At 41.9% G+C, this 60,948-nt stretch overlaps 1 long non-coding RNA gene across 1 annotated transcript; it reads left to right on the top strand.

Moving 5' to 3' along the window:
- Positions 1-2,506: 2,506 nt before the first annotated feature.
- Positions 2,507-32,600, top strand: LOC134299178 (uncharacterized). The gene is made up of 3 exons (XR_010006337.1): positions 2,507-2,850; positions 19,618-19,715; positions 30,512-32,600. It is a non-coding gene; the product is annotated as an uncharacterized LOC134299178 (long non-coding RNA).
- The last annotated feature ends 28,348 nt before the right edge of the window (positions 32,601-60,948 follow it).

Genomic DNA, 60,948 nt, shown 5'->3' with positions numbered 1-60,948 from the left:
AAACATTATTTTATTGGAATACTGGACTCTGGTGTGATGTTGGGTGAAAGAGTGTTCCAGTGCGGAGTTCAACAGTACTGACTCTGCAGCAATGATAAGGGAAACTTTTCTGTAATTGGGTGAGTGGGTGGGGGGAATGGGGGTAGGAAAACACTGCCATCCCACCTCCCTGGGGCTGCTGTGAAGATGCGATCTCAGATCATGCAGAGAGATCCAAGATAGCAGTCTCCACTGCTGAAACACTAAGAAAGGTCCAAATCTTCCTGGCTTTTAAAAATCCAGATTCAAGCAAAATTAATTAGTTTACCCAGGTTCATTTGTATTGGCCTGTGTGCATCGTGTGGATGCACCAGGCCAATGCATTTCCTATACTGAATTAAATGGCAGTGTAGATGCCACCTTAGAGTTCCCAAAGTCTACATCCAGCCTACAGAAATGCATTTCGCACACCACTTTGCTAAAGATTTGCATGGCTTCTCATCTCTATTTTTCCTAATGACATGTCATTTTATCATTTTATTTCACTTTGTGTGAATGACTACAATATGAAATGCCTGCTCTAGCATAGCAATGTTGGTGTTTTGGATAAGGTAGCTCACATTGATAGAAGTTTATTTCTCTGCCATAATATTTGTAGAGGAAAACTAAAAAAACTATTTTGGGGAGCTTAAAAATAATGTTGCTAGAGGATACTGGAACAATGGTTCTGACAGGAACTGTGAAAAGGGTGTCATGAGATAGAGGGTCTTACAGCTCTGTGTTAGTGCTATAGATGTTTTTGGCTCTTTGTGGCCATTTCTACATGGCCGTGAAGGAAATTTTTTCCCCTCTTCAGTAAGCCGTCTTGACATTGAATTCAAAACCTTTCAAGCAAGAATTTGTCCATATTAGGTCAGCATTATTCAGGAGGATAACAGGCTTCATGCTATCTTTCAATCCAGAGTCTAAAAATATAGCACCGGAGACAAGCCAGTATTTTTATGAGTCAACACTTGCACAAACTCCTTCGGGGTGTAAGGGTTACATTGAACAGCCAAATAACCATTTTTAGTGACTATAGTTTCCCTATTGAACAATTGCCTGCACATTTACTGTGCTCCAAGGAAGGAAAAACAGTAATTATAGATACACATATGAAAGAGAGCGAGAGAATGGAACAATATGCCACATATGCTACTCCACTATATTTCATGTAGAGCAATCACTGACCAAGTTTGCAAGGTGCAACAAATGCTAGAGTTCCTTTTCTTTAATGTTTGTGCAAAAGAAGAAGAAGAAACTCAGGAGGTGCTCCTTGTATGGCTAACCCTTACATTCAGACATAATAATGTATAACATTCTTAGTTGTGGAGAGGTTAAGAATATATTCTAAAGTACGGTATTTGTGCAGAATAGGGTTCTAGACAGAAAACTAGGGACACGTCTCTCTTTAATGGTTTTGCAGAGGGGTGTGCAAACAATACTTAATGAAATTCACTCTTCTACACAACCACTAAAGATGTGGGAGTGTCTCTAGTTAAATTTTATAGGACTCATGTAACTTGGCTGCATCCTACCTGAGAGGAGCCCCTGGCGGTGCAATGGATTAAACCCTTGTGCCGGCAGGACTGCTGACTTGAAGGTTGGTTTGCTCACCTGAAGGTTGCTGGTTCAAACCAGGGATAGTGGGGATGAGCTCCCTCTGTCAGTTCCAGCTCCCCATGTGGGAACATGAGAGAAGCCTCCCCAAGGATGGTAAAACATCAAAACATCCAGGCATCCCCTGGCAATGTCCTTGCAGACATCCAGTTCTCTCATACCAGAAGTGAATTGCAGTTTCTCAAGTCACTCCAGACACACACAAAAATATTACCTGAGTAGATAAATCCCAGACCACCACACCTGTCCCATATCTACCCATTTCAAACCAGTTTTCTAGAGATGATATAAACAGATCACAGAATGCTGTATTGTGAAGGCTACAAGTTTGCTCTGTAGTAAATTACATGTTTCTCACACAGTAAGGGGGAAACTAAATATAGGCTTTCTAGCACACTCCTCCTAAGTTACGTAAATGTGACACACACAAACTGCGACCAAGAGGGATGTCCAAATAGTAGTAAAACTTTGGAAAGGAGGAAGTTGAGTAGCAACCATGGTGTAGTTGGCTTCATCTCTAGGGAACACATGATTTTTTCTTCTTGTGATTCTTCCATTTGTTCCACCAAACCCAGTGGGTATCAGCCATCACTGTTTCAGGATGATCTCAAATGCAAGAACTGAAAACCAAACTCAGCCTTAGAAATAGTGCCTTCCTTGAGGCCATCATGTGGTAGAGCTGTCATTTTATCTTTTATCTTTTTCTTTTTAGAGTATTGTAGCATTCTCCTGCACCACAGGGTTGGCACATTTGTGAGGCTAATTTCTTAGGGTTTTTTTTTCTGATCTCAGTATTCTCTCTACCTTTTGCTGCTTCAGTTTGTTTACCTCCAACTTCTTCCCAACTGTGCAGCCTGTGGGAGTTGCAGTGAAATCCATTTGGAAAGCTAAAAGTTAAAAGAAGGCTAGTATGTAAGATGTGACTCTACCTTGAGATTGGAGGCATTCAGTTTTGGAATTGTCTTTCAACAATACTGTTATACAAGTCCAGTTCATTTAAATCAGGCTTGAAGAAGAGACACTTCTAGTGAGTTATGTCTGCATATTCAGTGGGGCAAAAGATGACAGAGTGACTTATTCAGATTGCTGGTTTGAAATGTCAACTGCCATCTATTATTTTGGAGCTGACATAAAGATGGGAACAGAATAGAATGAAGATCCATGAAGCCATGGGGCTAAAGTAGAAGATGTGCAAGCAAATATCCATCAAAGGTTTGTGGTCTTCATATTTGTTTACCAATTTAATCAACAGTGTTTTGCTTGAAAATAATCTATATTTATTTTAGTAATGTCAATGATCATCTTGGCAACATGATACTAAAATCAGTGCCAACACTTCAGCAGATGGCTTGCCTATTTTAAATGGTAAAATAACAGTTATCACACGATAATATTGTACTGCAGAACTGTTTACACCCAAATTAACTAAATGGTATATCAGCCTTGTTCAACTGAATGCCTTCTCAAAGAATCTGATTAAATAATTTTGTGAAGCTTTCCTTTAATGTATCCCCCAGCAGTACCACTCCAGCACATGAGGACATATTCAATCATATATTTTATTAGGAAGAGATACAAGGAGTGCATTTTTATATAGCTTTTCCCCAAACTCGTCCAATACTTCTATAGAACAACAGCTCCCATCATACTAATCAGAATGGCTAATGGCTAGACTGACTGGCCTAGTCGTAATCATTTGGTATGTTAGAAATTTAAGCCCAAAAAGTATGGAGGATACGAGCTGCAAAGAAAGCTGCTTTGATGGTTTCACGTTTTTGAGAACTACTTTTTGCACATTGAGGTGGGAGCAAACTGCCAACAATGTTGTCTCGAAGGCTTTCATGGCCAGAATCACTGGGTTGCTGGGAGTTTTCCAGGCTGTATGGCTATCTTCCAGAAGCATTCTCTCCTGATGTTTCACCCACAACTATGGAAGGCATCCTCAGAGGTTGTTGGAAACTAGGCAAGTAGGGTTTATATGTGGAATAATATCCAGGGTGGGAGAAAGAACTCTTCTCTGCTTGAGGCAAGTGTGAATGTTGGACTCGGCCAGCTTGATTAGCATTGAATAGCCTTGCAGCTTCAAAGCCTCGCTGCTTCCTGCCTGGGGGAATTGTTTGTTGGGAGGTGTCCACTGCCCTGATTGATTCATGTCTGGAATTCCCCTGTTTTCTGAATGTTGCTCTTTATTTACTGTCCTGATTTTAGAGGTTTTTTTAATACTGGTAGCCAGATTTTGTTCATTTTCGTGGTTTCCTCCTTTCTGTTGAAATTGTCCACATGCAGCACTAAGGAAAAGGAGGGAAAAGTGCATGCCTTTTCCTCCTCCCTCACCTTTCCCGCCTCCTCCCTTGCCCAGTGCACGCCTTCCAAAGCTTTGCTTGTGTTTATAACAGTATTTTAATTATTATTTAATTAATAATTATTAAGGTTGTGCTTTGCTAGTGCTTTTGGTGCACAAAGGCAGAAGGGGGTTGGACTAAATGGCGCAAGGGGTTTCTTCCAACCCTCTTTATTATTATTATTATTATTATTGTTATTGTTATTATTATTATTATTAACATTGAGGCTGTATTTGTTCTCATTTAGTTTGTTTTTTTACTTCAAAATAAGATATGTGCAGTGTGCATTGGAATTTGTGCATGGTTTTTTTTTTGGTTTTTTTTTAAACTATAGTCCAGCCCTTCAACGGTCTGAGGGATCGTGAACTGGCCCCCTGTTTAAAATGTTTGGGGACCCCTGACATAAAGCTAAGAAAGCTGCAAACCAAAAAGACATATACTTCAGAAAATAAATCAACACATTATAAAAGACAAAACATTAAATAGAGGAGGCTTGAGAAGGTTGCTACGAAAAACCTGTATTTCAGTATAGCTTTGTATATAGATACTTGCATGATTTGGTACTAAACTGAAACTTGTAAAAGCATGGGGCACTCCATCCCGATATCTGAAACAATTCCAGGATAATCTGTTGTTTGATGCTGTATTGTCAGGATTGCAGTATGAAGCAGCTTTATGTGTTCTAATGGTTTCTGTACAAGCTAAACAAATCCTGATATCTGGACAAGAACAGGCATCCCAGAGTGAAAGAGCAGGGCATTTATTATCTATTATTTATTTTTAAAAAATTAATCTAGCAAGTCAGAATTCTATGGCTGATCCAGACGGATTTCTGGCAGAAGTGAGCAACTTGGGAGAGGATATTGAGGGTTTAGCTCTCTCTGGAAAAATCTGTCAGGGACTACTTATCAACAGGGGGAGGAACACAACAGATGTATTCAGAGCTAAAGTAGGTGAGCCCATCCCCTTTGTGTAACCCCCTCTTCTCCTTTGACAGCTAGGGATATAATTCTTCACTAAGGATGTATGCATCTACACTGTAGAATAAATGCAGATTGTTACCACTTTCATGACCATGGCTTAATACTATGAAATCATGTGTGGTGTATTTTTATGAGGTCTTTAACTGTGTATGGCCTCACCAATGGCCTCACCAAATGCCATTTCATTTCAAAAGTGATTAAAACAGTAACTATATACCAATAGTATTATTGAGCTTAATACTGCAGGATGCCCACTCTTGTTTAATTTGATTAATATTCTGTAATGTCCTCCCACACAAGCTGTATTGAAATGGATGACTTTTGCCTGGCACACACACATTTCAAGAAAACTGGTGGATAGCATCATATTTTTTAAAAATTAGTTTGAGCTATGTATGCTGATTTGTTATTTACCATCAGACAGTTGAGGCTTGAGTCCCTTGGAAGTAGACTGTTATGAAAGAGAGCTGTACAGAGCAATATAGTAAAGTTATTTTAATGTCATTGGCCTATAATTTCCACGTTATCATAAAACATCATGTAGATACCTTGTCCCATTTCTTTGACATTTTGTAAGTTTCAGTTTTCGTCTCCTCCTTTTCTGCACCTATCTTAACAAAAGAGGTGTGAAAATTATTAACATTTCCCCAATAAAAATACATTATTAACATCTCTATCTGTTCTCCGAGTTTATTGTATGTTTTCCAGGCTGTATGGCCAAGTTCCAGAAGTATTCTCTCCTGATGTTTCGCCCACATCTATGGCAGGCATCCTCAGAGGTTGTGAGATATGTAGAAACTAAGCAAGGAAAGTTTATATATATCTGTGGAAAGTCCAGGGTGAGAGAAGAACTCTTGTCAGTTGGAGGCCAGTGTGAATGTTGTAGTTAATCTGCAGGAGTCTACCGTATACCATGCAGCTGTGGGCAAGTCTACATGGGGACCACCAAACACAGCGCCCAAACACGTGTCAAAGAACATGAAAGACACTGCAGACTAACTCAGCCAGAGAAATCAGCCATAGCAGATCACTTGATGAACCAACCTGGACACAGTATACTATTTGAAAACACAGAAATGCTCGACCACTCCAACAACTATCATGTCAGACTACACAGAGAAGCCATTGAAATCCACAAGCATGTGGACAACTTTAACAGAAAGGAGAAAACCATGAAAATGAATAAAATCTGGCTACCAGTATTAAAAAACTCTAAAATCAAAACAGTAGCTGGGAAGCAACACTCTGAGGGTAGAGGAGCCCCAAGGACGGCTAATGACTGAACAAAGGATGCCCCCCAGGCAAGAGACAAACCTTTCCAATGCTAATTAGGGTGATTGACTGAAACATTAATGCTGGCTTCCAACTGACAAAGGACTCTTGTCACACCCTGGACTCTCCACAGATATATATTTTTCCTTTCCTTGCCTAGTTTATCCATACCTCACAACCTCTGAGGATGCCTGCCATAGATGTGGGCGAAACGTCAGGAGAGAATACTTCTGGAACATGGCCACACAGCCCAAAAGACATACAACAACCCTATTGATAGAAGATTTACATAACCTTACATAATTTTAAAAGGGATAATGAAGGCACTGAAATAGTGAAAGTTTATCTATTCCTTGGCCCAGTCATTGACCTAAATAGAAACTATAGTCAAGAAATCAGAAGATTAAGACCAGAGAAGGCAGCTATACAAACAGCTAGGAAAGATGACCAAGATTGAAGATATATCATTAAATCCCAAAGTCAGAATTATGTCTGTCATAGTAATTTTGATGTTTATTTATGGTTGCGAAAGTTGGTCAGTAAAGAAAACTAAGAAGATGATGTTGGCTGACTTGAAATGTAGTGCTGAACTAAATGTAGTGGTCTGATACTAAATTAAGTCTGGATTCTCATAAAATTACTGAAGTTAGGCTATCCTACAACAGAACATCCTGGAAAAGATGATGAGGATGAGGATGATGCTTGTTAAAGTGGAAGACCAAAGGAAAAAAGGAGGATCACATCACAGGTAGGTAGGTTCAATCAAGGAAGCCATGATTTAGAGTCTGCAGAACTACTGAAGCTTTAAACTCTTTCGGGGCATTGTTGACTGGGTCTCTTGGCCTTATTTCATTCATAGGGTTGCCATAAATCAAAAGCCACCTGATGGCACATAGCAACAATGATAAAGAGATATGAACCCATGCTTCAGTAGCAGCAAGGCTGTTTTAAATTTGTTTTGCTGCGCACAAAGTAGACTCTTATGAAGATAGTTGCTAAATATTTGGTGTGCACAATATTTTCCCATCTAAGTCACTCACTGAGAAATGTCTTTTATTTATTTACTTATTTCTCCATGATTTGTGACTGCAATGAGGAAATTGGTATGTTTTATGATTTGTATGCATATTTTACGAGTGTTGCTATGACCTCTGATCTAGACAAATAAGTATGTTACTTACACAGAGCCCCAGGCTGTTTCACAGTTTGACTCACTAATGTTCTTGATAATAATCAAAAAGCAGTGTCCTGTCATATGTTCTTTTCAATTAGCCATCACTCAGCAAGCCAATACATTTTAGCTCAGTCTCCAAAGAAACATTTTGTGGCAGAATCCACATTGAACTAGGTCAACTATACAGGCATTGTCACCTGAATATATGTGCTTTCCTTGCAACTCCAGGTATTCTTGAAGAACACTGATTTTCTAGATCTGGCGCAGTCTGGCTTTAGGTCGGGGCATGGTACCGAGACAGCCTTGGTCGCCTTAGTCGATGATCTTCGCCGGGAGCTGGACAGGGGGAGTGTGTCCCTGCTGGTTCTGCTGGACCTCTCAGTGGCTGTTGATACCGTTGATCACAGTATCCTTCTGGGATGCCTCGCGGGGATGGGTCTTGGAGGTACTGTCTTGCAGTGGCTCCACTCATTCCTGGAGGGTCGGTCCCAGATGGTGTCACTGGGGGATGCCTGCTCAGCCCCACAACCATTGTCTTGTGGGGTCCCGGCCCACAGGGCTCTGTATAGTCCCTCATGTTGTTTAACATTTACATGAAGCCACTAGGAGAAATCATCAGGAGTTTCGGAGTGCGGTGTCATCTCTATGCAGATGATGTCCAACTCTGTCACTCCTTTCCACCTGTCATTAAGGAGGCTGTCCAGGTCCTGAACAAGTGCTTGGCAGCTGTGTTGGACTGGATGAGGGCCAACAAATTGAAACTGAATCCCAACAAGACAGAGGTCCTCCTGGTCAGTCGGCAGGCCGAACAGGGCATAGCGTTACAGCCTGTGATGGATGGGGTCACACTCCCCCTGAAGGTGCAGGTTCGCAGTCTGAGGGTGATCCTGGACTCATCGTTGAGCCTGGAGCCTCAGGTATCAGCGGTGGCTAGGGGAGCCTTTGCACAGGTAAAACTTGTGCGGCAGCTGCGTCCATATCTTGGGAAGCCGGACTTGGCCACGGTGGTCCATGCTCTTGTTACATCCCAATTAGACTACTGCAACACGCTCTACGTGGGGCTGCCTTTGAAGACTGTTTGGAAGCTTCAATTAGTCCAATGGGAGGCAGCCAGGTTGTTAACCAGAGCGGTGTACAGGGAGTGCACTACTCCTCTGTTACGTCAGCTCCACTGGCTGCCGATTAGCTACTGAGCATGATTCAAAGTGCTGGCTTTAGCCTATAAAGCTCTAAACGGTTCTGGCCTAGCTTACTTGTCCGAACGTGTCTCCCGCTATGACCTACCACATAATTTAAGATCTTTAGGGAAGGCCCTGCTCTCGGTCCCGCCAGCCTCACAGGTGCGGCTGGCGGGGACGAGAGACAGGGCCTTCTCAGTGGTGGCTCCTCGGCTGTGGAACTCCCTCCTTAATGACATCCGGCAGGCTCCATCCCTTTTGAGTTTTAGAAAGAAAGTGAAGACCTGGCTATGTGAGCAAGCGTTCAAAGAATAAGATTTGTTGGCTTCGACTGGGCTGGACTAAGGTTTATGTACAAGGTTTTGTGGATGAATGGCTCAAGTATTTTGTATTGCTTTAAATCTGTATTTAACTGTTTATGTTTTATTCTTTTGCATTGTTGTGTATTGGCATCGAATTCTGCCAGTTTTGTAAGCTGCCCTGAGTCCCTTTGGGTGAGAAGGGCGGGATAGAAATGATGGAAATAAATAAATAAATACAGTACAGTACACAGTGTCCCCCAATTTCAGACTTATACTGTTGTTGTGTGTCTTCAAGTCATTTTTTACTTATGGTGACCTTAAGGCAGGGGTCCCCAAACTAAGGCCAGCGAGCCAGATGCGGCCCCCTAAAGTCGTTTACCCAGCCCTTGCCCTAAACTTGAGACTTAGGGTCGCTGTAAGTCTGAAATGAATTGAAGGCACTCAACAACAACAACAATTCTAATTAACTTGACTATCTCATCAGCCAAAAACAGATACACACTTCCCATTGAAATACTGGTAGGTTTATGTTGATTAAGTATTGTTCAATTATGGGTTTTTTTGCACTACAAATAAAATATGTGCAGTGTACATAGGAATTTGTTCATCTGGTTTTCAAACTTAAGTCTGGCCCCCACAACAATCTGAGGGACCATGAACCGACCCTATACTTAAATTACAGACGTATGTGTTTTATTTTAATTTAATTTACCTTGTTTTTCTAACTATGGATGTTTGGGTACAACAATCCTTTGGATATATGACATGGTTATACTTAAGAAAGGAGCCCCCAGTCACGCAGCAGGTTAACCACTGCTGAACTTGCTGGCTGAAAGGTAGGTGGTTCGAATCCGGGGAGCAGGGTGAACTCCTGCTGTTAGCCCCAGCTTCTGTCAATCCAGCAGTTTGAAAACATTCAAATCTGAGTAAATTAATAGGTACTGCTTCTGCGGGAAGGTAACGGTGCTCCATGGAGTCATGCTGGCCACATTAACTTGGAGGTGTCTATGAACAATGCCGGCTCTTCAATTTAGAAATGGAGATGAACACCATCCCCCCAGAGTCGGACACGACTAGACTTAATGTCAAGTGGAAAACTATACTTAAGAAAGCCCTGATATCCTTGTTGGAATAAAATAAATCCAAACCCACAGAATGCAAGTGTCCTTTCCCCCCCAGTCCTAATGCACATGGATCCTGGAATGGGAGGCAGTTGAGATTTCATCCTACCCTCATATTAGATTTGTGCAGCTGAGCCTCTCAAAAAGATCTGGTGAAATTGAATCACCGGGACTCCTATGTGGCTAAACATCCTTGGGAATTTTAAATCAGAAGGGTACTAATTTATGAAAAAACTAAGATATATTGTCTTTGTGACTCTCCAGGAATAACAAAGTCTGCCTGCAATCCATTCTTTGCACATTTATTTTAGAGTAAGCTTTAATGAACACATGGAGGACACTTCTTAATGCATGTTGTGCTTGTAAAAGTCTTCATATTTAGGGATGCTTGAATGATAATGGATGGGGAGCATACCTGCAAGCAGGCAAAATTAAAAATGCTCTGCCTGCCAATATTAAAATGCACACCTCTGATTGAAAATTGTTCTGCTAGTGCATTGAGGTTAAAAATAACATGGATCTTCTTCCATTTCTTATTCCAGCACATAATCCATTTCTGAAAATGAAGAATTCCAAGGCTCTGCATCATCTGTTTTATAAATATCCACAAAGACTTTTTCCAAGGCAAGAGGAAATTAGTATTTGGGTCATATTTTTAATTAAAATGTAGCTAGGATGCTACATAATTAGAAACAAGAGTGTGTGGTTGATTCCAGCAGCCATCCTTTATCAGTCTTTCCCAGGGCTAATTATTTAGCACTTACTTCAGTGAAATTATGTGCTAAGAATGAAAACAGGTTCATTTAACAGAATTTGCTTTCACAGGAGGGCTTTCAGAATGAGGTGAGGGAGCTAGCTAGTTCAAGTGCTAATAATTTCAAACAGAAATGAAAAACCCTACATATGGGCCAAGCTTTTAAAGGGAGATGGAAGAAATGAAAACAAGAATTCAATAAGAACATACGAATTGGCTTTCTAGTCTAGTCCAGATTGGTGGCGTACATGCTCTGCATCCTAAAGGCCTAAGACTAATTGAGAGATGAACCTCTGGGGAGTTTCTGCCACTGTCAGTGGAGATGGTATTAGCCGTGATGGACTAATTCCTATTTGACTGTTCCTTTGTTCTTATTTGACCATACGCAGCAGGCATTTCGGATAGGATTTATCTGACTATGTAAGGAAAAGAAACAGGCTAGCCGCACCTTCTTTCCTCATGAGAACATAAGAAACTCCACGTTGAGTTTTTTTATCATGTCAGAAGCTACTTGAGAACACACCGCAAATTGATTCTGATATGAGAAAATTGGCCATCTATAGAGATGTTGCCCAGGGGACGCCCAGATGTGTTACCATCCTGCTGGGAGGCTTCTCTCATGTCCCCGCAAGCTAGAGCTGACAGATGGGAGCTCACCCCATCTCACGGATTCGAGCTGGCAACCTTCAGGTCAGCAACCCAAACTTCAGGCCAGCAGTCCAGCCGGCACAAGGGTTTAACCCATTGCGCCACTATGGCTCCTTGCCACATTGAGAGCCCAAAGTTCAACTAGTACACCATTGGGCTTACACAGTGCTGACCAGTTGCAGATTGAAAAACACTCAGTTGTATCCAGCAATTTGTATTCAACACCTTCTGAAGGATACCAGCTCTGATGCTGGAGGTGATGTACAGCCACCCAGACTAGAAGCTTTCCTTCATGAATTCATCAAGCTTCCTTTTAAAGCCATCCAAAATGAAGGTTATAATGAAATTTTGTGGCACTGAATTCCACAAAATAACCATGCATTATATGAAGAAGGAATTTATTTTATCTGATTTGAAACTCACACCCTCCAGGTTCAGAAGATCATTTAAACTTCTGGTATTACCAATAGTCTCCCTGACTATTTTTTCTACATGATTTTATACATCTCCATCATATCCTTTTTTTGTAAGGAAAACAGCACTAAAATTGGAATATGGAAGACAGCATGCAGAGTCGCCATCTGCAAGTGGTTTTCCAAAGTACTGGATCACACAGAAAGCCTCCAAGTGCAGAGGAGGCTCTCCTTTTCAAATTGTTGTTCTCTGCTCCAGGATAATGTTAAGGGAAGAAACAGGGATGACTTGCTGGCTCCTTTCCCCCACATGGCATGCAGGAAATTAATCCTTTCCTGCATGCCTGAACAATTGTCCTTCAGTTTCCAACCATGTGCCCATAATCTTTGGGCAACTACCATGAAAACAGCATCCCAGTATAATTCTCTAGGCACTGGTTGCATGCTTGCCTGGCAACAAAGATGGGCCACAGACCCTTAATTTCCTATAATATGTTGGAGCAAAGCAACAGTGAGCATTTAGGAAAGTTAAAATTACCATAGGTTGTTTTTATCATCACCAAATTAAACACATAGTTTAGGGAGAGAGGCTTCCTAAATCTGCAGCTAAAATTCATTGACAAATCATAGAAAATAGAGATGGAGGAAACTAGAAAAATCATCTACTGTGATCCCATTTTTCCTTGGAGGACTACCCAATTTAGGCTAAGGCTCCTCAAACCTTTTAAAGTAGAGGGCCTCAGACTGTTGCGGGGCCAGACTATAGTTTGAAAAACACACCAATACACATTGCACATGTCTTATTTGTACTGCAATAAATGAAACCTCATGAAAGAACAATTAAATATTTAAAAGAAATATTGGCTGATGAGATAGTCAAGTTAGTTAGGATTGTTGTTGTGCGCCATCAAGTCGTTTCAGACCTAGGGTGAGCCTAAGCCTAAAGTTCAAGGTGGGAGCCAGGTAAACTACCTTGGAGGGCTGCATCTGGCCCACAGGTCTTATTTTGGGTACCTCCAAAAAAGGAGGATCCACCACATCTACTGTCAAAGAAGCTCTTGCCATCAGGACATTTTTCCTAATAATAAAATGGAATCTCTTTCTTAACAGTTTGAGTCCATTGCCCCATGTCCTAGTCTCCAGAGCAGCAGTAAACAAGCCTATTCCATCTTCAATATGACTTCCTTTCAAATATTTTTCAAAGGCTATCATGTCCACTTCCAGCCTTCTTTTCTCCTGGCTAAATCTTCCCAGCTCTCAAAGCCATTCCTCATAGGGGTTGGCTTCCAGAACTTTGATCATTTTGATCACTCTCCTCTGGATATGTTCCAGTATGCCAATATCTTTCTTGAACTATGGTGTCCAGAACTGGGCACAGTATTCCAGATGAGTCTGACCAACACAAAATGATCCTAGTTTGATTCTCCCATTAAGAAAAACAGCATAACCATCACACATTTAAAAGGATAGCTGATTTCATAGTTGTGTGTGCTCATTTGGTTGTTTTATTCTTATGCTTCATTGCACATTTCAGATTTTCTTGGTTCTATTGAAGATCTTTTGCAGACACAAAATGGTTGCATGTAAGTGATGCTGAAACATCTTCTGGAATTTTGGGGGGGGGGGGCAAAATCATCATAATTAAGGTGGGTTGCTGTGAGTTTTTTGGCCTGTATGGCCATGGTCCAGTAGCATTCTCTCCTAACATTTCTCCTGCATCTCTGGCTGGTATCTTCAGAGGTTCTGTTGGCAGTGAGGCAAGTGGAGTGTACGGAGATATATATATATATATATACACACACACACACACACACACACACACACACACACACACCTGTGGAATGTTCACAGTGGGAGAAATAACCTTTGTCCATTTAAAGAAAGTGTGAACGTTGTAATTAGTAAGCTTGAATTAGCATTTGAGTAGCCATGAAATTGCAAAGTCAATCAGTGTGGGTATCTGCATCGAGTTAGCCTCACCTTTGTTGCTTGGGGGCATCCTCTGTTTGGGAGGTGTTAACTGGTCCTTGATTGCTTATTGTATGGAGTTCTTCTGTTTCTGAGTGGTGTTCATTATTTACTGTCTTAATTCTGATTTTAAAAAAAATACTGGTAACCAGATTTTGTTCATATTCATGGTTTCCTCCTTTCTGTTGAAATTGTCCATGTGCTTATGGATTTCAATGGTTTCTCTGTGTAGTCTGACCATTATGTCATAACATTATAACATTAGGAGAGAATGCTACTGAGATATGCCATTCTGCCTGAAAAAACGCACAGCAATCCAGTGATTCCGGCCATGAAAGCCTTCAATAATACATTGAACATGATTAAATTTTTCACTGCTTTACAACAAAAACAAAAACACTTCCCGCCCCCTCACATTTTCAATTTGATTGGGTCATTATTTCTAGTCTGCAAAGAAAAATAAGAAGAAATTTTAACAGTGATAGGAACTCATTGTTTGGCATTTCTCAGAAGAACTATAGATATAGGTATATAGAGTTCTTCAGCTGCTGCCAAAAATAATGAAGCAGGATTTTTTTTTTCATGTCAGCAGTGACTTGAGAAACAGCAAATTGCTTCTGGTGTGGGAAATTGGCCATCTGCAAGGATGTTGCCCAGGGGATGCCTGGATGTTTTGATGTTTTTACTATACTTGTGGGAGGCTTCTCTCACGTCCCCACATGGAGCTGGAGCTGATAGAGGGAGCTCATCTGTGCTCTCGAACTGGCAACCTTCAGGCCAGCAACCCAACCTTCAAGTCATCAGTCCTGCCGACACAAGGGCTTAACCCACTGTGCCACGGAAGGTCCCTGAAGCAGGTTGGCAACTGTTTTGCTGTGGGAAAAAGCAACTGTAATGGATGCCTGTCACATATTCAGAAAGATCAGTGAGAATGCTGTTTATTTCTCTTGTATGCTACTAAAACATAACCAGAAATGAAGACTGATGCCATGGAATGCTGCAAGGCTGCAATTCCTTCTTGATCGTATTTGAGGATCCGCCCTCTAGAACTCAATCCCTCCTTTAAACAGAAAGCCTTGTCAACATTTATCTTTGATTTCAAACCTGGCCATCCTTGCAGGAGCAAATACTTTTCCTTTGAGTGACAAGAGATGAGCACAACTAAACACCTGTTGCAATCTTCAAGCACATGCAAGCAACCGTGTCTAGGCACGGACAAGCAAAACATGTTACATACCTCTAAATATATATGTATCCAAGGATACAAATTGCAAAATAAAACAAGTTGCAAGGTTGGTGCTTTATAAAAGAGAGATAGATAGTGACACTAAGTATTTTTTGGTGTTTTCTTTTTGTGTGTCAGAAGCAACTTGAGAACATACTGCAAGTCGTTTCTGGTGTGAGAGAACTGGCCATCTACAGAGACGTTGCCCAGGGGACACCCAGATGTATTACTATCCTGCTGGAAAGCTTCTCTCATGTCCCCACAAGCTAGAGTTGACAGATGGGAGCTCATCCCATCTCGCAGATTTGAACTAGCAACTTCAGGTCAGCAACCCAAACTTCAGGTCAGCAGTACAACCGGCACAAGGGTTTAACCCATCGCGCCATTGTGGCTCCACGCTAAGTACTAAGTTCATGCATTTCTTTTATGAGTCAGCTTGCAGATGTCATTCCTTGATTACCTGAATGAGTTTTCATCTTTTATCAGATCAGGCCCCTTATGAGACAATGGGATATACATCAGGATCTAAATGTCAAAGAAATGCCATATTAGTCTGTTGCAACAACATGAGAAATACAAATATTCAATGTCATCTTGAAGACTACCATGTATAGACAGTTACCAAAGGAGAATTCATGTACAATATGGCACTATTGTTGTGAACTAGAACTAGCATATGCATTCAGAGGTACATTTAGCATATTTAGACTCTGGATACGTTGCGGCTAGATATATACATTCCAGCCCCCCAACCTCTAAATGGCTAAATTCACCACCCAGTATCAAGGGTACACAAATACTTTTCCATTGAAAGTTATAGAATGAACTCTTCCATTTCACCAGCAAGAAATGCAAGACTAATATAGTGGTTGGTGATAAAACTGGACTTGGGAGATCTAGGTCCCAGTCTTTACTGAGCTCTGAGCTTTTGGTTTTCTTGGGCTATTTGCTGTCTCAGCTTGACCTAACTCACAGAGCTATTGTTAAAATAATATGTGGAAGAGAAGAGCCACATTCTCCATCTTTGAGTTTACAAAATGAACCGAAGGTTATAATCAACTAATCAATAACAGAAATTAATCAACATGACTCTCTGGAGGAGAATTCATATCCATTACTACTCTCCTTGTGTCTTGTGTACTTAAAATTCCCAGTAGCCACTGAATGGGAAGGAAATGCTCCATACACAGTACAGGCAGTCTCTGAGTTACAAACATCAGACTTACAAATGATTCATAGTCAAGAACAGGGGTGAGACAACAGGAAGTGAGAGAAATCTTCCCCTAGGAAGGGAAATTCACCTCTGAAAGACTTATCATGGGGAAAGGTAACGCAACTGAATTTTTTTTACCAATCGTTTATACAACAAGTCAATTTTTTCAAAATGCAATTATCACAGGGATAGAAGGTGAGGCGAAATCTTCTGAACAGGGGCACAGACAGCAAAACAAATACTGCAGGGGTGTTAACCCTTCCCTATGCTATCCAAAGTTTAAAAATATATTTTTGGCTGGAGCTACACTGAAAAAATGTAGCTGTTCCAACAAATGCAACTTATTTGGGGATTACCTGTGCATGTTAAAATATTTTCCTTACAAAAGGCAGCATCTGGATTTCAGGTCAAGATGGCCAAGGGAAAACATGTATCTTTAATAAATTATTGACACAAAATCTAGCCTACAGGTCAGTACTCTGTCACTGATGCGGTCAAGAAACCAGCTTAGTCCCCTATAAATTATTTTCACAATTCATAAATGGTCTGTATGACAACAGTGAGAAGGAGCTTGATCCCAAAGGAACGAGATTATCAATGCTGAATAATCACTTTGCCTTCACTGTGACATCCTTGGCAAGCCAAAGACTCTGTGATATATGACACATTTGGTTTGCCAAGGAGATTTGGCAGCAGATAAACACCTTGTAAAATACAATTTAAAAATAAAATAAAAATCAATTACAATTTAATAGCAGCTTATTTGACAACATGTATGTTGCCTATAAAATGGAAGATTAATTGTGGGACCATTTTCTTTTTCCAGGGAATGCAGTTTTACTGTTGTTTGTGTTGCAATGAGAAGCCCTTTCTTTGGCAAGCAGGCCAAGATTGCTCTTGCTCACCAGCTGATACATCGTTCCATTATACATCCAGCAAAAATAATTTTACTGTTACTACAGGCTTCAACTTGCAAGAAATCTTTAAGCAGCTCAAATTGGGTGGCCTGGCCAATAAGCAGGAAAATAAACACTTTAAAAAAATGGGAAGAGGAGAAAATGTGTTATTGTTAGGAGCTGTTATTGGCTTTAAAGGCATACTTTCAAAAATTCAGTAAAAACAAAAGTGGGTGTATTCAGGCTAATTTGTAATTCATGCATTCCTATACTTTCATGTATATATTTAAAAATATTGTAATGCATAAAAACAGAATGCATAAAATGATAATTGACACTAGCAAAACTGAAAATGTCTTCCTCATTGGTGTTTATCATTGCTTTTATCAGGACCTGTTGACAATTCTCAGTTCTATTTATATTGAAATATCATTAGCTGTATACTTTTTAGACAAATAAGAGCAAACAATGTATTGTCAAAGGCTTTGATGGGCGGAATCACTGGGTTGCTGTGAGTCAGGCTGTATGGCCATATTCCAGAAGCTTTCTCTCCTGACGTTTCGCCCACATTTGTGGCAGGCATCCTCAGAGGTTGTGAGGAATCATGGCAAAAATACTGAGCAATCAGACCTTGCCCTAGGAAAATTTGTGCTGAGAGCTCAGGGCTATACATTAGCAGTGAAGCTAGTAGTCAATGTTAGCAGCAACCAACCTTCCTGGTGCATTTGTGTTTCAATCTACATGCTACAGCTTCAGCGTTGGCTTTGCAAAAGACTTCTTGCCAGACTCGTGTTCCTGTATACTGTAAGCCTTTTTTGCCAAAGACTCTTGCTCCTGTTTGTTGTGAAGACTTGTTGCCAAAGACTTTTGTTTCACATCTGCTGTAAGACCTTGCATTGCTTTGGAACTTTAACTTTTGCTTCCTTTACTGCTGTTTTGCATTATTATTATTATTATTATTATTATTATTATTATTATTATTATTATTATGCTGAAGTAAAGTTTTCTTAGTTACTTTTACTCTTGTTGTAAGGCTGTTTCTGGAGCAAAACAGGACACAGAAAGAGGGCGACATGTGTGTGAGCAGGCATTGTATACACTTGGATGTTGTACCACAACAATGCCCCATTTCACTCGGCAGACTCCAACAATGAAATTTTGGCAGAAAAAAAGCATTCATGTGATTCCCCAGCTTCTGTGTTTGCCAGATCTCATTGCTTGTGACTTCTTTTTATTGCCCCAGCTCAAAAACTACCTGAAAGGGTGCTATTTTGGTACTTTGGATAATATCCAGAGGAACATAACCGATGAGCTAAGGAGAATCGTTCAGGATCCAGCACTGCTATGAAGAATGGAAACAATGGTTCTGTCAATGTGCAGCTGCCCAAGGGAACTACTTTAAGGGGATAACACGGAATAAATTTCATGGTTAAAAGAAAATCAGTCTCATTACTTTTCTGTCATACCTTTAATATGTATTTTATGTATTTCACTGGGGTAGAATGGGTGCTTGAAGGGGTATCATGTTTTCATGGGGCTTTCTAGGTGATATTCTCTCTATCACCACCCCACCATATGTTTAAAATGGGAAGGAGTTAGGAAGGTTTAGGTGACTGTGGATGGTTTAGAGACCAGAAAAATGAGCTCAATGGGCCACATTTTGCCCACTCTTTTTGTAAAACAACATGCTGATGAGAGTATCCACAGTGAATGTGGAGAACCCACACATCCAGATGGACCTTTGCCTACTGTTTCTACTACTCAGTTTTTCAAACAAAATAGTAGCACATGAAACAACTGAATTTTAAACAGAAGAGTAGCTCAGCTTCTTGGCAGCCTTGTGTGTGTGGGAGATTAGGTAGTTACCATCTCAGCATAAAATATGCCATCTGATCAATCAGTCAGAAGCCTTTATATTCCCAATGACTGGAACATTTTCAAAATAGTTTCATTAGACTCAGGTTTGGGTGTGGACCTGGGAAAAGCAGATTTGAGTTTGTATTCTGTTCCAGGGATCACTGGGTGGTCCTGGCATTTTAATACAGCTTGCTTTAAAAAAAAGGTGAAGTATGTAAAGCACTTTGAAAGATCTTTGAAGACATTATTAGCAAGCAAGAACACATAAGGACAGGAGATTTTGCTGCATGAATTAGAATAACAAATGGCACACACCAGTTACTCAAATTAAAATGAATGCTATTCAGAGACAGCCACATTCTTTTAGCATATGAGATGGAAAGGCTTCCTTCTCTCTCTTCTGGTGATAAATCTCCACAACACAAAAAAGTAAATAACTAAAAATGTGTTGCCTTTTCATTATACTTCAAAACTGCTACCTGAAGCCAAAGCATTATGCCTCATGATAGAGCTACCACAGTATAAGAATTATGGCAAAGTTGGGAAGACAAAAGGAGATGGATTTGTTCCTTTCAGTTAGTTCTCCATCTGTCGTAAACATACAGTAACTAATCATGTCTTTTTGATTGACAGAGAGAAGGTGGGTGTCAGAGAAAGAGATATAGGAACACTTGGGCATGGAAACCGCTGTATAGGAATTGTGTTCCCCTCCACTGCATTCTAAAGTACAGGTAAGATCTAGATCTATGGCCATCTTTCCCAAATACCAACCTCTCACTGGCACACTCCTCCCAACCATCTACCCTCTGCTGTGTATTCAGGATTAGTTTGAAAAGACCTGTAACATGAACAATGATCATGGGAGGGGTGTATGTGTTATGTTAAATCACTTTTCTCTTTTACTTTGAGTAATTTTTTTGTGCCAGAGCAACTTGAGAAACTGGTGTGAGAGAATTGGCTGTCTGCAAGGACATTGCCCAGGGGTTGCGCAGATGTTTTTGATGTTTTTACCATCCTTATGGGAGGCTTCTCTCATGTCCCACATGGGGAGCCGGAGCTGACAAAGGTAGCTCATCCGTGCTCTCCCCAGATTTGAACCAGCAACCTTTAGGTCAGCAACCCAACCTTCAAGTCAGCAGACCTGCCAGCACAAGGGTTTAACCCATTGCACCACCGGGGGCTCCATATTGAACACAGTTCTTATCATTGTACAAAAACACCTTTGGGTGAGTTTTCCACAGAGAGGCTTTGTTCCAACCACTAACAGAGACCACATGAGATTCACATGCTCACCTACTCTCTTGAATTCCTCTGGCCTAGATCTTTCCAGAAGTTAAAATCTGCGGTGTTTCATCAAATGGACCTTTCATTAATAGAGAACATTTAAAATCCTCTTCAAAAATGTCTGGATACTCATTTAACAGCACAGATGGCATTTTACTCTATCTGCTATCTGACTTCAGTGAATTCTCCTATGACAACTTTAATGGAAAAGGGGAAAACATCATACATGTCTGTGATTGTTGCTGATGCCAAAAAAGCATTTTGAAATTTTGATTATAAGTATCCAGATAAAATGCCTGTTGAGGGCAAAGGAGCTATGCCAATGTTCAGAAAGATAAAAATGCCATTGGATTGGATCCAGTCCTAATCATACATATAGGTCAGTTATATTCATGGGACGTATACTAGCCATGAGTAATATGAGTCCCACTGATTTCAGTGGGTCTGCTCTTATCTACGATAAGCCCTAGATACACAACATATCATAGTTTCTATTCTATTTGTGGAATTCTGAGTGTTATTATTGTCATGTCTCATTTAGATATGGAACTGCGGTGGCGCAATGGGCTAAACCCTTGTGTCAGCTGAACTGCTGACCTGAAGGTTGCCAGTTTGAATCCATGAGATGGAGTGAGCTCCTGTCTGTCAGCTCTAGCTTGTGGGGACATGAGAGAAGCCTCCCAGCAGGAACATAACACATCAGGGCATCCCCTGGCCAATTCTCTCACACCTGAAGCAACTTGCAGTATGTTCTCAAGTCACTTCTGACATGATTTTAAAATTTAGACCTTTGGGAATTATTTTATAAATGTTGGAAGCTTGGAAGCTATTGACAGATTTATCTGTCAATAGCTAGGGATTGCAGAATCTCAGAGAAGAGGCATACCAATAGTGTGATGCATTGTGTGATGGAATGATGGTCCAGCTGGAATGCCTGGTTGCCTGCCTTGGGTGATAAAGTCCTGTGTCACAGTCTGAATTGTTCCTGAAAGGCAAATATATATTAGTAACCATTGTTACTCAACTGATAAAAGAAACTAGTGACAACATAGCAATTAAGACTAAGGACCTCATCACATTAAGGCTGGGATTTGCCTCACATTGTGGCAAATCCATAGGGACCTGCAGGGAGGACCTGTCATTCAACGCCCCGCATCACCCACCTTCCCCCTCAACCCTTCCCACAGGGAGACGTGTCTGCTGTCTGGTTTACATGGTTTTTCTATGCAATGCAAGAAGCCTCCTGTGTTGCCGCTGCCATGGCTTATCACGGAAGTGAAGTGGAAGTGACGTACGATGGGCAATTTTGCCTGTCTGATGAGGCTGTATGAAACAGTCACAAGTGTCTTGCTGTAACATTTGTTACTATCCAACAAGATTTTGTTCTAAATTTCAAGTGTATCATGTAACGGAGGGGGCATATCTAATGAAGAAGTGAGAAAGAAGGGGGGTAGATATATTATATTCCAACTCCCTAAAGTATATATACAAATACATACCACTGACAAGATTGTAGTCATGCAGCACAAGCAACACAATTGAAGCTGCTTGTTTCCTTGGAGGTAAAGCTCTGATAGATTTTGTGTAATATATTGGTGCACTGTGTTCTTAAAAGGCTGTATGGGAAATTAAAGCAAGCAGCTCTCATCCTCCAGTAAGCATCTATTTCAGCTCCATTCCTCCTCTACAGCCTTCTCTCCCCAGAGTACTGCTTCTCATATATAAAGGCTGCAACATGTTATATGTGAGGCCGTTTTTCAAAATTTCCCAGAAATGTTCATTAGTCCAAAACACAGCTGCTAGGTTACTGACTGGGGGCCGGGCCAGCTCCTGGGAACATACCTCTCCAGTTAAGGACATAAGAAGAGAAGAAGGGCCCTGGTGGATCAGATCAAAGACCCATCCTGTCCAGCATCCTGTTTCCCACAACTGGATGCTCCTGGGAAACTGACGTGAAGGACACAGAGGCAAAAACTCTCTCTTGCTGTTGTTGTCCAGGGACTGATATTGAGATACTGCCTGTAGGGTTTTACTGTTATGAAGACCAGCCAAACAAGGCAACCACATTTGATGCCAGATGCTGGGGATGTTGTGGGGAAAAGGTTGTGGACTGTAGGAGGAAAGAGCTCTGCATGCTATTTCTGCTCTCGGTTTCTTCAATTAGCGGGCTTTATAAACCCTGAACATACAACTTTACCCTTAAAGAACTCTGCCTCTGAGCACGGTTCACAATATCATAGGTGTTTACCTTTAAAGCTCTGCATTGCTTAGGAGCTGGGTAAATGAAGGACTTCCATCCTTACTCCCAAGCTGCACATATGCTCTGGTTTATCTTTGGAAGCCTTCATTTCAGGGTCTTTTCCTTTAAGGTTATGACATTCTTGAGTGTTAAAAATCTCTGTGTTCCCAGTGTTAGAAATCTCTACAGAGCTTTAGCTGGCACCTACTCTTGAATACTTTCAGTATCGGCCAATGACCTTTTCATGTTTTCCCAGGCTTTTAAAAAATGCAGTTATTTTAATTGCTTTTCTTTCATTGCAGATACTATTTTGGTTGGTTTTTAAAAAACAAAAACAAAAAAAACAAAACCTTAACTATTATTATTCATCACTGGATCTTTGTGCTTAAACTCCTTTACATTTTGAGCTATCCCCACAGAAAGGAAGAGGATACATTCTTTCAATGAATACAGTAAATTTCAACCTCTGGAAGTGAACTGTAAACAATCAGTCTCTAGACAACAAAATGTGTGTGGCATGGCTTGGACATAAAATCTTTCCTTCACTTCTCCCTGATTTTTAATAATAACTTGCTTGCTGAAGTTTGCTCACATTCTTTTGACTTTCTGCTTGGCTTAAGAACAGTGTAACCAACCAACATATGAACTTTTTAGTATTTCCACTGGCCAGCGTAACTTCCTCTGCTTCTTATAGTAATCCCCCACTGAACTCGACTGGGATTATTTTTGAGAAGACCTATCTAAGATTGTTTTGTCAGAGTCACTTTGACACTGCTTCACAGAAGGCAGTTTCTAAAATTGGGTGCCTTTTTGTTTTTGAACAATGGAGGCCATTCATCAGGGTTTTCTCCCTTCCCTCCTTTCATGTGTGACAAGACACAAAACCTGCAGTTCCAAAGGAACATGTGTGCAATTCAAATATCTAAGTCATGCAAAAATAATATTATATTTAGGGCAGAGATGTAAATTCTTGATTACCTGGGCAGACAAAGATAAACAATTACTCTAGTTTTTATCATCTGTGCAGGAGAAAACATGTATATCTTTACAGTATTCTCATATCAATGCTCCAAAGTGTTGTGAAGGGATTATTCTGCAAAGGAAATATACGGATTTTTTTTGTACAAAGAACATATTTTCTGTGTGAGCAAGAGTATTTTCTACACAGGAAACTTATTTTCTGAATTGGAAACCTGTTGGATTTTTGTAGGTGGTGTATGAGTGTTTTGGAGACAAAGGGTCTCTTGTATTTCTCCACAGAATAATTCCTCCACAATACTTCAGGATGTTCAAATATACAGAACTGTAGAAACTGTTCTAATATTCTACCCAACAGCAAGGAACCACCTTTTGACATGGAAATAAATATTTTCAATATACTTTCCATCTATCATTTATTAAGGTCTCAGGACTGTGAAGTATCAGTTAACTATTGTGCTTCTCCAGGCAGAGTCCTTGCTAACTCTGAGGCTCCTTCCACATAGCTATATAAAATCCCAAACTATCTGCTTTGCATTGGGTTGTATGGCAGTGTGGACTCAGATAACCCAGTTCAAAGCAGGTATTCTGAATCACCTTGATATTCTGGGTTATATGGCTGTGTGGAAGGGCCCTGGGATTAGTCTACCTGCCTAGAGACCCAAAGAAGCACAGCAGTTCACTGAGACTTCAGACATTGGTCTGGAGAACAAGAATAATTTATTTATTTTATCTCTCCATTTCCCCTCATTTTATTCAGCTGGTAGCAGGATTCCCCGAATCAGTGCAACAAACATTTGTTCCATGTCAAAACACAAAAAGGTCCAAGAATGATTGGAGGAGACTAGTAAGATAGACAGCAGACCATGGAATTGGAGCTCAGTGGGTTAAACCCTTGTGTCAGCAGGACTGCTGATTTGAAGGTTGGGTTGCTGATCTGAAGGTTGTCAGTTCGAATCCAACCTGGGGAGAGCGTGGATGAGCTCCCTCTATTAGCTCCAGCTCCATGCAGGGACATGAGAGAAGACATGGTAAAAACATCAACATATCCAGGTGTTCCCTGGGCAACATCTTTGCAGACAGCCCATTCTCTCACACCAGAAGTGACTTGCAGTTTTTCAAGTCGCTCCTGACACCAAAAAAAAAAATCATGCCATTTGGAGCAGGAAAGAAAGTGGACCATTTGAGTCAAGATTTATGAACCTTCCTCTTGTACAAGTTCTGACAGCAGTGATGCAGGAACTTGTAGGGGAAACGGTCCAAAAGATGACAGTGGACTAATTTGCAAGTCAGGTGAAGGGTTACAGAATTTTCTGGGAAACAGTACGAGATCTCAGGGCTCCTGTAATACTTCAAATTTTTCAGGAAACAAAAGTCCTATGAAATTCTTGTTATGGCAAGCAATCATAATAGATTCTGATTACTGCATTTGTACTAAATCCTGGGGACAGGGGAATAAGTTAGTGGAAGTACACGTGGGCTCACTCTCAAGTATGGGATTTGGGATACCCATATTACCCTGATATAGGACCACACTTTAGAACTCCTAATATGGGATGTCCTATATAAAACAAGCAACCTGGGACCCTTATTCTGGTAAGAAACACTTACTTTGCTCTTTGTTAATTTTTACCATGATACCTCTCAGAACTGGCATCAATATTAACAGATAATAATTTCATAGTTCCTGTAGTTCTTTATATCAGGAGCAGCTGGTCCCTTCCATGACAGTGCAACAGTCAACCCACTCTCGGATTTAGTCTGAACTGTTCAAGGTGATGAACTGTTAGTGAACTTTTCAAGACATTCACCTATTTTAGGGATAATGTTCATGACCCTGGGTAGCACCTTTAGAGTACAGACTAAAACTTGGGATGGATTCATCACCCTACTGGCATGGAACTATCCAGCCACTGCAGCTTGAAATATATCTGGCATAAATGTGAGTTTTCCAGTAAAACTGTATTATGCTCCTATGAGTCATCTTCTTCACAGATGTATTGTTTTTACGTTGTCCTGAGCTAGTTTAATATGAATCTTAAACAAAGCTTATAAAATAATAGGAGACAAACCTGGTACACTGAGTCCTCATAGGCAACACGTATAGCAGGATATTAGTAAAAACGTACCAGCAAAGACCAATTGGCAGATATTAACCAATAACAGAAAGTAATTAGCAAAGGAGGAAGAGTAACTGAGTGAGAGCATTGTGAATGATATAAAGAGTTCACTCCAGAAAAAAACATGAAAATGAACATACTTTGTTTTAGAATAGCTATCTGAAAATAGTTACTGTGTACAAATTCTGTATTCTGCTCAAAAATGAAGACAACAATTGCAATGCAAATCAAAGTCCCAGTTGTGATCTTATCCATTCTTAAACCTAATGATTTCTCTATTTCTAAGAGGTCCTATCTCTGCCCTTCATTTAATCCATTCTTATCCCCCCTGCCCCTATCTCTATTTCTGACTGGTCCCAGACAGGCCTCTGGTTTATATGTTCATTTCCCTTATTCCCCCCCTCCCCTCCCCATTTCATGAGTCAAGACTGCCTGGCTTTACTTAGGCTTACCAGTCTCCTCTTTTTGTAGCCTTTGCAAGCAAATATTTAGAGGTTGCATGGAAGCATCCTATTTGCACATCCATGTACATAGGCTTAGCTCCTCTCAGAGCGCATACAAGACATGTTGCTGAAACAAAGGGCCAGCTAAGTGGGTGGACAGTTTATTTTTATTTGAAATTTGGTGACAAGGCACCAATTCATCTATACTTCAAGGGGGCAGACAAATTTAGGTTATTCAGGCATTTGCTGTGGATGACTTTCATGAATGGTGAGTCAACTAGAGGTTTTAATCTGAATTTTAAAGTGCTAAACCCACTGACATGGAGGCTGCCAGCTACCTCTAGGTACAAGGTGGGCTACATCCATAAAATATTCTTCTTTTCCCCAACACCTTGCTATCTTCTACATATCTGGATGGGGGCCAATAAATTGAAATTGAATCCAGACAAGACGGAGGTCCTCCTGGTTAGTCGCAAGGCTGAACAGGGAATAGGGTTACAGCCTGTGTTGGACGGGGTCGCACTCCCCCTAAAGACGCAGGTTCGCAGTCTGGGGATGATCCTGGACTTATCGCTGAGCCTGGAGCCTCAGGTTTCAGCGGTGACCAGGAGAGCCTTCGCACAACTCCGCCTCGTGCGCCAGCTGCGCCCGTTCCTTGGGAGGTCTGACTTGGCCACGGTGGTCCACGCTCTGGTCACATCCTGGCTGGATTACTGCAACGCACTCTACGTGGGGCTGCCTTTGAAGACAGCCCGGAAGCTCCAGCTGGTGCAGCGGGCGGCAGCCAGGTTAATAACGGGAGCGGCTTACAGGGAGCGTACAACCCCCTGTTAAGCCAGCTCCACTGGCTGCCGATATGCTACCAAGCCCAATTCAAAGTGCTGGTTTTGACCTACAAAGCCCTAAACGGTTCTGGTCCTGCCTATCTATCCGAACGTATCTCCTCCTATGAGCCCGTTAGAACCTTAAGATCTTCCGGGGAGGCCCTGCTCTCGATCCCACCTGCCTCGCAGGCGCGACTGGTGGGGACAAGGGACAGGGCCTTCTCGGTGGTGGCTCCTCGGCTGTAGAACTCCCTCCCCAGCGATATCCGGCAAACCCCATCCCTCCTGGGATTTAGAAGAAAACTAAAAACTTGGCTCTGCGCCCAGGCATTCAGCGAATAAGCTCATTGGCTAATGTAATCGGATCGCAAATCTGGAATTGTAGCAGTATTGAATGACTGAGGATGGTGCAATATCGCTGCCTTGCAGCATTTTAATTTTTGTATATTTTTATCATGTTTTAATTGTTTTGTTTTATAGTATATTTGTTGATGGCCCTCGTGGCAGAATGTAAGCCACTCTGAGTCCCCTTGGGGAGAAGGGAGGGGTATAAATGCATGTAATAAATAAAAAATAAATAAATACATATAGAAGTCAAAATATGTCTTGTTGAAGGCTTTCATGGCCAGAATCACTGGGTTGCTGTGATTTTTCTGGGCTGTATGGCCATGTTCCTGAAGCATTCTTTCCTGACGTTTCATCCACATTTATGGCAGGCATCCTCAGTGGTTGCGAGGTATATTGGAAACTAGTCAAGTGGGGTTTATATATCTGTGGAAGGTCCAGGGTGGTAGAAAAAACTTGTCTGCTTGAGGCGAGTGTGAATGTTGCAGTTGGCTACCTTGATTAGCATTGAATGGCCTTTCAGCTTCAAAGCCTGGCTAGTAGCTCTATATAACATAGAATATGTCATCTGTGAGTAAATCCTCAGTACTCTACCCAATGAAAGGGATGGCCATGGCTCTTCAATGCAGGAAAGAATCCTGTTCCAATTAAGAATCACCCTCATATTAAGGAACTCTATACACTTCTTTAGTAAGACACCAGTATGCTTTCAAGTTCTTTGCATTATGGGCCAATTAAAAAGCAAACAAACCTGGTACTCATTATAACAGTTGGCTGTGTTTCCAATGAGTCTAATTTTTGTAGGCATTCAAAAACCTGTTTATACAAGCTGAGAGCAGAGACTCTTTTTCTCTCCATCCTCTGACCTCCTGCAAATTTAAACAATCCTTATCTAAGATGAATTTACATGAAGCTACAAAGCAATAAAAAGCCTTATAAAGTCCACTAATTATACCCACATTTTAAAACGGCACATTTTCTCCATGCTCAGGAGATAACATCTTGTAAACTTCTCTGCAGGCTAATCTTGTTACTGAATGTCAAAACAAGGTCTTTTCTGCAAAAGATCTCAGTGGTTTCTTCTAATGTGAGGCAGGGCTGGAAAAAAGAGGAACACAGGATGCTTCCTTCATCCGTTTAGCTCAGTTTTTGTCTGCAGACTGTAGGTGCATGTTGTTTTAGGCAAGATGCTTTCTCAACCTACCTAGATATGCTGGGAATTGAAGCGAAGAGCTCCTTCATCCTCTCTATTGCACCATCATCGTCATCTTGCTCAGATGAGCTGCAGTTATTCTTTCAAGTCTTCCTTCATTTTCCAGCTGACAAAAGTTATCGAGAAATTTTGTATCAATGTTTCCAATATCTTGTGACATGACAAAATGTATGAAAATATTGTGCATTTCTGGGGACTCTTGGTACACCAGTCTGATTTAAATTCCACATCTGTCTGGCACCTCATAGACTGTGGGAGATGTGCGGCCTCCAACCAAAAATTTAGCTTCCTGTAGCCTTGACAAACCTGAGATGAAGAGAAAGCCAACTCCTTATAATTCCCAGCTTGAAGTTGGACTTAAATTCCTCCTAATCATAGGGATCTTCCAGCATGGAGAAAACATTTATTTGTGTTGGTAGTAGTACAACATTAAGGAATTTATGGAAAACATCAAAGAAGCAACTTTATAATCTTCTCTTTCAGAAGGATTTATACAGTGAACAAGCCATTCTTTTTGTGACTTGGCCACACTACCCAATTGTATCACTACCCAATTACTGTTTGTCAGTACTTATTGTTAAGAGTACTTATTGTTTCAGTGTCAACATTGCCTGAGCTCTGCGAGTGCAGCATTTTTCTGAATGAAGCAGAGAGTGTTTGAGGATCAGAATATCCGTAGGGATACCAAGGTGCTTGTTTATAAAGCTATTGTCCTCTCAGCCCTGCTATATGCCTGCAAAATTTGGACTATCTACAGATGTCACACTCAACTCCTGGAACGATTCCATCAGTGTTGCATCCAAAAATCTCTTAGGAAGACAGGTAGACAAATGTCAGTGTACGGGAAGAAGCAAAAACCACTAGAATTGAAGCAATGTTCCTATGCCACTGGACTAGTATGTTGTCTGAATGCTCGATCACGGTCTCCCCAAGCAGTTACTATACTCCCAACTCAAGAACGGAAAACAGAATGTTGGTGGACAAGAAAAAAGATTTAAAGATGGGCTTAAAGCTAACCTTAAAAACTGTGACATAGATACCGAAAACAGGGAAGCACTGGCCCTTGAGTGCTCTAGTTGGAGGTCAGCTGTGACCAGCAATGCTGTGGAATTTGAAGAGGCACGAATGGAGGGAGAAAGGGAGAAATGTGCCAAGAGGAAGGTGTGTCAAGCCAATCCTAACCAGGACCGCCTTCCACCTGGAAATCGATGTCCTCACTGTGGAAGAACATGCGGGTAAAGAATAGGGCTCTATAGTGACCTACATATCCATCACCAAGATACTATACTTGGAAGGCCATGAAATTCGGACAACGAGGGATCACCTAAGTAAGTAAGTTAAGATAGCAATTAATGTGTGTATTTGCAGTTCATTTTCCCCACAACTCTCCCACAGTGTGTATGTAATAGTCTGTTAATTGAGTCAGTATTCCATGCATCTAATGAATTAGCCTGCAGTCCATGAAAGCTTATGCCAAGCCAAACCTGCTAGCTGCTATGGTGCCACCAGACTCTCTGTTGCTTTTTCTTTGATAAACTAACACAGCTACCATTCTGGAAAACATATAATCCATTTCCATCTCTTCATCCACCTCCTGACCCACACAAACAGAAAGTATGAGCAACTACTTAGTTAAGAATGTGTAACTTTGACAGAGCCAGAATCTATGGAGGGCCTGGGACTTACAAATTATGCCAGACCATTTTGTTTACATAACTAATGCAAGTGTTGCCTTCAGACCTGAACCTTGAGTGTGGTGAGGAGAAGCTGGCTTAAAAGCTTCCTTACACTTCAGTGTGAATCAGAATATTTTAAAAACTGGCTGCAAACAATAATTTCATTTCCCAGAAGTATAAGTGATCTGTCTCAGTTATGGAAACAAATCTCTAACAGGAACTAAAGTGTGTGTGGTGGGGGAGAACCCTTCATCTAGTTCTGCTGGAGGAGTCACAAGCGGGGCAAAACTTCTTTTCCAAAAGAGATGACAGTTGTTTACATTTTCCTATGGAAGAATCGAGCCAGTCTGCAAGTTTATTTTTAGTGAGCATAAACTTGACTACTTGCCTCTTCTTTCTCTCTAGGGCTGAGTGTTGGATATAAAAATGATTAAACGCCAAGACAAAGCACTGTCTGATCTTCAGTCAGAGAGGCAGGCGCTTGGATTCTCATGAATATTCTTCAAAAGAAAGAAGAAGAAGCTGCAGAATCTTTTCACATCATTTATTTGTTTGTCTGACTTCACCAACATATTTTTAGATCTGGCATTATCCCAATGCACTTTACTTTAAAAAAAAAAAAGAGAGAGAGAGAGAGAGAGAGAGAGAGAGAGAGAGAGAGAGAGAGAGAGAGAGAGAGAGAAATCCAAGTAATGGTACGAGGCATCAGCTCTGAGCTCCCCATACCGATGTTCAGTTCCCATGGAACACCAATACTGGCAACAAAAGAAATCATAAAGAAATGTGACAGAAGCATTCTGCCTTTGGCTTTCTGACAACTGTTATTTCACAGATTTTTTTTCTCTGCTTTCCCAGAAGGACGTATAAGGGCTGCCTCAGTGTGAACTGGTCAAAGGTGGTGTGAATGATTCTAAATAAAGTCAGAGGATGCAGAATAGCTTCACAGCTGCTGTTGCTAGAGTTAATGGTATGATGCAGAGTCCACTCATACAAATCTCTTAGGTCTTTTGGAGTGGTCAAGGACAAGGCCAGTCCTACTATTAGGTAAAATGAAATGGGTAGTGCAACAAGGTCTTAGAGGAGAAAGGTATATGTCAGCTCTTCTATTACCAGTATTGGGAAAAATGATTTTCGCAACAAGCTTTTTGAGTATAGAGTCAAGGCAAAAGAAGTCTTGTTCTTTCGGCTGTTTCACACACCTAAATCATAGCACTATGATTCTTTTAAATCACCATGTCTGTTTTCTGTGGAATTCTGGGACTAATAGTTTAATGAGTCCTTTTTGGTAGAAACTTCCAAATATACCTCCCCAAACGGCAAAACTCAAGATTCTTCATGAGATTGCCCTGGCAGCACCATAACACTATGACTATGTAGTGTGAAATGACTTCTTGTCTTGAGCCAGCCCCATGTGTAAAAGTTTGAATTCTTGTATGATGCTATTGAAAGCCCTCATTCAGCACTAACATCCCATTGTTATATGAATGTTGTTGTTCATGCTATGTGAAAATGGGGAGAAAAAGCATGTAATCTAGGTTATTTCAAATTTTACATATATATCTTAAAGCAGTGATTCTCAACCTGGGGTCCCCAGATGTCTTTGGCCTTCAACTCCCAGAAATCCTGACAGCAGGTAAACTGACTGGGATCTCTGGGAATTGTAGGCCAAAATCATCTGGGGACACCAGGTTGAGAACCACTGTTTTAAAGAAATGTGACATTCAGCACAATGCAGTTAACATGTAACAAAAGTGATGGATGGGCAAAGACTGTTCACATCTATAATACTGATATCAGCCCACATCTATACCTGGTTCATGCTTGCTTTCATTGTGTATGTGTTTTTAAGAGGATTAAATTACTTTTATTTGCTCCCACTGCACCCCAAACATGTATAACTTTGTACTCATGTTTTAATCTGCAAAAACTGTTTGACCTTAGTTGACCTAGATGCTGTTTAAAAGCACTCATTTTCCTGTGTGGACTTTTCCAATGTTACTTTTTTGTTGAAACACACCCTCAGATATCTGTCCATGTATTTTAATATATGCATTTCATTGCATGTATTTATGGTGATAGGTTTTGACCAGAGGCGGTTCAACCACCAGGCCAACTAGGCAGTTGCCTGTGGCGCCATCCTGTTGGGGGCGCCATCGAGGCAACTCCTGTCTCCTGCGGCCTGCCTCCGCAAGGTATTGAACTGCTTTTTCTGTTGATTTGTTGTAAAACATGATGTTTTAGTGCTTAATTTGTAAAATCTTAATGTAATTTGATGTTTAATAGGCTTTTCCTTAATCCCTCCTTATTATCAAACATTTTCGCTTATCCAATGCTTTTATTTTTCAGTGATTGGTTTGGGGGGGGGGGGGGCAAAATTCTGTTCACCTACACTTGAAAAATACCTAGGGCCAGCTCTGGTTTTGACTATGTTGTGACCCGCCTAAAGCTGTGAGGAGAGATGGATACCAAATAAAATTGATGATGATGATGATGATGATGATGATGATGATGATGATGATGATGATAATGATGATAGGATTCTAGGTTTCCAATGTGAGGACTCCATTTTCTTGCAAATATGGACCAAGACAAATCTCTTAAACTTTGACTAAGGACCATTAGATAGGGTGAATTCAGCATCCTAAGATGCTTTCACCCCATCCAGAGAATGGAGCCCCACACCAGAGATCACATGACGTTGTGTGAGTTCCAGCGGAGGCCTCGCCCCCAGCTAGAGGGAAAGTGTCGCCAGACACTTTCCCCCCAACACAGGAAGTTTCCTCTCCATGAGGGCAACATTTTCCGCATTTGATAGGGAAAGTGTAGCAAAGAGGGAGCTGCGTGCGAGGTGACAGATTTGCCCAGCTGCTCTCTCTTTCCTCCCAGATGCCAGGCAAAGTGGGACGCTTTGTCTGGCCCTTATGAGGAGGCTGTATTACTCACACATCCCTAAAATAAATAGTCAACTCATGAAATAATAGAGGGATGCAGAGATAAAAAGGAAACAAAAGCTTGCCAAAGTTACTTTTTAGATTATTAGTCAGCACGGCCATGGGATTATTAGAACTGTGATGTAATTTTTGAAGTTTGGCGAGGGTGGGGGAGGAATGGCTTTTGGACTATAGCCCCTACAATCCTCAGATTGTCTGGCAAAGTCTGGCATTGTTCATCAGTAAAGCACATACAGTCTCATATCTCAAGGTTTTTTGTGTCAGGAGCAACCTGAGAAACTGCAAGTCGCTTCTGGTGTGAGAGAATTAGCCATCGGCAAGAACATTGTCTAAGCAACACCCGAATATTTGTTGTTTTACCATCCTGTGGGAGGCTTCTCGCATGTCCCTGCATGGGAAGCTGGAGCTGACAGATGGGAGCTCACTCCACTGCTCAGATTCAAACTGGCAATCTTTTGGTTAGCAGTCCTGCCAGCACAATGGTTTAACCCACTGCACCACCGTGGGCTCCATATAAAGGATTAAAAGAAATTTAATGAAAATGACAGGAAGCATGGATGGGGAAGTCAAAATACTCATGAATATAAAGTGTGTAGCCATGTGTCATGTACTTGCATTGTGCTCTAGATTTTATAAATAAAAATCTTTCAGAATGTTCTATAGTATAGGAACAAACCCAAATAAAATATGGACAATTACTTGTTAAACTAAGTAAGTATTTATCTAGATATTCTACCAGAAATTGTCACTCCATGATCTCATGAACGCTGCCAACACATGTTGCATTTGGCCTGCTACTTTCCATTATTTTCTCTATAACTAAATCAAAAGAGATTAGCCTTATGGAATAATATCACATTGCAAAAGTTTTCTGACAAGATGCCAGGTGATCTTGAATCTCCTCTTCCCCTTATTTTATTTGCTAGACCCACAAATGATGTAGAGATGCTGTCCCCGTGTTTTCAAATCGCAGGGCCATTGTGTTTCCCAGAAGCACACCAAGAATTCATTAGACTTTCTCTTGACATATTGGCCTTGACACTCCAGGAGTTCTGTGTGCCCCAGGCCCAAATGTGATATTGAAAGGGAAATTACAAGCTTGTGATATATTCTGAGATGAGGCAGGTTATGGTCAGTGAGTGCATCTAATGCATTCACTTTCCAGGATGCACAGACGCCGATGTGACATTTCCTCTCCCCCTCTGGATTTTATGTTATGCTGGATAAAAGCTGTAATAACCCTTTGCATTCCATTCAGATGTGCTTTATTCAGCATTTGATGTGGAAATAACACATCACAAGGCCATACTTTCCTAGAGAACTGAAATTCTAAGACACATACATAGTTATTTTCTTCCATTACTGTGTTTCCATTGCTTGCATCAAAACCAAAGGGAAACAATAATAACTTTTAGTGTATAGTGGGCAACAGCAGCCAATTTGGGAGGTGGAGGTAGTGCTGGTTCATGTCCCAGGAATGTGAGAAAGAAACGCAGAATATTCCAAAATTTGTAATTTAGTGATGCCTTTCTTAGCACAAGTAAAAACAAACACAAAATGTGTGCAAAGTGTTGTAAATCTTTTCATTAGACAAGATTCTACCAGGATGTACAGTGGGAGGTCGAGGAGACTTGAACTTATGTAATACACATGGACTTGGGATAAACTGAAGTAAGAAGTCTGTACAATATGACTTTGTACCTGTGGCACCAGTACATGTGGTTTCACTTATCTGCATCCAACAAAATATGTATTATGTTTTAGAGATGGATGATGATAAATGGAAACTCTTACGTGTGCCCGCGATCCAGAGTCACCCACAGAACAATAGCACGCCTCTCAGGTTTGCAGAACAAAAATACAGGAACTTTACTGATTCCAAGAAATCAAAAACAATGATCCTTCTGATCACTTACAGAAGTCTACAGTCATAAATAGTCCTTTCTTGGAGAAGAATGCTTCAGAGAAGAATACAGTCCTGGTTCTTCTCCCTCTTTTTTCAGCAACAAACAGGCCTCAAAATAGCAAGGCCTCTCTGAGTACACTGCTCTCTGCACCAGCAGTACTCTGTCAGCATTGAAAACTTCTCCAAACAGGTTCTGCAGCAGCAGAACAGAAACAGTATCAAATCAATCCACAAGTCTTTGCAGGCTCAGCCAACAGGCTTCATGCACTTCATTTTCCAGTTAACACACACAGCACAGTGCCTTTGCAAACCATGACATTCTGTAGCAATTTTATAGGTTCTCCAGAAGATTCTATGGTGTGCTTTTGCTAGAAGTTACCATAGTTAGCTGAAAAATTCCTAGTCATTTCAGTAGGGTTTGCTATGATCCATGCTTTTCTGTTTCCATGGTAAGTTCAGAAATAGATCCACACTACTGTATATCATCTACTGATATGAAGATTTTCTCTTTTCCATGCAGTGAGAAGTGAGGGTCCTGTTGGAGTTGACAACCTCTGCAAGCCCCTCCTCACTGAGAGTTAGATTGATGTCATTCTCTCTGTGTTTAAGTGCAACATGTTTGTGGCCATTTCTTCTCTGTTAGTTTTGTGTTTTGTCCACATGCCTATTCTCTTCCTGCATCATGTAGCCTTTCTTTTGTCTTCTGGGATCTCATGTGCCCTCATCTCTTTTTCTTTCACAATGTCTCTCCTCCATGCAAGTTGTACTGATAGCCTCTCTAGGTGAGATGCTCTAACTTTCCAGATAACAGTTCAAGTGCTTTTTCATGTTCAAGATGAACCTTATGCACAAGAATATGTGCATAAAATGACATATATAACTTACATACAGTTTAAATTATTTCTCTGCTAGACCCTATCTGTTTGGTGGAGAGGGTTGATGATCTGTTCAACTCCTGCCTTCCAACTCTGCTTGTGAAATCCATTACTATATCTTATGTTTCCTAATTTGACATTTCTCCTGCACTGAAAAGTACTTTCTTCTGCAACTATGCTAAAAGAAAATTGAAAGAGCGCTGCTTGGTCAAAATTAGCAGGGGCCTCTCTGAACCATGGAATTTAATTATCTCTCATCAAAGATAGCATATGGATGGAGAATCTTCAGGCCTACATATGTTTTGGACTAAAACTTTTTTTTAAAAACCCCCACTCTTAACTGCCATTGTAATCGTTTGAGAATGCTCCCCATTTTTTCAGTGGCACTTTCCTGATAGGCTTGTGCATTTCGGTTGAATTGATATCTGTTTCTGCTTGCTGGATACCGGAAGCCCCTATATCCATTTTCCAGTCCCTCCTGAAAATGGGTGCCCTATCAAATGGGCATTTTTGTTCAGCATCTGAAAAAAAAACCAGTTCTTTTCGGTCAGCTGAGGAACATACAAGACTCCCCTTTCCCCTGGGAGCCTTTCCTTCCTACCCTATAAGGGAGTCCAGGCATCAGCAGCAGGGTTAAGAAAGCACCCTATTCAGCCCATTATTGGGGGGGACTTCCCACAGGCTCCCCTTCAATATCCTTTATGAAGACCTGGGTTTTAAAAAGCATCAGAGTTACCACTTGTAGGTTTCTGGATCCTTTCCCTTCTGTTTGTAGAGGAAAAGCTGTTGTACTCTAGAAGAGAGGCAGGTGCACACACTTTCTTCTCTCCCAGCACCAGCAGCTTTCCAAGACATGTTAAGGAGGCCCAGGGAAAGAAGATCAATGTCAGTTGAGGTCAGTCGAGCTATCCCCCCTGAAATACCTTAAAAATCCCCTCACTTACCTGCAAGGCTGCAATTTCCTTTCTGCTTGGGGTTTTGCTTTCTTAAAGCTGTTTCTATTTTCTACTATATAGGAGAGGTAGGCTTCTATTTTTGTTTGGTGAGATTACTATTATTAATAATAATCTTTTAGAAGTGTTTCCTGAAGGAGAGGAAGGGAAGGAGAAAAAGAAACTAAAAGGGTGAAAGCCCCCAAAGGTGTTTATGTCCCTGAATCCCAGTCAGTCCCACTAAATAAAAAGAATCAGGAAAATAAAGCAAAATCCAAAAGATTCAACTGTGATGCTGAATAGGGGAGGAGGAGCCGAGATCGGTTCCTGCTTTCTTTCGTTGTGGGCGGGTTTTCGTACTGGGAGGCCCCTTACCATTACAAACTCCTGAAGTACCAAAGGTACCAAAGGAAACAGAGGAAATGGAGGAAAGAAAATCCATACACAGCCCTATTCACCAATGCCTCATCTATAATGCAGTAGGAAACATTAGGCTGTTGGCCACAATGGAAAGCAACAGCAGGATTCTCCATTTTTTAAATAAAGTATACAAAGACAAATGTGGTGAAATGTAGAACAACTGAAAAGAAACTACTTCTAACTGAGGAGAATAACAAGGGAGTTCTCAAAAAGGATTAGGGATGGAGATTAAAGGAGTGGCTAGAAAAAACCAAATTCTGGAAATGTCCCTCCACTACCAGGTCTGATTCTGCCTGCCTGCCTGCCTTCCTTCCTCCATATTTTTGCAAATATCTATATATAAAAGAGTGATGGCATCACAGCGACCCACAAAACAACAAAACTACAGGCCCCCCAACCTCGAAATTTGACAACACAACACATCATCCACGCCTCTAGGTTGATACAACAAAAAGAAAACAAAAATAAAGTCCTAATTAGAGAGAGGGGAATAATTACTTTTATCCAATTGCTGCCAGTCAGAAGGCTAAGCTCCTCCAACTTGGTCTCCTAGTGTCAGATCCCTGGCTGCTGGGCACCAATAACCGTACACGGAGGCCAATCTCTATCTAATATCTTTATTAAGGAAATATATAAAAGCAATAAAAACAAGTGAAGAATATAGTTCAGAAGCAGACCTTTCAAATGAGGTCAAATATAGTCCAAAAATGTATTGTCCAATAAATGATATTAGAGTTCAAATTTTAATCCACTTGACCGAAACACACACTTTTGCCAAGCAATAGTGTGGGGAAATGTCAGAGTCTTAGAGTCCAATGAAGCTTGACAACAAGGCTGGAAATAAACTTGGTTCTTGGCTAGGTGCGTGACTAGAAACAAGGCAAAATTTGGAGCGTGGAGCAGGGTCTGTGGTTAAACAGCAAGGCAAGGCAAAGGCTTGAAAGCTTGATCCGGGAAGCAAGGAACTGGGGTTACGAAGTCCACACACGATCTCTCTCCTGAAGCTGATCAATTGACTCCGCAAAGAATCTCCCGCGCCAAACACCTATATTGGGTCTCGTTTTCCCGCCAACAAATCTCTTTCCCTAGAGAACAAGAAGCGAAACCCAACTCTGTCCAGATGCAAGACTCCTTAGAATTTCCCAAGGGAAGCAGGCCTAATCAGCCTGTTGTTTGGCAGCGATCCGTAAACTCCTCCGTTGGGCCTCTCTAACCCCTCTGTCTCTAGAATAAGATTCCTTCCTGGGAAACGGAGGGGAGTTCTGCCCAAGGCCTGTTTTACTGAATTCTTGAGGGCAAACATCAACATCCGGCAGGTGAAGAGACTCCGGCTCTTGTTGCACCGGTGAAAACCCCATGTTTTCATCTTCATCTGCCACAATAGTACTAGGAACAGGACTACAGGGCCCATGAGGCATCACACCTAGCAACCCAATAAAAAATAATAATAAACACTAAAAATAATTAAAAACACTAAAAAATTAATACAATAAAATACTATAATAACAGAAAATAACTAAAAATAATACAAGAAAATAATAAAATATAATATTTAAAAAGATAACTTACAATAAAATTAATTAAAAAATACAAATAATGTCAAATAAAAATTACACAAAAATTTTTAACCAATACCACCACCACTTTGCCACAGCAACGCGTGGCCGGGCACAGCTAGTTCTTATATAGAATGGTTTCCTGTCTCAACTTTCGCCTGCCAGGTCAAGGCTGGTAGAGAAGGCATGCAAATATATTCAGCGATTTTTGTGTCTTCATACAGAATTAAGCAAAATAGTCAGCTGAGATGAAAGAACAAATTTATTTTTAAAAAATATCACTTTGCAATGGCCCAAGCCATCCTTGAGATGCATGTGTGTATGCTTTCTATACACTGAATCACTTTTCTCAGATGAAGAAATGGACCTAAAAGCTTTGATCTTTCAAACAGAGAGAGGTCTGAGGGTGTGCATTATGGGATCAAAACATTTTCTTAAGGCATTACAAGTTGAAGTCAAAGCAGTTTTAGCTGTGTGTGACAATATGCACAATGAGACGGAAAGCAATTATATTTGTTATTTAACATTTTGCTCCTTTGGCTTGGCACTACAGAAGGTTGACATGTTGAAGGGCATTGTGCATGCTTTAATTGCTTGTGTGGTTGGAAAGAAAGATAAATTATCATTTTCAGCAAGGTCTCCTTGTTGCAAGGTCTCTTGCCTGAAACCTAGTTTTGCAATATAGGAAGGTGTCTCTGCATATCAATGTTAAAGAAAACACAGTAAGAAAAGGAATACTAACCTTTATGAAGACTGACAAAGCATAAAATAGGGGAAGGAAACATTTGGCCCTTCATATTTTTTCCAGACTGCGATAAATACTGTTTGGAAAATGAGGCACCGGATCAATCTCCTTTTGAGGGTAAGATTGCTTTTGAGTGCACAGGTCTCATTCTCCATGGTCTGAAAATATTTACATTTGTCTCCTTTACTTTTTCATTTAATTTAATTTAATTTAATTTAATTTAATTATGAAAACTATACATTTATTAGTAAAGCAAATACAGTGAAATAAAATGAAATAAGACCTCTCTCTGATTAGACGTAGCTCAGTAGTGTCTGTAAGTTCAGCCTCAAATGCACACTTCTTATTATTCAGACTGAACTATATTTTGAAGCTCAGATAATTTGCAGCATAAATCATATTTATTCCTTTGCAGAGTGGACATTTCAAACAACTTCAGACAGTCGGCAAGCTATTAAGCATGCAGAACATGCTATCTGTGGGACTTGATGGGATTTATATGTGTATCTGTGTGCACTTGTTTCCCTGTTCTATTTCAAGACTTGGGATGCTGGCAATTTGGTGTTCTCTAGATGTGTTAGACTACCATTTCTTTCACTCTGAGATATGACAGGACACATAAGAAAGGTTAATTGGACCAAAACTGTTGTGGCATTAAGAGGAGAAGGGAAGTAAAACTTTGGAAGATATTGAAGAAACTAGACTTCTTTTTGGCTATAGCTGCTAAATTCCATTTCAAGGGAGCAGATGGTCTGACCTTGTACCTAATCTAACCTGTAGAAGTTCTGTCTGACTCATGTCAGTTCCCTCCCTAAGTTTCAGTCCCTTTTAGAATTAAACAGAAGAATTCTTCTTATCTCAATCAGTGACTGCTAAAATTTGCCAAATAACATCTCTCTGTGTGCTATTTGATTTGTTCTGCCTTCACTTTTTGCTGATTGGAACAGGCACAAGAAGCACTCTTCAAATATGTTATTATACCAGGACCTTTGCAACCTGCCCAACTGTGGTAGGCATGGAGCAATCAAAGTCGTCTTGATTTAACGAGTGAGAAAACTGATGAATGACATCATCCAGACTGTGAAGGTCTACTGAGTGAGACAAACTGCCCAAAATAGCTTCCTTACCACAGCTGTAGCCAGTCATGAATGGAGATGAGATCAGAGGCATTCACTCTGAAATCATGATCTCAGGGCTGGTTCCCCCTATTTCCACTATAATCTTGTGCTCACACATGTGACAGTTTTTAAATGCATACCTCAGTTGACAAGGCCTCTTACAATGAAGCTTGAGCTAGGAAAGAATAGGATTCTGCTGCAGCTGATATTGCTGAAGCTGTGTGTGCCTGCCTGCAACAAGCTAGGTAAAGAGCAGCTGTCTCCAGAAAACCTACATAAGTGAAGAGCAAAATAGAGAGAAAGGAGGAAAGCAAATAAGCCTGCTTCACCAGCTACCCTTAGCAAGATATAGGTTTGGCCACCAAAATAGAAACCATAAAAAGTGGAGAATGGTGAAAGAAAAATAATTAGGTACAGTAGGTTGAGTTAGTTATGAGGGTTGTGTGTGCCAAGTGTGGTCCAGATCCATCACTGTCACAGTTTCTCTGGTTGTGGGTGAACTACAGCTCTCAGAAAGAAGAGTAATCAAATTTTGGCATACCAGGTATGTATGCCAAATTTGGTCCAGATCCATCGGTGTTTGGGTTCACAATGCTCTCTGGGTGTAGCTGAACTACAACTCCCCCAAATCAAGATGAATTTTTCCCAAAGGCCTCCAGTTTTTTTTTTCTTGGTCATGTGGCCTCTGTGGGCCAAGCTTGGTCCAATTCCATCTTTGGTGGAGTTCAGAGTGCTCATTGATTGCAGGTGAACTAAAAATATCAGTACCTACAACTCCAAAATGTCCAGGCCAATTCCCCTCAAAGCCTACAAGTATTCGAATTTGGGCATATCGGGTATGCATGCTAAGTTTGGTCCAGATCCATCATTGTTTATGTTCATAGTGTGCTCTGAATATAGGTGAACTACGACTCCTATCAATTCCTCCAAAGACCTCCAGTATTTTTTGTTGGTCATGGGGGTTCTGTGTGGCAAGTTAGTTCCAGGTCCATCATTGGTGGAGTTCAGAGTGCTCTTAGATTGAAGGAGAACTATACATCTCAGTACCTGCAACTCCTATAAATCATGGTGAATTCTCCCCAAACCTCTCCAATATGTTCAGTTGCTGATCAATTCCTCTGTTTGCTATGTGTCATAGAAAAGAATAGGAAAGGGTTAAGGGAGAGGTAGTGGACGAGGTGATGCAAATTCCACACCATTGGAGAGAGTAAGAAACGCTGGGATGTCTGTGGTGGAGGAAAAACAGAAAACCTAGGAGGAAATTGTCTCCATATGAAAGCCTTTTCTTGGGTGGTGGGCAGTATAGTGTTTGTGGAGGACATTGGCAGGACTCTTGGACATGTTACGGTGCTCTCTATAACCTGCAATGTCATCGGAGGGAAGGCCATTGGTGTCTCCTGAGTAGTGGGAGCCATAACTATTTATGGAAGTGGGAGCGTGTCTGTGTATGTGGACACCCCAGCCACACATATACATACATATTTTCACTTTTATTATGTGTATGTATATATAGATGAGAAAAATCTTATAACAAAGTTCAGTTGAAATCAAATTTTAATTATGCAAATTAAGATACATAAATGCGGTGACATTTACTTCAGTAATGTCTGAAGACCTACAGCTGCTACACATTCATTTAAACTTTCCTAGTTTAAATTGTTAGATAATGGGATACTTTGCCTTAATTTAACTTCTGGAAAAGATCATTAAGGAAGTGGTCTGCGAATACTTAGAAACAAATGCGGTCATTGCTAATAGTCAACACGGATTTACCAAAAACAAGTCATGCCAGACTAATCTGATCTCTTTTTTCGATAGAGTTACGAGTTGGGTCGATACAGGAAATGCTGTGGATGTAGCGTACCTAGATTTCAGTAAGGCCTTCGACAAAGTCCCTCATGACCTTCTGGCAAACAAACTAGTAAAATGTGGGCTAGACAAAACTACGGTTAGGTGGATCTGTAATTGGCTAAGTGAACGAACCCAAAGGGTGCTCGGAAAGAAGTGACAAGTGGAGTGTCGCAAGGCTCCGTCATGGGCCCGGTTCTGTTCAACATCTTTATTAACGATTTAGACAAAGGGTTAGAAGGCACGATCATCAAGTTTGCAGATGACACCAAACTGGGAGGGATAGCCAACACTCCAGAAGACAGGAGCAGAATTCAAAACGATCATGACAGACTAGAGAGATGGGCTGAAACTAACAAAATGAAGTTCAACAGGGACAAATGCAAGATACTTCACTTCGGCAGAAAAAATGGAATGCAAAGATACAGAATGGGGGACGCCTGGCTAGACAGCAGTACATGTGAAAAAGACCTTGGAGTCCTCGTGGACAACAAGTTAAACATGAGCCAACAATGTGATGCGGCAGCTAAAAAAGCCAACGGGATTCTGGCCTGCATAAATAGGGGTAGATCCAGGGAAGTCATGCTCCCCCTCTATTCTGCCTTGGTCAGACCACACCTGGAATACTGTGTCCAATTCTGGGCACCGCAATTGAAGGGAGATGTTGACAAGCTGGAAAGCATCCATAGGAGGGCAACTAAAATGATTAACAGTCTGGAGAACAAGCCCTATGAGGAGCAGCTTAAAGAGCTGGGCATGTTTAGCCTGCAAAAGAGAAGGCTGAGAGGAGACATGATAGCCATGTACAAATATGTGAGGGGAAGTCATAGGGAGGAGGGAGCAAGCTTGTTTTCTGCTGCCCTGCAGACTAGGACACGGAACAATGGCTTCAAACTACAGGAAAGGAGATTCCCCTGGACTGTGGTGGAGGCTCCTTCTTTGGAGGCTTTTAAGCAGAGGCTGGATGGCCATCTGTCGGGGATGCTTTGAATGCGATTTCCTGATTCTTAGCGGGGAATTGGACTGGATGGCCCATGAGGTCTCTTCCACCTCTACTAGTCTATGATTCTATGATTCACAGAGTTACAAAAAAGGAAAATGAGAAAGGAAAGGGTGAGAAAGAGAAAGACATCAAAGGAAAATGCCTGAAATGACATGCATTGCTCACTATGGCCTTCATAAGTTCACCTGTTCTGGACAATACTGACAAAATAATTGCCAAAATCTTAATAAAGAATAGGGCCAGCTCATATAAAATTGCTCAGTGTAGAGCAGGGTGGTCAAAGATGATGTGGGGCTACAGCCTCCAACATTTCTCACTGTTTGGTCTTCTGGGAGTTACAGCCCAATAACGTCTGGGAGTGTGGTACCATATGACCATCCTTTGTGGAAAGGTATACATGTTTTTTTCATGCCTTTGGGGATGAATATTCACATATGCCAACAGTGCATATGATTTTTACTTTAAATAAACCTTGCCAAGATAATAATAGCCTTCCACTCACCCAACAATGAGGAATTTTAAGAAGCAAGAAAGTGCATTTAATTTTGAGTTCAGTGTCAAGCCATCATGTCAAGTAGAAAATGGGAGGAGGGAGAGAGAAAGTCATTTGCATTCAAATCAAGCCAGAGTTCTGTCTGAGAAAAATCGCTCTACATTTTCCTAAAAGTGCAGTTAGCAATACTTTTTTTTCTCTTTCCCTTTTTTGATGGAGGAAAAAATCAGGCCACAATAGAAAAATCATGCTTTATTTAATGCTTTATTTGATAGAGGAGCCAAGAGGAAAATTAGATCTCTTCTAAAGCAATCATATTTTTTAAATGCAAATGAAAGTAAATGGGAATCGTGCCATAGCTAGGCTGAAAGAGTCTCGTGCTGTTCTAATCAGGTTCTAATTATAAGAGCAATTTCATTTTTGAAAAGTCCACCTCACATGAGGTTGAATCCAGACTTATTCATGCTTAAAGAAGACCCATGGAAATTACTGGGACCTAAGGTAATGCTATTGACTTTCCTAAGTTTACTCTAAGCATGACTATGACTGGAGGTAACCCATCATTTTCAAGCTTTTTCAAACAATATGTTTACAAAAAAATAACTGTGCTAAAGTAGTCCCAGAAATGGTTTTGTGCAACCTGTAACTAAAAATGTTGTGCAGAGGTGGGAAGCTGCCATGGTTAGATTCAGATGATTCACGAAGGTATGTCTTCCCACCTATATTGAGATAGAAATGTTCACTGACAGCAGCATTCTGCTAAAGTCCTGAGGACAATGAGTGGCTTTTATGTATACCCTAATGTCTAGCCATGCTTCATGTTTGGACACCACAAATGGCACATTCAGGTCAGTTATGCTGTGATGGATCCTGTAATACTTGGAAATGGGCCTAATATTTCCCCTTAAGAAAGTTCAAAAACTGTACTTTTTCGTCTAATCAATAATGAATCTCTGTACCTTTCTTGTCAGCAGTAGTCCACTGGGTTAAAGTGATTCACAACTTCATTTGTCACAACTGATATTGTAGCATCTTCCCTCCCTCCCCAAGTGATACAGAAATACAAGGACAAAACCCAGGTGGGATCTGGATTTACTGCAGGATATCAAGGGCTGCATACTATCACTTTTATTGCTTGTACTAAAGAACCGTCACTGTGAATCTAGGGACAGCACTGGACATTGTTTCTAATATTAGTACTCCCAAACTGAGCATAAGTTCTTATACGTTACTCAGCTGAAGATGGGTAAACTAGATCACCAGGACCAACAGCACCAAAGACAAAGGTGCTAGGTATATGAGCCGATCAGAATTGCCCTCCAACTCCAGGCCATCTTAGATAGTACATACTTCCTTGACCCATTTCAAACCAGCTTCAGAACAAGATACAGAGTTGGGACTGCTATGGTCACCTTAGTGGATAATCTCTGTCTTAACACTGACAAGGAAGGTGTATCCTTGCTGGTGCTTCTGGACTTCTCAGCGTCTTTCAATACTATCAACCATGGTATCCTTCTGGAGTACCTGGAGGGGCTGGGAATCAGAGGCACTGTGCTGAAGTTGTTCCAGTCATACCTTTCAGGCAGATTTCAGATGGTGGTGCTTGGGGATAGCTGCTCCTCAAAAAAGGAGCTGTTATCTGGTGTCCCACAGGTGCCATTCTATCCCCAATGCTATTTAATATTTTCATGAAGCCGCTGGGAGAGATGTGTGATGACTCATGGGCCATGTAGTCCCATTCCTAGTGCTGTTGTGACTGACGAAGAGGAGAACTTGGGTTTTCCTCCATTTCAGCCAGAAAGGGAACCATTTCAGCCAGAAATTGAGCCTTTGCACCTGCAGGAGGCTTGTCTTCCAGAAATCTCCCAAACAAGCCCGGAGTCGAGTTCTCCCCCTTTTTCGCGCCGTAATTACATTCTCCAGCAGAAAGGAGTGCAACAGGCTAATCGCAGGAGTTTGAGAATAGCAGCAAAGCATTCAGATGATTAAAGCCTGTTCCCATGAGAAATTTTAGGGAGTCATACATCTGGACACAGAGATTGACTTTCGTTTCTGGTTCCCCAGAGAAGTGTTCTCTGGTGGGGAAAACAAGGCCTATTTAGGTTCCTTGCTCCCGGAGGGATCTTGCGGAGTCAATTCGTCAGCAACTGGAGTAGTGTGTGTGGACAGCTACTCCGCTTCCAAGCCTTTGTTCCTGATTCAAGCCTTCGTTTTCCAGCCTTGTTCTTCCACGGATTTTGCCTTGCTTTCCAAGACCCAGCCTTGACTTGTTTCCCGGATTTTGCCAAGTAAATACCACGGATCTTGTCCTTGCTCCTCGTTCCTTGCTGCCTTGTATCCAAGCCTTGTTTTTCCAAGAATCAAGTTACTTCCTAGCCTCATTCAAGTTCATGGACTAAAAGACCTTGTCATCTCCCCTCACTTTGCCTGGCAAAGTGAGTGTTTCGGTTATTGGATTACAACTTTGGACCTTAATATTTCATATTGGACATTGTTTCTTTGGACTAATTTTGACCTTTCCTGAAAGGTCTAATTCTGGACTATTTTCTACACTTGTTTTTATTAACTTTATATACTCCTTCAATAAAGATATTAGATAGATTCTGGCCTCTGTGTATGGTTATTGGTGCCCTGCAGCCTGGGTCCTGACAGTTTGACTCCGCCACCCTAAGCACCAATTAACCTAGGCCAGAATGTCTACCGGAGCCGGACCGGGAGGCCAGCCACTCAGCTACACCATCGACAAGGAGGAAGTGGACCGCATCCGTGATAAGCTCAATGCGCAGGAGGGAGAAATAAAGGGATTGAAGGAACGCGGAATCCGTCTCCCGGCCCTGGCATTGCCAACCAAGTTTTCTGGAGAAGCTTCTAAGGTTCATGTTTTCCGTCGCCAATGCCAGGCTTATCTAGAGGCCCGCAATGCCGAGTTTCCCCAAGAAGACATCAAAGTGGCGTGGATCTACAGCCTTTTAGACGGGCCAGCGGCCAACTGGGCGACGGCACTGTACGACCAAGTTTCCCCGCATCTAAGATCAGCGCAACACTTCTTGGATCACATTAAGGCGACTTGGGGGATCGAAGACAATTTGGAGGCAGCCGGCCATAAACTCCGGCGCCTCTCTCAGGGGGACAGACCGTTGTCCCAGTACATAGCCGAGTTCCGAGTGTTGGCCCACAGCACCGGATGGAATGATATAGCCCTCAGAGGACAATTCTGGGAGGGTCTCAACATCGAGATGTTGGAGGAAATTTCCAAGGTGGATCCCCCCCACTCTCTTGAAGCACTCATTGATCAATGTTTACGGGCTGAAGTCATGCTGGCCAACAGAAGACAATGGGTCCGAGGCCAGAGCGGTAGAGCTGGGGTGAAACCTCCCGCTCCCACCAGCGTCCAGCCGCGTCCAGCATGGAGACCCCCACCACCAGCCCCATACCCCAGAGGGAGCGAGGAGGTGCCGATGCAGTTGGGCAATGTGCGTCCCAGGTTAGACGCCGCCGAGAAGGCCCGCCGCCAACGCCTAAATCTCTGTTGGTACTGCGGAAACGGGGGCCACTTCGCCAGAGAGTGCCCAGCCAAAGGGAAGCCCGCCGCCCGTCTGGCGGCGGCGTCCTCCACGGAGACGAAGACGTCTGAGGCGGCTGGCGCACAGCCGGCGGGGGAAGCCAGCGACCGGGCGTAGAGAGGCTCGCCAACCCGGTCAAAAAACCCACTCAAGAGCCGCCAACTGGGGTCCTGTTTCTTCTAGTGGTCACCTTGTGGTCAGCAAAAAAAGGACCCGTCATGGTCCATGCCATGATAGACTCAGGAGCCACAAACAATTTCATTGATAGAGAGTATGCCGACTCTCTGGGATTACAATATCATGACTTCAAGAACGCCCGTGTGGTGCAAGCCATCGATGGCCGTCCCCTCAAGACGGGTCCCGTAAGTCAGTGGTCGGAACCCACCAGAATGTGGATAAGGGAACATATGGAAGAGATTTCCTTCTTTGTTACCGAGGTTCCCCATTTCCCTGTGATTTTGGGTATTCCATGGCTGACACTTCACGACCCAAGCATCTCCTGGTCCAACAGAGAACTGCAGTTTGCTTCAAAATATTGCCAAAACCATTGCCTTGTAGCCAAGATCTGCCATGCCACAGACACTGAACCCATTATCACCTTGCCCAAGAAGTACTCAGAATATTGGGATGTATTCAATGAAAAAGAGGCCGAGAGATTACCCCCACATAGACCTTATGACTGTGCCATTGACTTGGTGGAGGGGGCCCCGATCCCGCGAGGACATCTCTACTCCCTGACTGAACCGGAGCAAGAAGCTCTCAGGGAGTTCATAGAGTCAAACCTTCGCAAGGGATTCATCAGACCCTCTCAATCCCCAGCCGCTTCCCCAGTGATGTTTGTGAAAAAGAAGTCAGGGGAATTACGCTTGGTGGTGGACTATAGAGCATTGAACAATATCACTAAGCGGAACAGCTATCCCCTGCCCTTAATCTCGGACCTACTAGACCGACTTCGAGGAGCCAAGGTCTACACCAAGCTGGATCTTCGGGGAGCGTATAATCTAGTTCGCATCAGAGAAGGGGACGAGTGGAAGACCGCCTTCCAGACTAAATTCGGATTATTCGAGTCCCGAGTTATGAATTATGGATTATGTGGAGCTCCCGCAACGTTCCAGCATTTTGTCAATGACATCTTTCAGGATTATCTAGATCGGTTCTTGATCATCTACCTGGACGATTTTTTGGTGTTTTCTAGATCACAATCAGAACATGAGAACCACGTCAGAATGGTGTTACAACGATTGCGGGATCATGGACTTTATGCCAAGCTGGAAAAATGTGCTTTTGATCTACAGGAGGTAGATTTCCTGGGGTACCGCGTCTCGCCACTAGGGCTCTCCATGGACCCGGCAAAAGTTTCAGCAGTATTGGAATGGCGGGCGCCAACCAACAAAAAAGAGGTGCAACGATTCTTGGGGTTCGCGAACTATTACCGCAAGTTCATTCCAGATTTTGCCCGCTGGTCTGACCCAATCACCAGCTGCATCCGTGGGAAACAGCCCTTCCGCTGGACAGATCAAGCAGAGAAAGGGTTCCAGCAACTAAAGAAATTATTCACGTCCCAGCCAATCCTTCAGCACCCAGATCCTGAAACCCCTTTTGTTGTGCAGGCGGACGCCTCCGATGTAGCAATTGGGGCTGTACTCCTACAACCGGTGGGAGATCATCTTCATCCTTGTGCCTTTTATTCCCGTCAATTGACCGCACCAGAGAGAAACTACACCATTTGGGAAAAGGAACTATTGGCCATAAAGGCAGCCTTTGAAACTTGGAGACATTGGTTAGAAGGGGCCAAATTTCCCATTGAAGTCCATACTGATCATCGGAATCTAGAGCATCTAAGAACTGCCCGCAAGCTAAATCAGAGACAACAACGCTGGGCTTTATTCTTTGAACGTTTTAACTTCCAAATTCATTATGTAACCCCAGCCCAGACCAAGCAAGCAGATGCTCTGTCACGGAAACCGGAATACGCTGCAGGACGCAAGGAGACCTTTGAGTCCCAGCTGCTACAACCCGGGAACTTTGCCACGCTCACAGTGGGGAACACCAAATCCACTCCCATTGAATCAACTCCCTCTACTCCAGGGCCCCTTTGTGCTCAAGAAATCAGGGCTAGTCAGCAAGCAGATGCCTGGGCGCAGGACCAACTTCGCCAAGGACTACATTTTCCCTTTTCGCTTAAGGATGGGCTGCTTTGCTATAGAAATCATGTTTACATCCCCCCAGGACCGGGCAGGGAAAAGGCACTTCGTTTGTGTCATGACTGCAAGCCAGCAGGGCATTTCGGGCTATTCAAAACTATGCATTTGATCCTAAGAGATTTCTGGTGGCCCAAGATCCGCAAGGATGTAGAAAAATATATCAACACCTGCCCAGTATGCCAGCGCTCCAAGACAAGAAGGGAAAAGCCCTCAGGGCTTCTGCATCCCCTTCCTACCCCATCTCGCCCATGGGAAATAATCTCTGCGGATTTTATAACTGATCTACCACCTTCCTGTGGATTTACCACGATCCTAGTGGTGGTGGACCTTTTCACCAAGTTAGCCCATTTTATTCCCTGCGAAGGCCTTCCCACGGCCAAAGAGACTGCAGATCTATTTCTCCAACATGTTTTCAGATTGCATGGATTGCCCAAGAGTTTGGTCACTGACCGTGGGTCCCAATTCACCTCTCGCTTCTGGAAGGCACTACAAAAACTATTGGGCATAGACTCTCGTTTATCTTCGGCTCATCATCCTCAAACAGATGGGCAAACTGAGCGCACCAATGCCACTTTGGAACAGTACCTTCGCTGTTATGTAAACTACCAACAGGACAATTGGGCTTCCCTGTTACCACTGTCGGAGTTTGCCTACAATAATGGGGTCCAGGCTTCAATTAAGGAAACCCCGTTCTTTGCAAACTATGGCTTCCATCCACGTTTCTTTCCTCCTGTCATTGAAACCTCAGAAGTTCCCGCAGCAGAGGACTGGCTGCAGGAACTCACAGCAGTGCAGCAACTTTTGCTCCAGCAACTGGACCAAGCCAAGGAGGACTATAAACGCCACGCTGACAAGCATCGCCAGCCGGGCCCCGAAATCAAGGTAGGAGACCGGGTTCTTCTGTCCACTCGCTTTTTGCCCTCCCACCGTCCCTGCCGGAAGCTAGATGCCCGTTTCATTGGTCCCTATCCAGTGGTGGCGCAACTTAACCCCGTGACTTTCAAACTCCAACTTCCGCGCTCTATGCGCATTCATCCAGTGTTCCATCGCTCCCTGCTCCTTCCGGCGGATGGTGTGCGCCCTGATGCAGACCGGCCGGGCCCCGCCCCTGTTCTGGTGGACGGAGAAGAAGAGTTCGAGGTTCAGGACATTTTGGATTCTCGCTTTCACCGCCGCCGCCTACAATATCTCATTGACTGGGTGGGTTTTGGCCCCGAAGAGCGCTCTTGGGAAGACGCTTCCACGGTTCATGCTCCTGATCTAACCCGCCGCTTCCATCAGACCTATCCCGCCAGACCGCGGCCTCGCGCCTCGGGGAGAGAGTCCCAGTTTGAGAGGGGGCTTGAGGAGGGGGATAGTGTGATGACTCATGGGCCATGTAGTCCCATTCCTAGTGCTGTTGTGACTGACGAAGAGGAGAACTTGGGTTTTCCTCCATTTCAGCCAGAAAGGGAACCATTTCAGCCAGAAATTGAGCCTTTGCACCTGCAGGAGGCTTGTCTTCCAGAAATCTCCCAAACAAGCCCGGAGTCGAGTTCTCCCCCTTTTTCGCGCCGTAATTACATTCTCCAGCAGAAAGGAGTGCAACAGGCTAATCGCAGGAGTTTGAGAATAGCAGCAAAGCATTCAGATGATTAAAGCCTGTTCCCATGAGAAATTTTAGGGAGTCATACATCTGGACACAGAGATTGACTTTCGTTTCTGGTTCCCCAGAGAAGTGTTCTCTGGTGGGGAAAACAAGGCCTATTTAGGTTCCTTGCTCCCGGAGGGATCTTGCGGAGTCAATTCGTCAGCAACTGGAGTAGTGTGTGTGGACAGCTACTCCGCTTCCAAGCCTTTGTTCCTGATTCAAGCCTTCGTTTTCCAGCCTTGTTCTTCCACGGATTTTGCCTTGCTTTCCAAGACCCAGCCTTGCCTTGTTTCCCGGATTTTGCCAAGTAAATACCACAGATCTTGTCCTTGCTCCTCGTTCCTTGCTGCCTTGTATCCAAGCCTTGTTTTTCCAAGAATCAAGTTACTTCCTAGCCTCATTCAAGTTCATGGACTAAAAGACCTTGTCATCTCCCCTCACTTTGCCTGGCAAAGTGAGTGTTTCGGTTATTGGATTACAACTTTGGACCTTAATATTTCATATTGGACATTGTTTCTTTGGACTAATTTTGACCTTTCCTGAAAGGTCTAATTCTGGACTATTTTCTACACTTGTTTTTATTAACTTTATATACTCCTTCAATAAAGATATTAGATAGATTCTGGCCTCTGTGTATGGTTATTGGTGCCCTGCAGCCTGGGTCCTGACAAGATCATCCGTAGGCATGGGGAGGGGTGTTATCAGTATACTGATGACACCCAAATATGTTAGCGAGTGTGTATAGCGGAACCAGCAGCATCCAGTTAACACCATGTGCAAAAGACTCAGACCAGGCAGAGGAATTGAAAGAACAAAGGAACTTTACTTGTTGAGTTGAAGTTAAATAAACAGTTCAGCAATCGTACAATGTCCTTGTAGTTGCATAGGATCAATAACTAATCAATCAGCATTCAATATATCCAGCATAGCATATTTAAACTGCTACTTGACCGTAGCTAGAGAGCCTGTCTTTTCTGTGCTCTCCCTGCAAGCCCAGATTCCCAACTGACAAACCTAGCCATCTGCCAGCAAACCGATACATTGTTTGAGGCGTGGTTTGTCTCTCTGCAAAAAGTCAGCTCCCTTTTTGCAGAGCTCTTTCTTTGCAAGTCTTTCAAGGGATTTCTTTTACACACACACACATACACATTAGCATTTTGGCGCAATAAAATATATTTCTCTATGCATTCAAAAGCAGCCTCAAGTCTCCTCTGAATTAATGCCTAGAGGAGGTAATGGGCTGGATGAGGAAAAACAAATTAATGCCTAGAGGAGGTAATGGGCTGGATGAGGAAAAACAAATTGAAACTGAATCCAGACAAAACAGAGGTGCTTGCCATCAAGGGTCCTAACCTGATGGTGGAGGTGTGTCAACCAGTTCAACTAACTCCCCCTGAACGACTGTGCCTACAGCTTGGGAGTGCTCCTGGATCCATCCCTCCAAATGTCAGCCCAGGTAGATGAGATGGTCAGGACAGGAGTGCTTACTGTCAGCTTTGGCTGATACGCCAGCTGCACCCCTTCCTGGATTTGGAATGCACACACTCGTAACCTCAAGACTGAATTTCTGCAATGTGCTCTACATTGGGCTACCTTTGTACCAAGTTCAGAATACGGCAGCCAGATTGGTTACAGGAACATCCAGGAGTGAGCATATCACACCTATCCTAAAGTCACTCCACTAGCTACCAATTAGTTCCGGAAAAGTACAAGGTGTTGGTTTTGACCTTTAAAGCCCTACATGGTTTGGCCAGGTTTCCTAAAGGATCGCCTTTTCCTGTACAATCCGCCCCACACACTTTGGTTTTCTGGGGAGCATTTGCTCCAACCAGCCAGAACCCACCTGGCAACCATCACCCAAAGGACCTTTTTATCAGCTGCCACAAGACTGTGAAATTACCTGCTGGTAGAGCTTTGACAGCTAAATCAGCTGTTGGAATTTGAAAACTATGTAAAGACCGACATCTTCCAACATGTGTTAGGTCTCTATCCTGTGTGATTAAAGTGTATTTTACAGAAATGCTTTGATCTGTATCTTTTATGGAACTGAATTTTAATGTGTGTTTGTACATTTTTATAGTATTCGTGTATTTTTAACTCTGCTGTGACCTGCCTCGAGCCATGGGGAGAGGTGGGTAAGAAATAAAATTGCTGTTGTTTTTGTTGTTGCTGCTGTTGTTGTTGGTGTTGTCGTCTTTGGAAGATGCCCTTCCCTCTGTCCAACCTTTTTTTTTTCAGGCTTGTTTGAATAGAACAAAAGAGAGAGCCTTCTCAGTGGCTGCCTTTAGACTTTGGAAGACCCTTCTTAGGGAGGTTAAGATGGATCCCTTTGTGGTCTCCTTTCGACAAGTATAACACTTTTATTCCACAAGACCTTTAGAAATTAACATACTTGAGCTTTCAGTGGTGTGGTGTGCTATTTTGCTGGTTTGTATTGTTTAGGTATTGTGAGCCTTCAAGTCATTTCTGAGTTTTGGTGACACTCAGGTGAACCTATGGTTCTTAGGGTGATTCTTAGGGTGGTATAAATTTAAATCAAGTCAGGATGTGGATTAAAGAGACCCGGTTCCCTGTGGAGCTCTTTCACAGGCACCCCAAAAACAGTGGAAGGCTTGGACACTGGTCACATAGATGCATTGATTGAGGATCAATCTGACTCAGGAGTATTTTGTTCCTTACCTAGTTCAGCGGGCAGCAACCTATCTGATAAGGATCAATGCTAGAGAAAAGTAGGGCACAGCAACAGTGGGAAAGCAAGTGTCCACATGGTGTCCTCTCCAGCTGTATTTCTGTTTTCTTCCCCCAAAGGCTTCAGCACTAGCCTGTCCTTACAAGCATTCTATATTCTGGTCTCAGGTTTCAGCTCTACTTCAGCTATACTGTGATCAGCTGCAACAAATTTTATGGTTTATTCCAGAGTTTCCAGTGAGTTTTTTTTTAATACGCTGGTCTGGCTGCAAGTTGCAACACACATTTGGGGTGTAGGTTTTGTAAACACTCTGACCTCAGGATGGTTTCGAATTGGATTTTATTGCCTGTGCGGAACCGCCCTTAGATAACCAGATGAGTGGTGAAAGGAGTTATTAGAATCTAGTGTGATGCTAGGTGGAAACAGGAACTGAGATGTAATAAATTGGCCAAGAGATCCCTCTTGAGGCTGGGGTGTTAAGTAGCATAATGTGTAGTGTGCGAGCAAACCATTATCTCTGTTCAACCTACCATTGATGAACTGGATACATTCCAATGTCACAGTTTCTCTGGCCAACCTTCCTTTATAATTTTTTGGACAAAGAAGCTGTTCTGTGGTCAGAAACAGAATGCCCAAGTAGATTGGAATGTCCTGAAGCAGGTTTTTGTGTATTCCCATTCCTAATTTCTGATTTTTGTCTGTTTAAACAAAAGGTTAGCAGTGGCACAAAGTTTGGAAGGAATTTGAAAGAACATGTCTTATAGTTACATTTTGTTTGTATTATTGTAGCATTCTCCACTTATAGCTGTCCTTGAAGAGTATTTGGAAACCTTGCTGGTCCAAAGTGTTGCAGACAGATTGTTAATCGGGTTTGCTTACAGAGAACATAGCATTCCCTTCTTACAACAGTTCCATTGACTGCCAGTAAGTATGTTCCGAGCACATCTCAGAATGCTAGTTATGATCTATACAACTATATGGCTCAGCTCCAGTGTATCTTTCCATTATAAGTCTTCCCAAGCTGACACATCTCTGGAGGAGACAATTATCAAAGACATTGATTTTCAGCCTGTGGATCCTCAGATGTTTTGGCCTTCAACTTCCAGAAACCACTGGTAAACTGGCCGGGATTTCTGGTAGTTGAAAGCCAAAACACCTGGGGACCCACAGGCTGAGAGAACCACTGCTCAAAGGCATGTTTGTTGGGAATGTGGGAGAGCTGCTCACAGGCTCTGGAACTCTTTTCCAATGATGATCAAGTTGGCTTCCTCACTACTGCACTTTCACTGGCAGGTGAAGATATTTTTATTCCAACAGAAATATTTTTCAGGTAACAGGATTTCTGTTTTAACAGTACTGCTTTCCATAGTTACAGTTCTGCAGTCAACCATGGTCCAAAAATAATATGTACTACTCCCAGCCCCCATCAGTGGGTTTGCTCATGGTCAACCAAGGTCCAAAAATATTACTAGTTTGGGATATGGTACTATCTATGGTTTCAAGCAATGGGGAGGGGGAGTTCTTGGAATGTGTTTCCTACAGATAAGGAGGGATTATTGTATTTTTAGTCAATTCTCTTGATGTCTTAAATTGTTTTAATTCTACAGGCAGTTTAGTCTGCCTTCAGTCCCAGTAAAGGCAGACTACTGTTATGAATAACTAAAACAAGTGATTGAGCAATTGAAGGACCTTTGCAACCAGGGCCAAATATTTCCCAACCTCTACTTCACTAAGATTTTTGTGAGCACTTTAGTTTGTATTCCTTCTTTCCTCCCCCTCCTTCATCTACTGGAAGAACATAGTTATGATAGTAAGTCACAGGCACATCTTCTGTTCTTCAGAATTTGCATTTTCACAGTGAATTGAAATGCACATTTCTCCTTCATTGCCCTTCTCCAATTTGAATAATTATCTCAATAAAGAAAATAAATTATGCTTTTCAGAGATAACTCATAGTAATTTATTTTCTAGCAATGAAATGACTTCATACTAAGCTACAGCCTTTGTCATGTGCCATATTAACGGGACACTTTAATTACTTCTTTTTTCTCCATTGTAGTTCAACAACAAAAGGTTCTAGGGAAATTGTGGCTGGTGACTTTCCTACAACCTAAAATGCAGCTAACTACTTTTAGATATTATGGGGGGCCCAAAACAACTTCTTGACAACATCAGGTTGTAATCTTAAAAATTCTAAAATTAGGGTTACAGGGATATGAGTTCTGATCTCAGTTCTAACTTTTGAGTACTTATTTCTGAATAAGCAAGCTTTGGATTATGATCAAGGATACTGATTATGACTAGCCCACAAGCTGTTATATTTTAGCTTGATGTATCTTCATTTGGTTCAAAAGTCCTGCAAAGTTTCAAATGCAAAGGGTTATTTTAACACTTTGCTTAATAACCTTTACTTAATAATTTGTGTCAAAATGTTATTTCCTATATTGCACATATAATGGTTTAAAAGGAAAATAGCAGCTATAGCCGCTGTTGTTTAAATACTGGTTTTCTTTTTTAACTATCTGATCCAGCCAGCTGATTTCTTTCTAACACAATGTATAGGAACCAGAGTCAATTACTCTTAGAGGAGAGTGTTTGCCACTATGCCTATCAAGACTGGGGACCCTTTCACACCAAATTATTATAGTACAATGGTTCAACTTTCAACAACATCCTATGGAATCCTTTTTTTTTAGCTTGGAGAACCCCCGGTGGCACAATGGGTTAAACCCTTGTGCCAGCAGGACTGCTGACCAAAAGGTCGGCGGTTCAAATCCGGGGAGCGGTGTGAACTCCCATCTGTCAGCTCCAGCTTCCTATGTGGGGACATGAGAGAAGCCTCCTACAGAATGGTAAAACATCTGGGCATCCCCTGGGCAACATCCGTACAGACAGCCAATTCTCTCACACCAGAAGTTACTTGCAGTTTCTCAAATCGCTCCTGACACACTCAAAAAAGCTTGGGGAGGCACTGGCTCACAATGTGTCTATCTTCAAGCAACTTGTACATGTATGTTAATCCCTTGAATTTCATAGGGTTTTCTAGGCATATAATCCAGTATCTAATCCCAGATTATCTGAATTTACTCTGCCATATAACCCAGTTCAAAGCAGATAACCTGGGATCACAAAGTGGATTATATAGCAGTGTAGATGGAGCCTCAGATGTGTTTTTGACATTTCCTTCTTATGAAATATGAATATAGTACTTGGTAATCCTTAGTACTTTCCCATTTTAGTACTAACCAGGATCAGGCAGGATCTAGTGTCTTTAAGGCTTCTATATCTTCTATCTACAATATAAGGAGGAGTAGGTAAAATTTCATCCAGACAGTTTCAGTGGTTCTCTACAATTCAAATTCCAGGGTCCCATAGGACACAGCCATGGTAGTTCAAGCAGAATCATAATGCTGTAATTGTGTACTGTGAAAGAACGCCAGGTCTTCAGATTCCCATAAGTGTGTCAATGTCACAAAAAGTTAACAGTACCTATTGATTCCCCCAGCCTCCCCAATCCCCAGGGCCCTAAAGTGACAAAGAGTTGGTATCGTCTCAATATGACCTGCCTTAGGCAAGGCAATCACAAAGGTACTTCAATTTTTCAGAGTTTGTGCCTCCCCCACCAAAAGAAATAATTATCTGCTAATAATACATATCTCTATCAAGAGATGTGATCATTTCAAGTTAAACTTGGACCTGCCTTTGGACTACTAGAAAAAACAATGGATTGCTCCTGTTTTTGAAAATTGAAATCCAGTTGTTACCCAGAGCAGAAATAATAAGTAAGGAGAGAATGCTTCTGGAACATGGCCATATGGCCCCGAAAACTGACAAGCAACCCAATAAGTAATTAGCCAGTCCTGACATGAACAATATTAGCAGTATTTCTGTAATGATTTCATACAGAGATGGACTATTTCAGGATCTCATGGTGCAATTGGATTTTAACTCCTGTAATTCCTCACTGCTGGCTATTTCAGTTAAGTCTGATGGGAGTTACAGTCCAACAGCATCTAGAAGGTCACATATTGCCTATCCCTACTGTACTCTTTTTAAAATGTATTTAGTAGCTGGTAGAATGAAGTCTCAAAAAGTAATGACATAGAGATCTGCATAATATAGTGGTTTGAACTTTCCCTATAATTCTGGAATGTTTCCCATTCCCAGCTTTCAATACTGGGCCCTTCCACACAACCATATAACCCAGAAAATCCCACAATATCTGCTTTGAACTGGGTTATCTGAATCCACACTGCCATATATTCCAGTTCAAAGCAGATATTGTGGGATTTTTCTGCCTTGATATTCTGGGTTATATGACTATGTTGAAGGGGGCCCCATTGTCTATTGAAAATTACCCCTTAGTTCCTAAAGGTGATACCACAACCTTCAAATATCTCAAACCATTCAGCGAACTAATGAATGCATTTCAGAAATCAAATAATCCTCCAGTGCATATTGCTGGGGTCTCCTGGTTATGCAAAGGTGTACAAGTCCCATGTGGACATAGAAATGGCAGGCTGCATCCCTTTCATCGAAGGAGGTCAGCTTAAAGCATGTCATCCTTGACCCTTCAATTTTATCCTCAAAATAATGCTGTGATGCAGAGCTAACTTAGGATTTCAGCAGAACATCTTCAGGCTCCATTTCCATGCACTTAGGAAATGGAGTGCCACAGAGGCCATCATATGATGTAAGGGCACGTCTGGTAGGACTCCATGGTGCTCAATTTCCTAAGTGACAGAAATGGAACCCGAAAACTGTCTTGAGAAAGCAGAGAGAAGATGAGGGAAAGGCACAAAACAGATGTGGGATAGCTGGCCATCTGAGACGACAGGGAAATATGGTACGGAACAGGGTAAGACTCTTCCCTTCTCTTTCCCCCACTTTCCCCCTGCCCATCTGATGAAGTCATAAAATCATAGAGTTGGAAGAGACCTCGTGGGCCATCCAGTCCAACCCCCTTAAGTCCTTAGAGTCTAACTCTGCAATCAATACATTTGTGGCCATTTCAGATGCAGCTCTCACTTGTTTTTGTGTGGAATTATATCCCCTACTAGCTGCCCACTCTCTGCTTAGGATCCTGTAGCATTGTGTATGTGTGCGTATTGGAGCACATCCATAAGATGACAGGCTCAGAAAACTTTCAGCTTCCATCTGCTGCCCCCACCCCACTTCCATCACTGCAAATGTGCCAGTTACAAATTAATTAAGGCTTTAATCCTATGCCATGCTTATATTGAAGTCAGTCTCACTGAAACTCTATGTGACTTACCTATGAATAAACATCTGTGGAATGGCATTGACCATGCGTGTGAATTTATTTGCATCACATAATTGGTAGGATTTTTATTTTTTGGCACAGAGTGGTCAATGTGCTTAGATAGCACCCGTTAATAAGAAAATGAGGCCAATTGTTTTCTGAGTCAATACATTCCTTTCAGTGGGAAAGTAGATGGCCCTCAGTTTCCAACTTCCAAAAATAGCTCAGCCTGAGATATTTTTTCCTAATGATTTTTGACATCGCCAAGAGACCTTCATGTCGTTGCGCCAAGAGAGATGGCTTGTTGATTAAAGCGGTTTCTGATTCCACAGTAACAGGCAGGAGCCCTCCCATGGTGCTGTCTCTTTCCTCCAAATAGATGCTCCTTTGTTTTTGCTTGGCCAATACCCTCAATTAATAAAAATGAAGCAATCTGTCTGGTATGTACTTTTATCGTTAAGATAACGGCTATGTTGTTTTAAAGTTTCCTTTTGAAATATCTCTTTTGTGCTATTTATTACACACGCTCAAAGCCAAAATGATAATATGGGATGTATTTAAAATAGATGGGTTGAAAATAGAGGCACTGTTCATTCAGCCTGAGTCAAATGTACTTTGAAAAAAACATTAGTTTAGCCTCATTTTAGTGCTTGGGTTAAAAATACAGTTTAACACACCTCTAACAAACTGCAAAGTGTTACTTATTTACCAAAATCCTTGGCTAGCATTGGCAAACACCATGTTGTATACCCTTCAACTGTTCCAATTTGGCAAAGACAGTCCAATTAATCCTCTGTCAACCCACCTTTTATCTGTTTTTATCTCCTCCTTCTCCAATTTTCCCTTTAGTCCTCAACTGCATTCAACTGCAAAATTGACCTCAAAGAGCAGAAGTAGTTTGCATTCTATTAAGAAGCTGAATCTTGCCCTTCCCAATGGGCTCAGGCAACAGCAACCTGCTAGATGTGTATTCAAGCCCTTGTCTGAATAGAACAACTTATGCTTTGTGAAATATGTAACTGCTGCTGATCTGTAGGAACCATTCTTTAAAAACAATACTAAGAATAAAACAAAGCAAGCGTATTTTTTGTTATTTAGGTTGGCACTGCTCTCTGATTGAATTAAACATTTGTCTGAAAGAGAATAGGCAGCTGGAATTTGGTGTCAGAGTAATTAACTATTGATGTCTTTCAGCATTAGGCTCAAGGGCACAAACTGTGGCTGTTGGCAAGAGAAACAACACAAAAAAGTTGGCTAATAGCAAAGACACGTCACCTTCTGTAAAAACACAGGAGGGCATGGGATCCCTTGACTGATCTCAAAGCATTTTCCTCGTCTCAATGTAGGACTCTTGCCAATGATGCTGTCTGGTTTTTTTTTAAATCCACTTTCATCATACAGAATGTGTTTGTAGTACTTGTATAGGGTTTTATCCATAACTTGTGGAAAACATGAATTGTCTGCAAATAATAACTAGTGCCCTACATTTTTTGAGTAATCACAATTGCCACCAGTAAGATCACAATTGCCATCAGATCATAGAGAAGAAACAGATAGAAGATGTGCACTTCCTTTTTTACTTTGAATATATTTCTCCTAGATCACTACATCACAACAGTCCTCTTGGCTTGAATGAAAAACCTGTT

Source organism: Anolis carolinensis, chromosome 5, assembly GCF_035594765.1.
Source record: "Anolis carolinensis isolate JA03-04 chromosome 5, rAnoCar3.1.pri, whole genome shotgun sequence".
NCBI classification, from domain to species: Eukaryota; Metazoa; Chordata; class Lepidosauria; order Squamata; family Dactyloidae; genus Anolis; species Anolis carolinensis.
Note: the sequence above shows the minus strand (reverse complement) of the source record. Positions and strands in the feature narration are given on the sequence as shown.